This window comes from Rissa tridactyla, chromosome 18 (genome assembly GCF_028500815.1).
Source record: "Rissa tridactyla isolate bRisTri1 chromosome 18, bRisTri1.patW.cur.20221130, whole genome shotgun sequence".
NCBI classification, from domain to species: Eukaryota; Metazoa; Chordata; class Aves; order Charadriiformes; family Laridae; genus Rissa; species Rissa tridactyla.
This window is the reverse complement of record NC_071483.1, coordinates 2795178-2864015: the sequence shown is the minus strand read 5'-3', so window position 1 is coordinate 2864015 and position 68838 is coordinate 2795178. Positions and strand designations below refer to the sequence as shown.

The 68838-nt window shown below is 55.6% G+C and overlaps 1 protein-coding gene across 5 annotated transcripts; it reads left to right on the top strand.

The window, feature by feature from the left end:
- Positions 1-17377: 17377 nt before the first annotated feature.
- On the top strand, positions 17378-55774 carry EPHA10 (EPH receptor A10). 5 transcript variants are annotated; one of them, XM_054223608.1, is made up of 17 exons: positions 17378-17480; positions 18575-18639; positions 19935-20604; positions 36779-36934; positions 37734-38075; positions 44128-44252; positions 46057-46219; positions 47831-47939; positions 48186-48241; positions 49660-49785; positions 51317-51502; positions 52262-52323; positions 52427-52630; positions 54432-54581; positions 54765-54949; positions 55063-55218; positions 55660-55774. In XM_054223608.1, the coding sequence occupies exons 1-17, from the start codon at positions 17378-17380 to the stop codon at positions 55772-55774; spliced, it is 2973 nt and encodes a 990-aa protein (XP_054079583.1). The 5 variants fall into 5 exon arrangements, with proteins under 5 accessions (XP_054079583.1, XP_054079587.1, XP_054079588.1 ...); XM_054223612.1 differs by lacking the exons at positions 17378-17480; positions 18575-18639 and having other exon boundaries at positions 19986-20604; positions 46057-46225; positions 54765-54958; XM_054223613.1 differs by lacking the exons at positions 17378-17480; positions 18575-18639 and having other exon boundaries at positions 19986-20604; positions 46057-46225; positions 48186-48245; positions 49676-49785; positions 54765-54958.
- Positions 55775-68838: the final 13064 nt, after the last annotated feature.

Below are 68838 nucleotides of genomic sequence, written 5' to 3'. Positions count from 1 at the left end.
CCAAGTCTGGGATGAGGTGCTGGACCTGGGGCTGATGGCTCCACCTGAGCTCAGCGTGCTCGTAAATCAAAATCTTGATGTGAACTTTAGCAGCATCCATAAATTCTTCATTTATCATTATTAAAGATATGTCAACATTCGAAAACTGATTTATAGCTGGTAATTTAGATCATGGATTGTCTCCGATACAGTAAACTATTCCTACCCAAAGCCCATCATGCAGTTTTCTACTTATTAGGAATTAATGACTCCTGAAAGAGGGGCAGAACAGGCTGTTAGTGTGAATGAAGGGAAGGCTGTGGCTGTTGGGGCTTCCCTCCCGAGTTAAGTATGAAGGAACCCCCGACGAACAGCTAACTGGGTCCATACAGCCTTGTGAACATGCCCTGGGCTGGGTGTTGTGGTGGGTCCTGGTCCTGCTGGGGTCCGCCTGCGAGGCAGAGCCGTGCCAGCCACCATCCCGCCGCACCTCCAGGTGCTATCCTCTTAAATTTCACAATACACATGTTAAATCTCCAGTGCTCTGCACTGGCAAAGCTTTGAAGTCCTTTATCTCCAGGAAAGACCATCTGCTGCTTCAACACCATGGAAACAGCTTTCGGCAGATAAAAAACTTGAGTTTATCATTTTAATTCAGCACCAACTGCCATAAAGTCAATAACTTATCGTGCAGTTTACAAGGTATTTCTCTAAGTCTCTAGTAGGGCTGTTGTTTCTTTCTCGTGTTGTAGTGATTTTGCATTTGCGTGAGTGCCACAGAATTGACATTATACAGCGAGACAGATTGTCCTGTCTTGAACAGCATCTCATAGTAAACTAGCAACAGCTGCTAAATTGATATGCTGTGTTGACATACCTTCATAAATAACATATTAACTCCTAAAATAAAACTCTTCTAACATCTAAATTAAATGGAATCAAAGCTTAAATCGTCAGCTAAGTGCATTTGCAGATTCCGTGCTGGTGGTGGGGCTGGGCTCAGCCATAGGAGATGAACCAGGTTCCCTCTGCAGCCACCAAGTGAATATGGAGTTTCAGGTGAGGTTTGCTAACGAGGCTCGTTAGAGAAGAACATGGTTCCCTGCTAATTGGGTTCCTGGGATGCCAGGAGAGCTGGGAGGGGTGGCAGATCCCCAGACCCTGCCTGCCTCCCCCTGCTCCCCCTCCTCCCCCTCTCCCCCGGCTCCCTCGACGTGATGCTGCAAAACCTTCTCCTGTTCTGGGGGACCGTGTGTCGCCAGCCCTGCCTGCTTCTGGGAACACTGCCGGGTCAGTCTCTTGGCTGCCTGCAGGGCTGGTGCTCCTGTTTCCGCGTGCTCTGTGGTGGTGACGGAAGGTCTCGGCAGGAGCCACCCCATGGTGCCGGCACTCGGGGTGCTCGGGGCTGTGTCACACCTTGGTCCATTGGGGGCGAAGCCTCCCCCGGATGGTGGGGACACCGCTTTGTGGCTGTTGCTCCATTTTGTGGCAGGGAACAGCTCTGCGATGGCTTTGTACCGAGCCGCGTGCCAGCCTGTGGGTTCCTTTTGGTTTTGTAGAGGATGTTTCACGTCCCGGCGCGTGATTAGTAAAACCTCTGCTCACCCACGATGACAAAAACTGTTGTATTTTGGTTAAAATATTGCAGGGACATACTGGTGTGATAGAATATGCAGCATTGTCTCTAATAAGCAATTATATTTCATGATATGAATTAATTAAAATCTTACACTTAAACCAAGTAGCTAATTACAGACCTTTTAGCTTAATAAAGATAGAGTGTGGAAAGGGATAATATATACGGTAATTATTGAGTTAAGCAGAATGTAATGTGCATCCGGGGCTCGCTTAGGACGCTCTCAGTCAATACTTAATTACTTTACTGCTCTCTGAAGTCTACGTGGCATCTGGCTGCGCTGCTCGTGCTCCCCTTCCCGAGGCAGCGTTGCCGCTGTCGTCTACCTGCGGCTGCCCTTCGGCAGCGGCCAGTGGGCGAGGGGGACGCCAGGGCAGGGGACGTGTCTCGGTGGGCGAGGGGGACGCCAGGGCAGGGGACGTGTCTCGTGGGGCTGTGCATGGTCACAGCCAGCTCTCGGTGTGACCGACCACTGTCGGTGCCGCGTCGGTGGCCCAGCTCTGCCTGTCGCCATCCCGCGGGGTCTCTGCCACGGACCCCACTCGGTGCCTGCGTCACTGTGGCCCCACATCCTGTGACAAAATGGGCTGGGAACTGCTCTGCACCCGCCAAAACTCCTCGGGGTTTCTGGTGTTACTCTGTGCCGCGGGGAGGCAAAGGAGGGCTGGTCCGGGCGTTACGAGGCGCGGGTCTGTGCTGGCAGAGCTCCCCGGGCCCGTGCGTGCCCCGCGGAGACCCTTGGCTTCTCCGGCTCGCCTTGATTGAGCGTCGTTCCCGGCATCGCACAGCTCTTACGGTAACACAGGGGAAAAATTTATTTAGCGAGGCTTAAGGTCAGATTTTGAGAGTTAACAGTTACAAGGTCGGGAACAGAGTTAAAAGAAAAAACCAAACGTAAACCGCATCCTACGCCGAGGGTCAGGCTGCTCCCTCTTCCCGATGCCGGTGCTGTGGGGCATGAGGATGCGCAGAGCCCTGCTCCCTGCCCCAGGCTGTCTGCGGACACCTATTAATTACGCTCGCTGACGATGGAAACGAAGGTGATGCTCCTGGTGCCTCCTGCAGGGCAGGGACGGATGGGAGGGCGTCTCAGACCCAACTGCCACAGTCCCTTACGGGGACGTTTGGTGCGGCTAAACCTCGTGTCAACAACCCCAGAGAGCTGTCACTGACCGCGGCCACCCTGGCTGCGGAACGAGGGGCCGACAGCTGATGTGAGCTTAATGACTGGACGTGAACTTAATGACTGGCAGGCCGTGGGACTCGCTGGCTGGGGAAACTGGAACTTGACTCAAAGCCAGAGGCGTCTGGCCGGAAAAATTCTGGCTTGTTTGGGGAAGGCCACTGGGATGCTGCAACACTTGAGCTCCAAAAGAAACCAGCAGGACATGGAAAAGCGGGATAAGATCCGGGAAGGGATCTGGGGAGGCCGTCCTGTGTGCTGGACGGGGGGAGAGCTGAACCGCACACACTGTGGTCAAGTGCGAGACAAACTGGGCTGAACCGCAGCAAACTGAGGTCAGAGCAAGACTGGCGAGGTGAGTAAGGACCGGTAAAGATGGCAGGTGTGGGGCAGCGGTGTGGGGCGGCGGGGATCGGGTTGGGGGACCCCTTGGGGCTGGGAAATGCAGAGAGGTCTGGGATATTTCAGAGAAAACTGCAGGAGTAAGGTATCTGGGGTGAAATTTGTTATTACAAAGTGCAATGCTGGTAACGCGTTCTGCTGTAAGAGGAGTTCGGCAGCTGCAAACAGCTGCGCTGGGGAAGGGTCTGAGTTTATCAGTGCGTCATGAGATGGTTCCCTCTGGCCTTCAACACCACCCTCCTCTGCCCTGCGGAGAGTGGCCCGAGCTGCTTCGCCAGGAGGGTCTTCCAGCAGACGCCCGGTGCTCTCGTAGGGCTCGAGCATCGCGCTTTGGGTCGCGGGTGCCCGTTCCCCCTCTGCCGCCTTCAGGCTCGGTGCAGGCGGGGGGCTCGGTCCCGTCCCACCGTGGGCACAGCCGCTGCCAGGAGAGCGGGGATGGGGACGGTCCCATGGGCGTCTGCCGCACCTCCGCAGCAGGAGGCGGCACGGCCTCCACCCCTTCAAAGGCCACATGCTAATTTCCGTCTGAGCAAGAAGAGCCACTAATTGTGTGTAAGCCCCTTCCGCGATGTTTGATTCGTGCTTCACGCAGCAACCCTGCAAAGGGCTTGGAGAAGGATGAAAGGCCCCTTTTAGGAAGAGAGGCAGTAGGATTAAGCAGCTCTCTCCGCTCAAGTACTGTGCTGGTTGGCAGCTGCTCTGCGCCTGCGATAATTATGTCAAAGCCTGGGGTGCCATCAAGGGTCTCCGACCATCTGCAAGTGAAGAGCTGTTTTCCAATTACTAGCACTGGCATCTCATGTCCTCTTTGGTCCGAGCTGGTGTTTGCTGAAGGATATTGGAGGAATTAGTAGATATATTTCTCTCTAATCCTGTCCCAGGCGACGGCAAGATCAAACTAAAAAGCAGCCGACGGTGTGCTGTTGTTTTAGGCAATAACCCAGTGGTATTAATGAAGGTTTTTATCATTCTGGGGGCTCCATTGATTAAGACAACGAAATATCCAAGGTAACAAAGCTGGATGAATTAAAAGCTTAACAGCATGAAGAGGTATTACAGCACCACGAATTCTTCGGGAACTTGTCTGGGCTATCCCACTCCTTCTCGAGACCGATGTCCCTGCCGGGCAGAGCGCTATCCTGCCTTCGGCAGTTGTCCACGTGCCTTTGGCAGTTGTCCACACACGCGATCGCTGGGTTTCCTCTCTCTAGGAGGGGGTCGTTAGGGGAAGGCAGACCAGGGGGTGCCGCTGCCTGCCCCTTCCCCTGGCCGGAGAGTGGGTGCCTGGCTCACGGACACACTGCAGCCGGCGAACGGGCAGAACGGCCGAGGGGCTGCACTTCGCATGGGGTGTATTTGGCAGGGATGGATGCGGGGGGGGGAGCACTCAAAAAGCCAGGAGACCATTTGTCACCGTCTGTGTTTTGGCTTATATTTGATGAGCCAAATAATATAAATAAATGGGCTGTATTTGCAAAGGTGACGCTTCTGCGTTTCCAACCGGCATGAACAAGCAGCTTTGGGGAAGAATATCAGGGCGTGGATGTTTCTGAGAATCTTCTTCAGTCGTTGCTCCTCTTTCCTGGCAGGATCCGCAAGCTCTCAAGCACCTCTGCTCTCTAATCTAATCAGTTCTGGGGAAACAGGGTTTGACGCAGTGTCTGACCACTCACGTACCCACCAGCAGAGTAAATACCAGATATATTTTGTGAGAACGGCATTGGAGGCGGGGGTGAGCCCGGCGGGTGCGCTGGGCAGGGGGGCGGCTGTGCCGAGGGATGGGGACGGGAGGCAGAGGCTGCTCAGCGAGGACTCCCTAGTCCAGCTCTGGCTTCCAGGTGGCAGGAAGAGCCCTAAATTACTTCTAAATTACCACTCAATTTCTTATGGACCTGGTCCAAATGCCACTTTCCTGACTTAACATCACACGTGTTTTCCAAGCAGCCACCAGGCTGGGTGGTAAGGCAGGGGAGATTTGATTAGTCCTGTGAATGCTCTGTTATTAAAGCTCCAGCGATGGGAGGTAATGGTCCCTGGGGGTCCACCCGTCTGGGGAGCGTGAACCTGGCAACGCTCTGGCTCTGGGTCCAGCCCCTCATCCCCCAGGCAGGAGAGGAGCTTCTGCCGGACGCTCGGCTCTGCCGGGCTGCTCCAGGCAGGGTGACGCCATGGGGACGCGCAGCCAGCATCCCTCCTGGCCCTGGCGCAGCCCGGGAGCCCTGCTCTCCAGCCAGGGACCGCTTGGCAGCGACAGGCCACCCTTAGGGATGGCTCGGACCCCTGGTGCGACGCTGCCGCCTCCAACACGGGTGGGTGGATGGCTGCGGGTCTGTCACGTCCGATTGTCCGGCAGATGCCTCGGCCTCACAGACGGTCGGTGGCGTCGGCGCGGGAGCTGCTGTGCCAGAACTGCCGCTGCCGCGCTGAGCTGCAGGCTGCAGGGCTGGGGCTTCCCTGGGGACGCGTTAGGGGATTTATGGGTGTCTTCCAAGGTTTTCTCCTTTATGATTCTTGATGAGTAGATAAAAGGCCCATTTCTTCTTTTAATGGAGTCTCTGATGTTAATGGCCTCCCTCCAGTCAGATTAAGGTGCTTTGGCCTGTTTTACTCTAATAGCGGATGATTGAGAAGCGTCTGGCTGTTTCACAGTTGGCTTCCTCACACTCGTGCTGTGCCGCGCCACCGCCACCCCTGCCGTGAGAAGCTTCCTGGAAATTAAAAAAAAAAAGAAGGCTGGAGGAGCCCATCCCTCCCCTCACAGGGGCTCCATCGCTCCCTCCTCCTGGCCTCCCTTGCTGCCGCCACGTCTTGGGACCACCCCAAGGAGCATGTGGCCATGGTGGGACCCTGCTGAGCTCCTCGGGCAGCTGGTGGGGCAGCGATTGCGGTGCCCAGGGGGCTGCGGCACGGGGCTGCCCGCCCTGGTGGCCCCAGCCACCTCCCACCGGCCAAGGGCGAAGCGAAGCGCCGGAGTCTGCAGGATAATCAGAGCTATTAGAGGCACTCGTGTGTGCGAGAGGGTGTGAAATGCGGATGGATGGAGGACCCTGGGGAGCGGGAGAGAATGAGTGGGGACGTGCCTGTGTCCCTGGGAGCGCAGGCTGCGGGAGCCAGCATGGGGGACCCCGGTGTCCCTGTGTCCTGGCGTCCCTGTCCCCTGCTCAGCCGTGGGCATCTCTGAATCGTCACAGAGCAAGTCCCCAGGCTGCAGTCTCGTTGCATTAACAAGGCACCATTTCTGCATTTTAAGTGCGTGCTCCTTGATGTTGTCCTGCCTCTAAATGATCCTGGAAATGTATCATCTACTTAACTACCTTTTAATTAAAAGTCAGGGATATTAGAAAAGAGAAATCAATTCCTGTCACAATTAAGACTTGGTTTGAACAATTGCAGCGTGTTTCAGCAAAGGATCCTCTCTGGACTTATTGATCTGTATTGTCATAATGTCTGCTTTATTACTATGGCTCAGACGCTCTTAAATGAATATTTCGCCTGAATAATGCGTGTCATCTGGCAGGCAGAGCGGGCTGCCTGCTGCCAGTCACAGTCTGCAGGGCTTCCATGCCCCCGCGCCTGCCGGCCAGGGCTGAGACCAGGGCGAGCAGCCTTGTCCCCCCGCGGCGTCGGGCTCGTCTGCGAGCACCACGCTTGCACCACGGGCCGGCGCCTGCTGGAGCGAGCTGGGGAGTCTCGGGGTTTGCAGCCCCAGAGCCGTCTCAAAGCCTGGAGGAGGCCATGGCGAGCGGCGCCAGGGGAGCAGAAACCAGCCGCCGGCAGCGCCCACCCGAGCATCCCGCACCCAGCACGGTGCCACGTCTCCCTGCTGGCAGGAGCGGGAGCGGGACCAGGAGGGACGGCTGGTGCCAAGGCTGGAGCCTGCCCTGCACGTGGCCGTGTCTCCACCAGCAGCTGAAGCCTCCCGCTCCCGCGGGGAGGACCCTGATGCTCTCCCCCGTGGAAGTGACAGTAGTAGGAGGCTGATTAATCAAAATCTAACATGATGAAGGACCTTTTTAAAGGTAGAAGACATCCCGGTTATGTTTTTTTCTGCCCTTTAAAAGTTCTTTAAAACTAGGGGGTCTTGGAGGAAAGAAAATTGATTTCTCATGGTTTCTTTTGTACCTCGGGGCAGAAAGTAAATTCAAAGGGGCCCTGACATGAAGTGTCAGAGTCTCCGCTGCTGCGGCTGATAATGAGATCTCTCACAGACAAATCAAAACACCTGGATTTCACCACAGAGGAGCTACTGGTTTGACCCAAGATGTTGGGATTAGGAAGAAGAGAGGGCATGTGCTGAAATCCTGTCTGCCGTGGAAGCAGACTTGGCACCGGGAACGCTGCAGCCGCAGTTATCCGGGGGTGGGGGCCGCGTCCTGCTGCCCCGTGGTGCCTCCGCCACGGTGCCCCCCGTGCCGTCACCGCTCCCCCTCTCGCTTTGGGCACTGGCAGCTGCTCCTGTCGCTGCTTTCTCTGCCTCTCCCCCCGTCCTGCAGGCTCCCCGCTCGCCCGCAGCCCTGGTGCCCAGGCAGGGGGGGCCGGGGAAGGAGGAACCCCACCGCCTCGACGGTGCTTCTTGTAAGCCAATGGCCATGGCTCCCGAGGCTGCAGCCTGCTCGATACCGTTCGCTTTGTGATAAATAGGATTCCCATAATAATTTCTGGCTCTTATTAATGCTTTTAATCTACAGACCTCAGGAGCTCTCAGGCAGGGAGAGGTGAGCCAGAGGAAACCAGGAGAGAGAGATGCTCAGAAAAAGAGGGAAGAAGCAGAGGAAAGTGAGCAGGATGAACTCTTTACCTCTCTATCCCATTAGCGCTTTCTCTGCAGATTAAAAACCCTGTCGGGAGCAGCAGCCGGCGGAGCTGGATGGTAGTGCAGGGCCGCGGTGCCGGCAGTGGCTCTGGCTCAGCTGCGGGGCTCAGACAAGCCGGTGTTGGGGACGGCTCCAGCCCTGATGGCCCCTGATGCCTCCCCCTGGCCAGGACGGCCTCCGGCTCTGGGCTTTGCTCCTCTCGGTTGTGGGCTTAAGTGACTCTCAGGCTCCGTGATCATGCCTTTGGTGTATGACTAATTGGAGAAGCGTCTAATCGTGTCCTCCACCGATGTCACCGTTATGCAGCCTGTGATTAAACATGCTGTCAGCCGCTGCTGTTTACAGATAATAATGCTGCTTTCTCTCCATTCCTACACTATCAGCCTCATTAGGAAGGTTTATGGATAAATTAGTCACTCTGGGATTGAATAATGTCTCAAACACATCCACTGACTCCGCACCCTCTGACTCCGGCTGGCCGGGGGGGAGACTGGTGACCCCCAACTATGTTTGGGGCAGAGCCCTGGCTGCACACCAGGGTGACCCCCAGCCCCGGAGCCTACCTGCTGTGCTCATGGTGGCTCCTCCTCGTGGAGACTGTTTCGGGGGTGCAGGCCCCACTCTTGCCACCAGGCTGGAGGCAGCAGTAAGTGTCTTGTGTTGATAAAATTCTCTCTGATGCTTCATTACAGCAGAATCTGCAATACATGCAAAAAGATGCTCTTTTTCCACTCTTGCTGAATGAAACATTCATACATTTCCAGAGAAAGCTCCTGGCACGGGTGGAGCGTGGCCTTTCAGCTACAGTGGGAACAAACTGCAGCTGCAGATGGGAACAGGTTGTTTCTGCCATTTTTCATTCTTTCCCCTAATTATAATGCAGATTGGACACTCTCTCCAGCATTTCCTCCCTTTCTGTTTGCTTAAGCAGTATTTTTGCGAACCTACGTGGCAGTCTCGCCCTGGGACACGACTGCGCCGTTAGAATAAAACCGAATTTATTGCTTCCCTGGGCTGCGGGTCTTTTCCCCCAGTGCCCCTTCCGTCGGCCACCAGCGCCGAGCCAGCGGCTGGGAGCGGGGATGGGACACGCCGTTGGGGACGGTCCCTCTCTGCATGGTGGGGACGGAGCTGGCAGGACCCCCATGGCCGGCGTCCCGGGGATGGCGTGTCTGGCGGTCCCTCCGCAGGGGCTGCACCCAGCCGGCACGGCGGCAGGCGGAGCGGAGGCGCGGGAAGCCATCCAGCTCTCCGCCGCACACCAAGCACTGTAATTACCGGGGAGCTTTAATGGAGCTGGACACACCGTGCTGGTGCCTTTATTTAGAGTCCGCCCAAGCGCCGAGTCCTGGAGTGCAAAATGCATCTAGGAATTAGCCCCAGCTGGAGTAAATTGCTAATTATCATTTGCAAAGTACATTATCCTCTCTTCTCATGGACAAATGGAAAAGACTCGTGCTGCATGACCTGCCTGTCTCTCTCACCCCGTGACTAAGGGATAATTGGCGAATGCCTTGTGGTGATTGAGTTACAGAGCAAGTCCCGAAGTGTCTGTCTTCATCAGTGTGTCATGCAACTTGCGTCCCTGATTGCCGGATGAATAGGAGCCGGAGCCACGCTCACCCCGAGGAAACCCGCTGCAGCTCAGCGCCGTAACGCCAGCGCCCTTGCTGTTAAGGGACATTTGCTGACGCTTTATTGAGGGGCCAATGAAGTTAGAAATCTTGGTAATTGATTTTAAATGGTAATCAGCACAAAGGCTTAAATGTAAAAAAGACTCTTAACAAATAAGGGAAGCACTGTGAAACAGGGAGATCCACACCTGAGACGTGCTGGCGCTTTGGGGTCCCCCTTGGGGGTGCCCTTGGGAGCGGCGCCAACCAGCCTGGCACTTACGTGGTCTTCAGCTTTACAGAGGTTTGGGCTGCAAATTCCGCACAGCGCTGCTGGGAACAGGTGAGGGAGGTCTGGGAAGAGCCTGGACTGCGGTGAGAGCTCGGCACCGCGGCAGGGGCCAGTCTCTGCCACCGCCACCCCGGAGCACCCTGCCCCAGCTCGCCAGGGCGAGCGACCAGCGGGACCTGTCCATCTGAAACGCATCTGACCGCAAGTGGCAGCCACATGCTGCAGATCCCTTTGTAAAAAATAAACAGCCTGCTGTGAAATTATTTCCGACGTCACCGAAAATGAAACTCCTAATGACAGCACTTCAAACAGAACTGCTGCAAATCTCTGTAAGTGATTTTAATGAAACCAGCCAGGAATACAAGGAGAGCAAATCAAAGCTAGGACAACTCCTTTGTTCAAATTACACATAATTGGTATCAAAATTATGATAATGGTTGTTTGCACCATTATACTTGAGGTATATCATCATTTCTATCACAGGCCTCGGCTCTCAGAGGTTCAGACACCTGAGCTCTCAGGCTGCAATTCCAGATTTCAACCAGAGCAAGGGGAGCAGCAGACAAGGGGCTGCCCGAGCGTGAAGCTGTCCGTCTGTGCGAAGCCCGGAGTGCCGGCATCCTGCCCTGTGCTCGGCACCACCGGCAGAGCCTCTCCGCTGGGCAGGACCTGCCTCCCTGGGGAGCAGGGGCATCTCTCCGCTTGGGACCCCCCAGCTCGGCTGTGACTGCACGAGGGTCGGCTGGGAAGGGGCTCCGGCTGGGGATGGCATCAGCCCCAGCGCCTGTGCGCATCGGCTGTGGGAGCAGGTTGGGATTCCTGATCCTGCTGCTCAGAAGGGACTGAATGGGTGTGGCAGGACACAGTCCCAAATTCAGGATGTTTACTTTAAGTAACCGGATGTTAATTAGCACTAAGTTACAGCTGGTTTCCTCTGAAGCTCTAAATTACTTCCTATTGGCACCAAGTGGTTTCCTCTTGGTCGGTGCTGCCCAGGTGAGTGCTGGAGCCATGGTCAGTGGCCGGTCGGTGGTGACTGCCGGGACGCTCGGGGGACGTGCCGGTCCCCTGGGTGCCGCTGTACAGGGCATGCGGGGAGGAGCAGAGCTGTGGCTCCTCTCTGCATTCCAGCCCCGTGTCTGCCCTGCGCAAGGCTCTGGGAGCCGCTGCGGGCTGGGATGGGATTTGCCTGGCTTTGTCGTGGCTTGGGCTCCCTCAGCTCTCCGGCCTCAGTAATTTATATGCCATTGTGTGACTGATGAAAACCTGCTATCAGATAATTGATTCCCTTTGGTCTTTTTTTTTGGTAATCCTTCAAAGTCTCTTTGCTGATACGAATCACCTGTCTGGGGCCCTTGCCCGGCCGGCCCCTCGTGCTGAGCCCGCTTACGGCTGAAGGAGTGCCCGAGGATGCTGGGCTCGCCTTCGCCAGGCACCTGGCGGCTTTGCTGCCCTCGTGCTCTTGGCACCAGCTCCAGCTCTGCCCCGCATCCCTATTCCCACATGTCACCGACACGGAGCTGCGCGGCTGTGGGTCTGAGTCCCCTGGGAACAGCACAGGGAGCCTAATTAATGCATGTAATAAATCTGCAGAATTAGGTGGCCTGTCTGCTCTTGTGCATCCGTTGCTTCCTCCTCCACAGAGATAATTACATCAGACAGCTCTTAAAATAGGTGCTTTTTTCCCTCGCAGGGTTTTTGTGCGTGGAGCTGAAGGCAGCACGGGGACTCGCCTGGGCTGGGCACCCGGGACGGCCGGGTGCTGGGAGCGATGCTGAGCCCCGACCCCTCTGCAGCGGGAGAGGTGAGGTGGACTGTGAGAACGCCCCTCGCTCCGTGTCCCTGCCACGTCTGTCCCTGCCCTGCGGGTTACATGAGCCGAGGCCCGGCTTCTGCTTGTTCTCAGCAGGGCCGGGAGAGCGGGAGGCTTTCAGCTGGTCACAAGGAATGAGAGGATGAAGTCCAGAGGCACGGCTGTGCTGCACGGCGTTCCCGGTGCCTGCTCCTGCGTGGCTGCTGTGGCTCTCACCCCCCTGCCAAAGCCACCAGCGCGAGCGGGGGTGGAGACAGCGGAAGGCTGCTGCGCAGGGCGAGGGCAGAGCCACCTGCGGGCACTCCGTGCTGCGGGGCAGGGCATGGAGCAGGACAAGGAGAGCCATCGCACGCAGGTGTGACGTGACAGCGAGATAAAGCATGAGAGTTTTGCCCAGGGACCGTTGTTCACTTGCTGGCGTTGGGTCCCGTGGGGTTTTGGTGGCAGGCGATGCGCCGAGAGCCCTGGAGCCCGAAGGGAAGGAGGGGACGGGGCTGCAGCGCTCCGAGGGGAGCAGGCAGAGGGGCAGCGGGGGTGTGGGGCTCTAGGGGAGACCTGCTTTGCAAAGGGGTTTGCACTCACCTCTGGCCTCCGCCTTGGCAGGGCACGGCATCGCCCCCCGCATGCCCTCCTGCTGCTCCCCGCGCCGGTCGGGATGCCAGAGGGAACATTCTCCACGCACGAGTCCGCAGCTCAGTCAGTGCCTTGACTTGCCCTTCAGAGCCTGTCACCAGATTGCGGCGCCTGGATCCCTCCTGTCTGGCTCTAATTAATAGCGTGTGATAATTTGTCTCCAGTTGAGTTGGAATTTAACACTGAACGGATCCTTGCCCCCAGTGAAAGGCTGGGTTTCGCACTGATGATGACAGAACGGAGTATTTCCTATATAAGCATAATGATCTTACGCTGCCTGGAGCTCTGGATTTTCTCAGTATATGACGAATGTGAAGCGTTTAAAAATATTAGACACTCTTTTTTACATTATTTTCTAGAATACGGATCTCTCTGGGTTGCCTAGAAATCCATTAACACGAAATGTAAAGATGCTTAAAGGCATTTACCCAGATTAGCTGCCTTTATGTAGTCAAGGATCTTTTATGTGATTACCTTAAAAGCTAAAGAGCTGCTGCAAAATATTTATAGTACAGACATCCTGAGGCAAAAAGTACACATCTGACAGAAAAATTAAGCCGTTAAAAAGAAATGCATAGCTCTGGTTGCTTGTATTTTCAGACAAACAACACAGAAGGTAAAAGGAGTTAATACACAGAGTGTTTTCCTTTTGCAGCCCAGGATTTCAGGGCTGTGTGGCTTTGATCGTGGGATTTATGGGGAAGCTTTACATTAACTTTTATTTTGTCTGTGATTTCTACAGTTAGTAGCGAGTGAGATGGTGCGGGGACGAGACGGCGCTGTCAGCAGCGGGCTGTGAAGGCACCGGCTGCGACGGAGCGTGATCCCCCCGGGAAGTGGTGTCTGAGCCCCGGGATCAGCCAGGGGCAGCGGGTTGGCGAGATGCCAACGGTACAGGGTGCGGATGGTCTGAGCCGCAGGAGCTCCGCCGCTTTCCTGCGGGAGATATCTACTGAATACATGGGTGCTGCGCTGCTGCTGCCTGCGCTCAGCCCAGCCTCCTCGCAGCACGAGCAGCAAAGCTCAGCCTGGAGCATATTTTTGTGACATGCCCAAAACAGCACGAAATTGCACAAATCCCTGGTTTTCCATTGTAAGAAAACCCTTTCAAGTGTGGAAGAGGAGGGAGAGGTGCGAAAGCTGCCGTGAGGTTTCCGCCTGCTCCTGCTTTCTCCAAGGGCATCTCTTACAGCCACGTACCGCGGCCTCCTGGCTCCTTTGCCCTTTAGCACGAGAAGTCATTTGTCAGCAAAAGAAAAAAAGTTCTGTTTTTCGGTCCAGCTCTGGCTGTCCTCCCACTGAGACTTTCAACTCTCTGTCTCAGGAATTGATGGTCTTGGATTATGATCCTCTTTCCTTGGTGTTTGTATTGATTTTTTTTTTTTTTTTTTTTTTTCCTTCCAGGAGGGTTATTTTCACCATGGTTTCAAAACTATCTTTCCGTCTCCACTTACAGCAGGTAATAGCTCAGCTCGGCGGATGACACCGTGCTGGCCCCGGCGCGGCCTGGAGCCTGGATAACTGGCCGTCTTTGCTTTCCCACTCGTCTCTCGGGCTCATCCCGTGGGGAGTGGGGTACGGGGAGCTGCCCGTGGGCTGGGTGGGAGTGACAGAGGTGACCAGACAAGGTGTATGCCTCTTCCTTTGCTTGCAGGAACTGGCCCCTCGTCACGCTGCGGGTGCTGGAGCAGGCAGCCGGTGTGCCGTGACGTGCCGTCCCGGGAACAGCATCCCTCTGTCCCGCTTGCTCCCTGGTGGGGCCGAGTCCTCGGCGCTGGCTGGGCTCTGCCGCGGCCCCCTTTGCCCGCCCCTGGTTCATCATCTGCGCCTGATAATGAATAAATCCAATAGTCTCCATTTAAAAGTCTGCTCTGTTTCCTTCACCCCCAGCAATGGCTTTTAGTCATCCGGTCTTGCCAAAGAAAAATTCATGAGATCATTTCCCCAAAACAACGTGATACTTCAAAATCGTAATTAAAATACCTCTGGCTGTTCTAATATTAAGCTTTTATAAGTGCTTGGAATAATATCTCAGATAAATGGAAAAGGTTTATACTCTATTAGCATGACATACCCTTCTCCTAATGAAACATATCTCTAACATCAAATCCTTCGTGTACATTGAAAACACTCTTCCCTGTTTGGTTCTTCAGCGACACGAACGCCTTCACCTCCCGTGGGGCTCGGTGGTGAATGGAGCCGTCCCAGGGGGCCGTATCGATTTGCTTCATGACATTAATACCTTCCAACGTACCAGCGGCAAGATCCTGCGCGTGAATACTAAATGGGAGGATGTTGTGCCCCAGAGGCTGGTAAGCGAGATCCCATATATTACACCATGTGAGTCGTGTGTCATATTAGAGCAATCTCGTTTTAAAGGGCATCTTTCAAGCACAAACTAGCTTTTTCCCACACTTGACTGATCACACAAATAACTGTGATTAAAGGTCAAGTGCCTGGGTTTTTCTGTTTTACTCCTTAAAAATTTATATGCGAAAGAAAACCTAGAAGTTAACATAGCATGAAATTGTTATGCAGTTATGAGCCTTTAACGACAACTAAATGTCGCTTTTCTTCCTGGGTGGCTTGAAAAATCTCCAGTAATAATGGGTCACTTCTTCTGGTTTCCACTCGAGGAAGATTATAAATAAACCCTGTCTTTTGCTTCCCTGCCCTGTGAAGTGGTGGAGGAAGAGTTTTAATCATATGAACTCGTGGCCCCCGTCACCAGGGCTGTACTCTGGGCTTGCTGGGGGCTCCCGGGCTGCAGGCGCGCGGTGGCAGCGTCAGTGGCTGGAAGCTCTGACGTGGTGCGGCCGCGCTGGCCCGTGCCAAGCTCTCCCGGATGGAAACAGCATCGATAAATGGATGGGAATTTTCTTGCGGGTCCAGTTAACCCAGAGAAAAGGTAGTGGCCGTATTTTCAGAGGGGATGAGAAACAGAGGGTGAGCTGGAAACCCCCCCCTGGCTTCAGGCGCCCAGCTGGGCTGTCTGCACCCCGTTACCGTCCCTGCCTGGATCTGCCCTGGTGGCTGGATGGCAGCTGTCGGAGCTGGAACACGGGAGGTGGGTGCTTTGGGGTGTGAAGGGAGTGCTGGAAGACATGGAGGGCAAGTAGAAACATTAGAGGTATAGATTGTCAAACCCAATCGTGAATCTTCAGCGCGCTTGAAAAATCTTTCCTCCGTTTCTGCAGAATGGCCACAGCGGCAGCAGCATCTTCTTCTTAACTGGCCAAGAGCCCCAGATTTCCAAGAGGTTTATACTCAGATGCAATGCCTCCCAAACCTCTCGAAAGCAAATATGCCTTAGGTGGTAAAAAAATGCTTGCAAAGGCAAGATTCCTGTGGAACAGGTTAAAGAAACGTTGCACGGGGGTTTTGAGCTGGTACCTGGGCTGCTCAGGATTCCTGATCCTGCAGGGACTTTCGCATACGGTTCAATGCGTTCACGTGGGCTGTCTTACTGACTCCGGGAAGAGAGTACTTAGAAACTGGAGCATGAGGCAAACGAACCGCAATCACCATATCTAATTAATCTTATTATGCAATGTGCAAATTGGAGTCTGACTGGCAGCAGGCTTCAATGGGATACCTGCCGCAGGAAACTTTCTGCAGAACTCAGGCTTTGGTGCCTTAACGCTTCAAGGTGTTTCGGTGCAGTGCCTTTACGCAGACACACCGCACCCCTCTTTCCCTGCAGCGCCGTGCCCCCCGCCGGTTTTCCTGCGGGCATATTCCCTGGCTGCTGCCCCCCAGCAGCCCTCGCCGCACCCCTCATCTCGTGCGTGGGTTTTGGTTTCGCTGGTAAGTCCCGTTGCCGGCATGACCCAGCACTCAGCTCTCTGGGTCCGGACACAGCCCCGTGCTCTGGGCGCTCCCCCTCCCTGGGCACCCACCACCCTGAGCAGGGGCTGTGCCATAGCCCAGCCAGCATGTGTTAGATGGAGACTCAATATTTTTATTCCAGGCTCACAGTGTTTTACGTTTGACAGCACATAAGCACAGGGAAGGGAACATCCCCCAGGAAGAAGTGTTGCTACATAAGCAAGCTTTGGCGTCACGGCTTCAGCCATCAGGTGGGAAACTGTCGGGCGTTCAGCCTGACTCAATTTTGCAGGGACCTGTAACACCTACAATTAGTGACAATCAAACCTTGACGAGTTCCTCCCCCGGTGCTGGCGGCTGTGGGCCTGGAGACACACACCTCGCCTGCTGCAAGCTGGGAATCGCCTCCCCCAGCCCAGCCGAGCTCCCTGCACTGCGCTCACCGCCGCCACTCTGCCCGTCACGCAGGGCTGGCAGGGAGCGCCCTGCCTGGGGCTGCCTTTTCCTGGGGTTTCTTTCTGGCCACTCGGACTTTTATGGCAGCCACTGGGCGTAATGGACCTTGAGACAAAGCTGGGAATCAAATTCCAGCCCGGAAAGGCAGAACAGAGGGCTTGACGTAAACCTGGCGTTCCTGGGCAAGGGCAGAAAAGAGACCTGCCCCACTGCTCTCCTGGGCCCTGCGGTGCAGCAATAAGGCTCTGACTCGCCACTGCCTGGTAACGGCAGCAGGGAGCAAAGGTCGGCCAGTGGGGCAGCCCCACAACACTGTTAATTAGGGCTGTGACCACAAGGCTGCGGTGTCTCAGCACCAGCAAGGGCTGTCCATGCCACAGCAGTCCTTTGGCTTGCATGGGGGGGGCAGCCCTTGCCCTTGGCAGCCCAAAGCTCAGCCCCGCTGTGCTCAGTCTGTTCCAGCCCGAGCCTGCCCCGCCGATCGTGCAACGAGACTCAGCTGGTGGCAGACGAACTGCCGCTGCCATCCTTAGGCTTCAGAGTGAACGGCGCCCCCGCGCCCGCCCCTGGCCCCGCCCCTTCTCGCCGCGCGCCCCGGCGGCCCCCGCGGATTGGCCGAGCGGCCCCGCGGCCCCGCCCCGGCGGCGGCGGTTGGCGGCGCGGGGCTGGGGCGGGGCCCGGCGGCCGGCGCGCGGCGGCGGCGCGGGGCGCGCGGAGTCGGCGGCGCCATGGCGACGGCGCGCGGCGGCGGCGGCTTCCCCCGAGCGCTGCCGCTGCTGTTGCTGCCGCCGCTGCTGCTGCTGCTCCTGCCCCGCGCCGCCGCCGAGCAGGGTGAGACGGGGCGGGACGGGCCGCGCCGCGTCCCCGCCGCGGTGGCTCCGGCGGCGGTCGCCCGCGGCGGGTCGGGCTGCGCGTCGCGGTGCCGGGAGAGACCGGCGCGGCTCGGCGGGTCCGGGTGCGCGTCCCTTTCCTCCCGCCGGTGTCGCCGCCAGCCCCCGCGGGGTGGCTGTGCCGCGGCTCTCCGGGGCGCGGGGACCCGCTGAGGAGCGGGACGGAGCGAGCGGGTCAGCCCGGGGGGTCCCGGTCCCCGCCATCGCCAGTGGCGTCGGGAGGAACGAGCCGCTGCGGCGCCCGCTGCCCGCGCAGCGCTGCCGGTACCGGGAGCGGAGCGGCGGGAGCCCGGCCCGGCTGCGGCGGCTCTGGGGGCAGCCGCGGCGGGTGTCTGTGTGCGCCGGGGCTGCGCTGCCGGGAGGGGTGACCCCCCCCCCGGGGTTGTCCCCCAGCTCGCTTGCGAAGGGAGCGGCCGGGGATGCGCCTCCGCCGGCGGTACCTGGTGCGGGGAACGCGAGAGGAGGCACCGCCTGCCCGTCGGGGATGGCCCCCGTTCGCTGGCTGTGGGAGGATCGTGAAACTGTGAATTTGGGGGAAATGCCTCTTCCTGTCGCGCAGAGAATTGGCTGGTTTGTGGAAAAAGGATGTGGGCTTTCAAGGAAATTCTTGTTTCAAAGCAGCCGCTGGTACCTCTCAGTTCCAGGCGACGCACGGGCTCCGGGTATGGTACAGCTGCAGCGTTGGCTGGTGATGTCAGGCGGATTGTCCTGCAGGATCCCTTGGGAAGGGCTGCGGCCTTCCCTGGGACCTCACCCTCGTTGGGTCAGGGTGCTAATCGCCTAACTGCGAGGCCAGCTCTGGGTGCGCAGCCTCCAGCCCTGCAGCGTTGAGTCCTGCTGGGTGCTCGGGCGATGGCTGGTGTCGCTGGGGTGGGAGCTGCCCCCCGCGCTCTGGGACCTGACCCACTGCTGGGGCTGGTGGGTGTCTGGGAAGGGCGCATGGCACTGAGCTTCCCAGCGGAGTGGCCGGGGGGATGTTTACCGGCATCGCCTGTGTCAGTGAGTTCGCTTTCTAACGTGTTGTCTTCCCTGCAGTTGTCCTGCTGGACTCGAAGGAATCGCAAGCGGAGCTGGGCTGGACCTCGCACCCGTCAAACGGGGTGAGTGTGGCGGTGAGACTGTCCCTGTGCGCTGCCCTTTGGCGCTCAGCAGCATTTAAAGTCCCCACATGGAGCTGGCGGAGGGGGCCGGCAGCCTGGGGGTCTCCCCGAGACGGGGGTGGGCAACTTGGTGCGAGCTGTGGTGTTGATCAGCACCGGGGAGCAGGGCGAGAAGTGAAGTATCGGTTACGTGAGCGGTACAACCGCTGGGGAACCGCTCCTCCAAACGAATTCTACACTCCTGCAATGAGCAAATGAACACCAGCCAGTGAAGCCTGTGTATTGTAGTGTGCACGCCAGCGCGAGCTCCTGGGGGTCAGCTCAGCTCTTGGAAGAGGCTGCGGCTGGCGTGGGATTGTAGGGAGCTCCGCATCGTGCAGGGTTTGTCTGATCAGGTCCTTGCTTTGCTGCCGGGATCACTCCATAGCCGTCTTCAGGAGAGTGTGCTGGGAAACTCAAGAGTTGTGTTCCTTGCTGCTTTGCGTTCGTTTTCCAGGATGGAAACAAACCATCCAGAGGGGACAGCGATAGCTCCTGGAATCATCTGTGTTGCCCAGCTGTTAGTCTGCAGAAGAAACTCTGTTTTGGGTACATTTGGCAGTCTTGCGTGCATTTCCCCCCAGAAAGAATTGCTTCGGGAAGTTGCCAGGTCATCCTTAAGGCTGTGAGGGTTGAATCATCGTTTCACTAATCAGAATCTCTGCTGGTAACTTTGGGGAAATACCGTTTCACTTGCAGTCAGAGGATTTGTCCTGTTCTAGCTGAAACTTCTCCTGACAGAGAAGCTGCTGCTGTTGTTCACAAAGATACTCGTCCTTGTGTGATGGTGTGACTGGCATCACATCTCCTTGGCCATCTTTCACTTCTCTGGGTAGCCCGGCCCTGTCTGGCATTACGCTGGGTGGTAATGCTGAGCAGACGCACCTTCCCAGGGACAGAAAGTCCGCGGCATATGTGGGAGATAAAGGCTCTGGCCTCTCGACAGATGCTGTGTCCAGTTTCCTATTCGACTTCGGTTTAGAAGGTCTGATGCCGGTGCCCTCTCTCTGGTTGCGTCTCCCTGTTCGCGCCTCTGCAGAGAGCTCAGGTGTGAGGTGGTGCAGCAGCACCGCTGTGTTCCTACAGCTGGTGGTTTTGGTGGGCTGAGGACTTCTAGTGCCTATAATATAATGGCCTGTAGGTGGGGAGGCTTGTGGTGGTGATATTTATACCGGGCGGTGTGTTTCTGCTGGGGTGGCTGGTTCTTGCTCACGGCAGCTCTGGAGCCGTAACAGCCCTTTGTGTTCTTTCCCCAGTGGGAAGAAATCAGTGGGGTGGATGAGAACTACAAGCCGATACGCACGTACCAGGTCTGCAACGTCATGGAGCCAAACCAGAACAACTGGCTGCAGACGGGCTGGATTGCCAGGCGCGATGGCCAGAGGATCTTCATCGAGCTGAAGTTCACCCTGCGGGACTGCAACAGCATCCCCGGCGTGATGGGCACCTGCAAGGAGACTTTCAACCTGTACTACGTCGAGTCTGACTCCGACCTGGGCCGCAGCGTTCATGAGAGCAAGCACACCAAGATCGACACCATTGCTGCGGATGAGAGCTTCACGCAGGGGGACCTGGGTGAGCGTAAGATGAAGCTGAACACGGAGCTGAGGGAGATTGGGCACCTGAGCAAGAGAGGCTTCCACCTGGGCTTCCAGGACGTGGGCGCCTGCGTGGCGCTGGTCTCTGTGCGGGTCTATTACAAGAAGTGCCTGGCCACCGTGCAGAACCTGGCCGTGTTTCCCGACACGGTGGCGGAGACAGCCTTCGCGACTTTGGTGGAAGTTAAGGGCACTTGCGTGGCTCATGCCGAAGTGGATGTGGATAACCCCCCCCGGATGCACTGCAGCGCGGAGGGCGAGTGGCTGGTCCCCATAGGGAAGTGCGCGTGTGGTCCCGGCTTCGAGGAGAAGGACGGGGGATGCAGAGGTAACGGTGGCCGTCGGTGTCCTCTGGCAGCTTTTGTCTGTGTCAGTCCGCGTTGCTGCCAGACTGCTCCAGCCTGCCTGGTGCCTGGGCACAGCTCAGACGAGTGGAATTTTCTTTTGTCAGCAACATTATTTTTCAGTTGATTGCAGCTCCCCAGCTACAGCCTTATTTTGAAGGGTGGCAATTGGGAAAATGGGGCGCGTTGCTGGTAGCCGCTCTGCAGCATGGTCTTGGCTGGGTGGAAGTGCCAAAGCTCTGAATACCGTCAGGCATTTCCTACGGCTTTATCTGTAACTATAAAATTACTCTAGAACATTAATATCCCCATTGTCGTGCTTCAGACACAACTTAATAATTCGGTGACTTTACGGCTCACAAGGTTACGTTTAATGATAGCTGTAAAAATGGATATAACCTCTACCTTAGCAGGTGTCCCTCTGATGAACCTGGCGCTGTGACCACTCCGATCTCACTTTCAAAGGCAGGCGAGGGCCAGGCATGGGATCAGCCCTGAGAGTGCGGGATACGGGATGCCGCGCTCCTCCTCGCGGAGTGCGTGAGTCTTTTCAGATTTCGGTTGTGCCCACTGTGCCGCCTTCCTCCGACATGTGGGAAGCCTTTCCCGGCGCTCCGGGTAGTGCCTATTCACTTGGTGCCCTCCTTAGGAAGGCCTTATTAAAACTATCGGATTGAAATCTCAGTGCTGTTCACTGCTTCAGTGGCTGCGTGGCAGCTCGCCATGCTTTCCCCATCTGTTTGGAGCGGGAATTTACATAGCGAGTCCCAGAAGGCTTTTGCTAATGTTTCAGGTTTCTCTGTGTTGAGTTTAAATAATTCATATTCTCGGAGGAAAAATATTTGAAGTAATTTAATGGACATAATTAAGTTTTTCCCCCCTCTCACAGAAAGCAGGTCATTAGTCACTCTCTGTGGAGCAGCGTCTGATGTCTGGTCAAATATCAGAAAATAGTTTTTAAGGGTTGAAAGTTTTTGGGTTTTTTCTTTTTAGAGCCCTGCATTAGCATAGCACTAAGTGAATAACTTTAAAAGATTTCTGATGAAAGCATCCAGGGCTGCAGAAATTCTTCAACAAGGACAAAAGCCCTTGGGCTGGAGGCAGGTAAATACGGTGGGAGTTTGGAGATGTTGAAATGGGCAGGTGATGGCGCAGCGAACCTGGCTCCGCCGCGGTGGCTTTGGAGGGCTCAGCGGGTGCGAGTCCGCTGGGTCCTCCTTGGCCGTGAAACTCCTTGGCCGCGGTCGCTGTTGAAGCTCTCGAGGTCGTGGGAGGCTGGACCCTGCGTTGGTTGAAGGAGCTTTGGGGAGCAGGGACGGCCCAGGGGCCGACCCCCCGTCCTGTGCCGGGCTGGCCAGCAGCTTTCCAGGCTGTCCCGGGTGCTGCTGCCCAGCTCCTGCTCCTCTCCCTTATCCTTCCATCTTTTCTGAGGACTTGCTGGCACATGGCCGGGAGATGTGGGTCTTCTCTGCAGGAAGGACGAGCTTTATTTCCCGCTGAACTGATGAAGCTGTTGGAACTCCATCACAAAGCTAGCATCCCCGTAACCGCGATTTAAGTGCTGAAATCATCCTGGCCGCTGAGAGAATGTTTGTATCCTCACACTGAAATTAGGAGAGACGAAAAAAAGACTAATAGGATTTACGGCACCGCTAATTACCGCTGCGAGAAAGCCTGAGCCTTTTCCCTGTCCGTCCCTCTCCATCGCACCGCTTCTCCGAAGGAGCCCAGCGCGGCTGACGGCTTCCAGGGGCTTGTACGTTTCTGATGAATCATTTCAGTGGTCGTTGAGACGCAGCCATCTCTAAGGGCGGAACCGGCAGCTCTAGCAATCTGTTTAACATCTACTCTCAAATAAGAGGAGAGGTTCTGTCACTGTAAATACATTTAGGCTGTGTTTCTTGTGTCGTATATATCTATAGCCAGATGCTGGTCTGCGCTTACTCTGATCTTAAAACCCATTTCCAGCAGATGCACAGCAGGCGAGTGAGAAGTCCCGTTGCCCTGTGGATGATCACCTGTCCATCCCTATTTTGTTTTCTCAGCACTGGTGTCTTCTTACCCGTTAATTTTACCAGGCGTGAGCTGTGTCCCCTTCATGCCGCTTACTATTTATTTGGGGCGTTGCAATGGCTTTTTGTGCGAATGAATCCGTGATGCAGGGGATCTGCCTGACATTTGCTGTAAAGTTGTCTCTTTCTGCTTCGTCTTTTCCATTCAATCCCTTGTAATATCTGCAAGGAGAATTTCAACAAAGCCCAAGGTTAATATTTACCAGCCAGATTTGCTGCAAATGAGACAACTTCAACCAGACGTTGAATTAATATGATGGAGACCAGCTTCCAAAAATAGCTGTCAGCCACTCTTCTTTGACAGAAACGTAAATTTGTGCTGTAGTGAAGTTTCCTTCTCAATTTATTTCCCTCCCGAGCGTCGGGAGCCGGCTCTGGGTGGCCGTTGTGTGGGGAGATGCCCCATGCCCGGCTCCCACACCATGTGCCTCCGGTGGGTGATGCTCTAATTAGCAGAATGGAGCCCTTGTCTGCGCAGGGTGATGCTGCCGGAGCCAGGTTTAGGAAGGAAATCGTTTCTAGTGCTCTGCCAGGATTTTTAAATGATGTTTGAATTGGATGCGGCCAGGATGGGTTTGATGCCTCCAGGCTGTGGGGCCCAGCCTGGCGCGGGTGCTGAGGCCGGTCCCAGCCCAGCGCTGCTGTTTGATGGCCCAGAGCACGTACGTGTATTTCTCTTCCAAGCAGCCAGCACTGCCGCTTGTCAGGGAAGGAAAACCTCTCCTGAGAAGCTGCATTGGTGAGTGGCTGTTTGTGGCAGCCCGTGGGCATGAGGAGCAGCCGCTGATCACAGAATGATGGAATCACAGAATGGCCGGGGTTGGAAGGGACCTCTGGAGATCATCTGTCCCACCCCCTGCCAGAGCAGGGTCACCCAGAGCAGGTGGCACAGGAACGCCTCCAGGCGGGGTTGGGATGTCTCCAGAGATGGAGACTCCCCCACCTCTCTGGGCAGCCTGTGCCAGGGCTCTGCCACCCTCACAGCAAAGAAGTTCCTCCTCGTGTTGAGGTGGAACTTCCCATGGTCAAGTTTGTGCCCGTTACCCCTTGTCCTGTCCCCGGGCACCGCTGAGAAGAGCCTGGCCCCATCCTCCTGACACCCCCCCTTTCAGTATTTGGCAGCATTGATGAGATCCCCCCTCAGTCGTCTTTTTTCCAGCCTGAAAAGAGCCAGATCCCTCAGCCTTTCTTCATCAGAGAGGTGTTCCAGTCCCCTCAGCATCTTGGCAGCCCTTTGCTGTCCCCTCTCCAGCAGTTCCCTGTCCTTCTTGACCCGGGGAGCCCAGAACTGGACCCAGCACTCCAGATGTGGCCTCCCCAGGGCAGAGCAGAGGGGGAGGGTGACCTCCCTCCACCTGCTGGCCACACTCCTCGTGATGCCCCCCAGGAAGCCATTGGCCTTCTTGGCCACAAGGGCCCATCGCTGGCTCATGGTCATCCCGTTGTCCCCCAGGACTCCCAGGTCTCTTTCCACAGCGCTGCTCTCCAGCAGGTCAGCCCCAACCTGTCCTGGTGTGGGGGGTTATTCCCCCCCAGGTGCACTGATGTCCACAGTGATGTTTGAAAAGGGGATTCAAAGTAGTTCCCCCTTTTCTGCATTACTGAACGGATTTTTGAGCAGCGTGTGGGATTCAACATGCCATGGACGGGGCACAGGAAGGTTTACCATGTCTCACTTAGGGAGAAAGTAACTCATTCTTTTGTACCTTTGCCTCTAAAGCGTGTTGGTCTTCTGGGCTCTCATGAAAGAAAACTTCAAGGCTAGAGAGGGGAAAGGTGCTGCTGTTGTGGGATTTTCCCTTTTCCCAACCCCTTCCTATACATTTGTGCTAAATCAGTGCGAGCTGCGAGGCTCGGCTGGGCGGATTTGTGCCCTGGGTCGGATATTCCTGTACGTTTTTCTTGCACAGAACCTCTCCGCCGCTCTGCTTGTTTGCTGAGGTGGAAACGGGGCTTTACGAGGGCTGGAGGTGACTTTCCCCACAGAGCCTTTCCCGGGAGCCTGTGCCTCTGTCACCGGGGTTCTCCTCCGGCCGAGGGGGACCGTCTTCATCTGTGGTGGCTTCATCCCTGGCGGTGTCTGCGTGGAGGACTTCAGGGGCTCCGTGAGGCGAGCTGGCACGGCTGCTGTTCTCGAAACGTGGGGATAAGATGAAAGGCACAAGTCAGCGCTAATTAGAAGAAAGCAGCCTTTGCTAATGGTAACTGCTAGCGATACGCGACGTAACGCATGCTTGACACTCTGCAGGAGGCAAGAAATGGCTTCTCTGATCTGCTGTGGGGTTTGCCAGCGGCCTGCTGAAAAAAGAAGGGCACCAGACTGCAAGTCCGCTCTGCTCGTCAGGCTGGGGTGTGTTATTAATGGCTGTAATTGCCCGATGAATCTAACGCCGTGTGTAGTATAATTACACTTTATGGCAGCTTATAATTGTTGCTGTTAATGAGGAGACAGGATTTGTGACAGCACAGCTTTGATTCTGTTGTGGCCCTTCGTTGTTGCTGTTTTCCTGACCCGTTTGCAGCCTCACCCCCCCTGTAATTCCGTTCGGAGCTGTGCCCGTGCCCAGGCAGCGGCCGGGCTGCTCCTTCTCTTCTGCCGGCCGTGGCTGGGGCTCCAGGGGGCTGCAGGTCTCCCTGGACCGGCTCTGGGATGGTTATGCCACCCTCAAATCCCTCCAGCGGCGCCTCTGCCACCTGCCCGGGCAGGCTGCACTAGCGCCTTGCTCTCCTCGTGTCTAACACGAATCGCCTTTGCAGTTGCTTAAGCTTATAACTTCTTGTCCTCGCGCCAGCGAGCGGCGAGAACGCTCCTCACGCGGCGGATTGTGCCGTGCTACAGATAGCTCAGGAAAGTCAATACTATCTTTCCTGCGCTTGGCTTCTTGAGTAGTAGGGGAGCAAACAGATAAGCAAAGCCTTTGGGAAGATCATCCTGCCTGTTGTGGGTGGTAGGTTTGCGGACGAAACAGCAGCTGTAAATACTATGAAAGAGAGTGGTTTCTTCATTGCCACCAGCCAGTACTTGGACATAAACTTGGTCAATGTTTTGAGCAAATGTAAAAGGAAGTTTTTCTGGGAAGAAAAGAGGTTTTGGATTAAGTCCTCGATTTTTATTTTTCCAAAGGGAAGTGCTACAACAGAGAAAGTGCTTGCTTTTTCAAAAACCAGTCTTTCCATTTGTCTCCTGTTGTACCTCCCCTTTTAGTGCTTGCCTTTTTGCTGCTGAGCATCCCAAGCTGAGTGCAGGGAGAGGGAGCGCTCTGGTCTTGAACCTCTTTTACGCTCGTCCGTTGAGACTGCCATGATGAGCGCCTTTGGCTACTGGTACTTGTCTCTCCCCTTCCTTGGGAGGGGGAAACGCAACCGTTCGGTCCCTGTGTCGTCCATGGGGAGGCAAGCAGCGTTCCCGCATCCCCGAGGCTGAGGCTCGGCTCCGGGCGCTGGCAGCTCCTGCCTGGGCTGTGCCTGGAGCATCCTCCTGCCCGCACCGTGCTGCCAGACGGGGCTGGTCCCTCCTTCCCTGACGGTGCCTTTCCTTCTGCCAGTCAATTGCAGACTTTGACTTTACAAGAAGAAAAAAAAAGTCCCAGAGCAGTGGCCTGGCCCTGAGAGCTCCTGCCACCATCTTTCTCTTAATGACAGCAAGCTGTGAGCGAGGCGTGTGTCCTTGTAAGTCTCAAGGGCTGTCGGAGCCTGGCGCGTCAGCCGCTCTGCTGCGGCTCGGCAGGACAGGGAAGAGCGAGGCCTTACCCAGCCCGAGTGCCTCCTGTTCTTCTGGGAACCGGCCGCTTCGTTTGCTTGGTGGCAGAGGAGGAGGAATCGAAGCATCTGGAGACCATATAGGCTGGAGACTTCCCGAGCAGGCTGTCTCCTTCGGGAAGATGTTTTTGGAGAGCGAGTGCCCGTGTGCTCTGCATGGCCAGGGCTTGCTCTTGCTGAGCAAACGTTTGGGGCAGGAGTGGGCGGTGGCGTTGGTAAGATGCTTCCCCGTGCATTGCATGTGTCCCATCAAGGCATCATGTCACTACAGTGCCCTTAGATGGGAAATAAATAGTTCAACTGAAAGTTAGAGAAATTTAGAGTAATAAATTACACTATTTTGTAATTTAGCACAAAGATACTTCCTGAAGCCTAAGGTCTGCTTTTCCATTTAAATACAGATAAGATGGATCCAAATGTACAGTGCTTGGGGCTTTTGATTTGTTTCATCTTTTATACATTAGCTTACAAACCTGTATGTGCTTCTGGAGTTTATTTTATCTTCTGACTGATGCTTGAGTATTATGCAGAATAAGTTTATTTTTTTCTCCTGGGATTCGGTAAGTTGCACGAAGCGCCAGGTTTTACTTTCATCACCGACGGAGCCATCGGCATCCCGCAGACAGACGCTGCGCTCGGGGGCCGGTGCTGACCGCGGGTTTTAGCAGCACTTGTCAGGGCAGGAGCCAGGCACAGCGTGGCTGCGCTGGGTGGCACTGGGGTGGGAAAGGGGGCTGGGGGGGTAAATCTGTGCCTGTCACTGAAGGAATAAGCACTGAGGAAATGTCTGCTTAGAATCATAGACTGTGTTGGGTTGGAAGGGCCCTCTAAAGGCCATCTCGTCCAACCCCCTGCAGTCAGCAGGGACATCTGTAACTAGATCAGGTTGCTCAGAGCCTCATCCAGCCTGGCCTTGAATGTCTCCAGGGATGGGGCCTCCACCCCCTCTCTGGGCAACCTGGGCCAGTGTCTCACCATCCTCAGTGTACAGAACTTTGTCCTGCTTCAGTTCCCTTTCTGAATTATGGTTTAGCTTTCTCCTCCTGGGTCTTGTGTTCTAGCAGAACGTGGCTGGAGCGCCTTTGTGACCTGGGCAAAGTGACAGTTTGAGGACGTGGAGAGCTTTGTCCTGAATGAACTTGGAGTATGTGCATCCGTCAGCCCATTAGCAGCCTCCTTGGTAGCCGTAATGCCGTATGGAGGATGCTGCTTTCCATCAGTCACGCTTATGAAACACCCATGTAAAATATGCTTTCTCTTCAGTCTCTTTTTGGAGTAATGATCAAGCTTGGAGATATTTATTATTCGGGATTGCATATTATATTGCTGTTTTACAGTGTGTCTGAAATAATTATGGCTATGGAAATTGTGGCAGAGCCAGACACAAATTACTCTCTGACACTTAATTTTAGAGGAAACTACTCAGAAAATTACAAGCATCACCATTCGTTTGCAGAATTCTTGTCAGGCTTAAGGGTATAGATACCTGGCTGCTAGATGGACGTGCTGGTTATTCTGCTGAAACACAGGGGGAAATGCGTCTCGCCCACGGCTAAGGGAGTCTGTGCACTAGAAAGCCCTTGGCAGGAGCAGGGTGCGTGTGGGATGCAGGTCACTCAGTCCTTCGCGGGGGATCGTTTGGTAGATGCATCAGGGAACTGGAAGAGACACCAGTAAATTGCCGTTGGCTCAGGGGATGTGCCTACGTTAGTGTGTCCTTGAGGAACATGCCCGCATAAATAGCGATGAGGTTCCGTTCAGTACTGCCGTAGCGCTGAATTCAAGCAAATGCATTCTTTTAGATATCTCAAGACTGTCTTACGAAATATCCTTGGGTGTTTAATTCTCTTCTGGACTAAATCACTGAATTTAATTTCAGCTATTAAGAGCTCATTGTTGGCGATGCACAAAGATCTAGCCTCTGGACATAGGTTTTCATTTCAGCGCTCTTCAAATTATTTAACAAGGGCAGAAATTACAGAGTAGCATTGTCCTAAAGGTTTCAGAGAGGCCGGGAACGTGTTGGACTGTAGGCTGCCGAAAAGTATTATTGAAAACCACTTATTAAAAAAAAAAAAACCAAAAAAAAAAAAACTTTGTGGAAGACAAGCTGCCTTTGAATTCTCTTGAGTGGCGCAGCCTGAAATACCCGTGCTGGCAGGCCGGGTACCGAGGTAAGAGGAGCTGGAGACCCGATCCCGTGCCAGTATTGATCGCTCCCTCGCGCTGACGCTGTCCCTCTTGCACAGGCATGGAGATTGGACACGATTTCTTTCCCTTCCTCACAGTGGGGCTCTGTAGCGTCATCGCTCTCCGCCTGCAAGGTATTGATTACAGTTTTTGCAATAAGACAAGGCAAGATTGCAAACCCAGCATGTAAGGGGAGGACAGGAGCCTCTCTATTTCCCGAGGACATTTGTTGACAAGGCTCTTTCACCGGCTCAATACGCCCCTGAAACCGTATTCTGTCGGTGTGTTTTGCAGAAGGTGCCCTGTCTGGATTTGGGCAACTTGTCCTTGTCTGCGGGCGCTCGCTGACAGCCGTCCTTCTGGGGTACCCGCTCCCCCGATCCTTCCTTTCCCCTGGGGGCCGGCTGCCCTCTCCCTCCTGCCGAGCACCTCTCCTCTTAAGCGTTGGTGAAGAGTTTGGAATGCAATAACCGGTGACTTGGTAATGGAATTAAGTTGGATGGAGGCTGGATGTGCCAGCCTGGTCCGGGGAGGGGGCAGCGGTAGCAATAGCTCCTGCAAGAGATGCGTTGAGAACCACTGCGTATTTTATACGACCGATGGTAACGGCGAGTTTGCGGAGACAGGAGAAATGGCGTGTGCCGTTGCCTGGCGGGCTGTGTCGTGGGGTGCTGGCGGCGTGTTTCCCCTAGCTGCTGCCTTTCCTCAATAGCGTTTTTATGAATGCCTGCTTCAGCAGAGAAAATTAACACAAGTTAAAAGAAGATGAACTTTGTCAAATGCAATTTCATGAAAAAAAATGGAAAGGAATTGATTTTGGAAGACGACCGAGTTGTAGTGTTAATTATAAATGACTGTATAGGCGTTTTGAGTGAAACTGCAGGCGTTATTGATTCATGCAGGCATGCGCGTGGCTCTTCTGCTGTCTGCAGGAGTTCAGCAACACGAAGAAGTTCAATAGTGCTAACGCAGGCAGTGTCCTTCGTGGTTTTTTTTTTTCTTTCTTCGAAGATATCTGCAAGGTTTGTGGGTCAACAAGCTTACCTGAGACAGTTTGGTAAGGGGGGGTGGGAGAAAAAGGCAGAACCCATCCAAAGCATTAGGACTAAATGCTGAGGAGGGTGTAAACAAACCAACAAACTCCAATATGATGAAAATGACACCAGACAGCAAGGAGGGGTAAGCGTGGAGCTCGCCGCTGAGACAGCGAACGCCCTCCACAGCCAGTGAGGGGTTTATCCCGCTCGCGTGTGGAGGAGCCGACCCACGGCCGTGGTCTTTGCCAGGCACTGGTATGGGCACGCTAGCACAGAGCTCCCTTCCCTTTCCCCTTCCCTTTCCCCTTCCCTTTCCCCTTCCCTTTCCCCTTCCCTTTCCCCTTCCCTTTCCCCTTCCCTTTCCCCTTCCCTTTCCCCTTCCCTTTCCCCTTCCCTTTCCCCAACATCCGCATTAGGAAGTGGTATCTCTCGTGCATGGTGTGGGTCGGGGGCCCAGGTGCAAGAGTTGCGTTGGTCCATATCCACATCCAGGTCCAGGAGGGGAAGGGGGGCCGTGACTGAAGGTGAGAGGAGGCTGTGCCGGGGTCTGTCACTGCTTTTGTGTGGGTGGGCTGAGAAGCGCAGACCCGGAGCAGCATCTTAAAATGGTCCTTAAAACGGTCCTTAAAATGGTCCTCCTGAACCGCACCCTGGGGGGGATCCTCAGGCCAGTCCTTCCCTGTCCGCGGCGCAGCGTGACTGGGCAGGGGGGGACGGGAACACGTGCAAACACTCATGTTTTTTCCAGCTGTGGAGATGTGCAGAAAGTATGTTTGATGGGGTTTGCCTGATTTTTGTGTTAACATTAACGTGAAGTTGTCTGGGTTAAGTAGCTTTATTCCTAAATCCATGTTATGAAGCCATTTCAGCCTGGTATTTAATCTTCCATCTGTGCTTCTTCTCGTAATATTTTATGCTAAGCTTCAGTATTTACTTAGGTCTCGGCCCCTCCCTCTCTGTGAAATGATGAACACTTTTTAATTAGCAGAGACACGTTAAGCTGCAGGAAATGGATTTTTGGTTTTACTGGACCCTGCGATGTGTCTGGGTTGGTGTTGGTGAATGCTTCTATACTGATGCTCGCATTTGTCTGCTGGAACCCGGGGCATAACTTACAAAAGGTTCTGCAGCTGATGCACCTAGGTTGTGCGCAGCCGCCGGACGCTCGCACAGCCACAGCGACACGGCCCCAGGCGCGCAGTCCCCGCCACGGGTGCCAGAGGGAGGGGGAAATTTCCTTTAAACTTGCCAAGTTACAGCATTGCACCTTCGCGGGCTCCCCCGGGCTGTCTGCTCTTCTAAAGATGACCGTCTTTACCCTGGGAGGCGAGTTGCTGCCGCCGCGGTTCCAGCAGCGCGGTGCCGCTGGGCTCTGCTCTCAGGGTTGCGTGTGAAGCTGCGGGGAGGGGATGCGCTATGGACAGATGCTTTGCGTTGAGCTTAACAAGGGAGAACTCTAGCAAGAGCTGCGCCTCTCCAAGAGGTGGCTGGAGTAGGTCTCAATCATAGAATCATAGACTGTGTTGGGTTGGAAGGGCCCTCTAAAGGCCATCTCGTCCAACCCCCTGCAGTCAGCAGGGACATCTGTAACTAGATCAGGTTGCTCAGAGCCTCATCCAGCCTGGCCTTGAATGTCTCCAGGGATGGGGCCTCCACCCCCTCCCTGGGCAACCTGGGCCAGTGTCTCACCACCCTCAGTGTACAGAACTTCTTCCTCATGTCTGATCTGAACCTGCCCTGCTCTAGATTAAACCATTGCCCCTCGTCCTGTCGCTGCGTGCCCTTGCAAACAGCCCCTCCCCAGCTTTCCTGGAGCCCCTCTAGGGACTGGAAGGGGCTGGAAGGTCTCCCTGGAGCCTTCTCTTCTCCAGGCTGAACCCCCCCAGCTCTCTCAGCCTGTCCCCACAGCAGAGGGGCTCCAGCCCTTTGAACATCTTTGTGGCCCTCCTTGTGGGCCATGTCCTTCTTGCGCTGCGGGCGCCAGAGCTGGACACGGTATTCCAGGTGGGGTCTCAGGAGAGCAGAGTAGAAGGGGATCTCTCTTTGGTCTTATTTGGTTCTCTTATTATCTCAGTCTTTGGTCTTATTTGGTTAAAAGCCCATTTCTTTCTCGGTGTGTGTGTGCAAGCCAACATGCAGAGCCTTTGCAGAGGAAAGCTGGGAGTCCCTAAGGGTCAGCTTCTGCCTTTGGTTGTGCAGTCCTTGCGCTGGGTGGACCTCCAGAGACCCGAGCCCTCTTCGTGGTCCTGCTTGTCTTGTGTGACTTTGTGCAAATCACACGCTGGCTCTGTCCCAGTTTCCTGCTTGTCAGTGTGGTTAACGTTTCCATACGTCAAAAAGAAAACAAAGGTTAACTTAATTGTTCGAGATACCCATCACTGCGACAGTTGACGTAAAAGGCTGGTGACCAGCTGGTAAATGCTGCCGGGTGATTAATAACTTCATTTTACTGCTGCATGCAAAATCTTGGCCGTGCTTCACTTGAACTGCAACTCTCAACCCTGGAGCTTGCGCAGCCCGTGTCCCGCAGTCAGGTTGTCCTGCTTGATGCACGCAGCGAGTCACTTCTAATCACTGTTCATCGATTAACAAGATAAAGCTGCTCAAACTCCGATGCCCTTTTGCCGATTGATCAGGATCTCTTCTGCCATTTTTCAAGCCCAAACTTGGACGTGCAGCTGACAGTGGCTTGGCGGATGTTGAGACCCTTGCTGGCGGAGGAGAAGCTTCAGCATCCTTGGAGCTGTGGCTGGCTGGAGAGGGAGGTTACGCCTACGAGCCCCTGGTGGGAAAATCTAGTTGGTAGGCTTCGTGATGCTGGGAGATGGAGATGTCTGAACTGCTGCGGAGGGAAAATGAAAGGTGTCCCGTGCCATCTGAGTAGGAAACCATGTATTTTTCAACTCTGCATCCTCAATTGCTCCCGCTCTCCCTGTGGCACAGACTGGGCGTGAGAGAGGACGCTGCCCTCTGCTCTCGGGAGAGCCATCCGCTCTTGTCCGAGGAGCTGCGGCAGATGGGTCGGTAAGAGAAACCCTTCCCGTGGGTGCCTCGTGCCGGGTAATCTGCCAAGCTGCGGCACAAATCAATGTTGCTTGTTCTGCTACTAGTTTGGTGGTGTGTGCATACAGTGTTATATCAAGGAGGGAACATGTGCTCTCTCTGTCAGAGGAATGACTACGGCACGCCTGGTGAGCAGGGAGTAGCTTGTGTGGGCAGCGATGATGGAGCTGGAGAGAGGCAATTAATCTGTCTGACCCATCCGGCTGCTTCTCTTTTGCTCTAGGAGAATGCATTATTGAATTTTATTATTTAATAATTAAGTTGCGGTAGTACCAGAGGACAAGGAATAGGATAGAAGACAGCGTACAAAAAAGAGAATTTCATTCTATAAATTGATGGCCTGATCTCTTGAGAGCTGTCACATACCCGCTGCAAAAATGAGCACTGCGAAATAACAGGGACACCTAAACCAGCTGGGGACCAAGAAAAACACTTGTAGGATGAGGTGGGAGAGGGTGGGAGTTTATCCGAGAAAAGAAACGGAGGTGCACACATGATGCATCACATGTGCTGGGGCGCTTTTGTTCTCAAGTGTAAGATTCAGACACCCAAGGAACAAGATGAACGAGTAACCCCCAGGCTGAGCTGCGCCCGGGGGACGCGGGGGACGGGCTCACGCGGGGTCCTGGTACCAGTGTTTCTGGGAAATGCAAATTGCGGCACTTTGTACTGTCACTAACTGCCATACCTTCTGACAGACACCTGTGTAAACTTGCTTCTAGCTATTAGAAAACAGGGAGGAACAGCCTGAAAGATGCTGCTAATTGAAAATGTTCAATTTCCTACGATGAGATGTCAAATTCCTGTGACCGTCAGGCTCGCTTTCACATCTGAGGAATGGCGGCAGAATGCTCTGGGTTTGGTGCTCAGGTCCCATCAAGTTTGTAAACAAGATTGATTTTTCCGTTCTGCCTGACAGAGGGTGCGAGCAGGAATTTCGCGCCAGCGTTCGGGCTTTGATGCCGTAACGAGATGGGCTTCTCCCCGCAGGGAGGAATGAGCTGGACCTGCCGCGGACAGAGGCGGCAGTCGATGTGCGGCACCGAAGCCCCCGAGCCCCCGTCCCAGCTCCGCTCTCGGGGTGCAGGTGTCCCCGTGTCCTCCAGCTGCTGGGAGAAGGGCCAGTTCAGTGGTGGCACCAGCCCCGGCTCTGGGCGTGCGCTCGGGTCACCGCTCTGCAGGGCCGGGAGGGAGCGCTTGAGCGTTTGGGGGAGTTCAAACCTTGTCCCCAGCCCGTGCTCTCTGCCTCTTGGGGCTGGGCGCAGCACGTGTTCCGCTCGCTGTCGGTGGCTCTTTCAGCAGAGACCTCCCAGCGCTCAATGCCGGTGCTGGGTTTCGTGGTTGAAACCTGGCCGCCGCCTCCGGTGCGGTAGGATGGGCTCAAAGGCTTCTGCTGTGCCCCATGCCTGCGGGGCGTTGGGACCTTCAGCGACCTGCTGGTGATGTTTCTGCCCTGTGTCGTGGCCAGTGCTGCCTACCTAAAGGAAAAAGCAAGCCACGTCTCCATTATATGAAGGTCACATTAGTTTTGGTTTGATTTCTCAAATATAAAGAGGAAGCTGGAAGTTTTGGCAGTAATTTAAACACGTGCTAGTTTTTCCTGTTTTATCTAGCACCCTAGGTAGGGAAAGACATTTATTATGCATTGTGGCTCTCCGTCTTAATCTTACTTCTCTGTTGTGTTTGTCAAGTCCACGCTTTTAAAGGTTAGCTTTATCTGGTACGGGAGGCGTGCAGGCTGTGAGGCAGGAGCGGTGAATACAGGACCGCAGGCTCTCTGGTCCCATACTGGCAGCAGCTGTTGCAAGATCAAGGAGCAAACATCAATAATTCTTCCTAGAAACACGTAGTTTCCTAGAAATCCCTCCTGCAGCACCTCTCAGGAGAGGATGCTCCAGCTGCCCGGCAGACCTTGACCTGTTGGCGGTGCCTGGGCTCCCCTTGCAGCCAGCGAGAGCGACGGGGACGTTGGGACGTGGATGGTCTCGCCCAGTGCCAGCATGGCGGGCAGGTTGGGCAGACAAACACCCCTGCCTCTCTGGTGACCACTGCGGGGTCCCCATGTCCAGCTCGGTCACCGGTGATGAGGCTGCCCTTTGTGTCTGGCCGACTGCAGCACGCGCGGAGATGCTTTATCTTGTCCAGGTCAGGTAGGAACCACAACCAAGAGGGGCCCAGGAATAGTCTGCTAATTTTGGTTCCCTCATTTTGAAAAGGTATGGACTTTTTAATTCTCCATTTTAACAATTTAACTCTTCAGTTTTTCTATAGAAATGTAATGTTTGAAAGTTGCAATTTCCATTCCAGTTAGAAGGAAGTCTCTCCCCATTACTTCGGCATGACTGAAATGGGCTTGAGGGGGCCCAATCTGCTGCTTTCTGCAGGCTTTGCTTGCGCTGGGTGACACGACAGAACAAGATCTTGTCTGGCAAGGAGGCAAGGCTTTTAGGCAGCTCTTGAAAGGTTTTATGTATAATGTAAGAAAAGCAAAAATATCTGCTGTGTGTTGCTGCTCCCAGCTCTGCCGGGCTGCTGTGTGTCGTGTGCCAGCGGCCGGAGCGGGCAGGGACCGCTGGGAGCACAAACCTCAGCCACGGTGCTGCCGCTCCCTCCCCACCAGTGACCGCAGGGCGCTCAATTTCTAAAGACTTTGCGGTAAATTAAATAATCTCCCCTTAAACAGTTCACCCATTTTCAGCATCCCAGGGAAGAGTCCTTTCCAGCCTGTGCTGCGTCTAGCGCTTTGTCCTCAGATCACAGCCGTAGCTGCCAGTTTTATATCACGCTAAAAATTAATGAACCGGAGTGCACTGGAATAATCTGCTTTAAAAGGAACAGTCTCAGCAGCCAACTCCTTAAAAATGATAAGAGAGGGGACTGCGTTAGTGGAGCTGTTCATCTAGGAACTTTACGAGTGGTTAAGTTTAAATATTCAGGGACCTGATGAAGGGACAGCAGACAGCAGCACCACGCCGAGAAGATGAAGAAGCCAAGGAAAACACGAGTGGTTCTGTTGGGGTCGAAAAACCAGCTGAGACAAACTCTGTCCCTGGGGCTGGCCCTGGGGGGGTCCCGGCTCTGCGCGGGGGGGCTGCCAGCCCAGGGGAGCACTGCGCAGGCAGGAGGGGTGCACAGCAATGACGGACGCACGTTTCTTTGCTGGCTGCTTCCTTTTCAGACGTTTTAGGGTCAAACGGAAGCTGTTGCAAGCAGCTCTGTGGAGTTTTGCAGCCTCTTTTTTGTTGCTTTTGTAAAGTGGTAAGTCTTTTGTACAGAACCAGCCTCTGGGTGTCCTGCTAGGGGTGCTGCCTGTGGGCTGCCTGCTGCTTGTAGTAAAGATCAATCAAATCCTTGAGCGACATGTGAATTACTTGTTTGTGTATCAAGGGTTCTTTTCAAAGGATAAGGGAGGCCTGTATGCGGCCTGTAAAAGCAAGTTTATACTACTGTTGTTTAACTTCACTGTGACTTCTGTATAATCCGCGGTGATAAAGCTGTGGCTGGCAGTGACGTGGCCGTGTGGCTCTTGCGTCTGTATGTGAACCTCTGGTGACTGATGAGGTCTACAGCTTCTCTGTTTTCAATATTCCTCCCCTCTGGGGGCTGTTGCTGACTCTTGCTGTGGCTCCCACATCATTTCTGCTCTGCTCACCTGACTCTAAACCCTAAGCCACGTGTTTTCCGTATCCTGCATCTTTCTGCAGCCACCTGGTCCCCCGTGTCCCTCCAGACCCTGCAGCTCCCTTCACACGTTGCTCCAGCTGATGTCTGACTGTTCCTCCAGCCCCTTGAGAGAGTCAGTGCAGAGCTACAGCACCCGAATGTCCATGCCGGGTCAAACCAAAGACACGTCTCTCTTGGTGCCAGGATCACACCGGTGCTCGGGGAAGGTAGCTTGGAGGGTGGTATCTACTGGGCAGTGGCAGGCAAAGGATGTCCCGGGAAAGAGGAAAACACAGTCAGTCATCAGTCATCAGACGTGTCCCCCATTCACCTTGTGGCGTTATTCCCATAACTCCCTCTCTCTGTCTTTTCAGCTTGTCTTCCTGGATTTTACAAGCTTTCCCTGCGTCTCCCTCTCTGCTCTCCTTGCCCTGAGCACAGCTTCACGCATGAGGAAGCCTCCACGTTCTGTTCGTGCCAGAAGAACTACTCCAGGTCCCCATCAGACCCGCCATCTGCCTCCTGCACACGTATGTCTCGCCGAAATGCCGTCTCTTTGTCAAGCGAGGAAACACGGGTCCGGATGCTGTGTCTGTCCCTCAGCGCAGCGCCTGCGGGTGCCCAGGAGGCTGTCCGGGGCTGTCACCTGCAGCACAGTGCCCAAGCCCACGGAGCTGCGCCTGGGGGGGGTGTGTCCAGGTCCCTGGGGGTCCCAGTCTGCGCTAGGGTGCTGCCGTGGTGGGGAGGGATGAGGGGCTGTCCCTACGCCACGGAGCTCGCGGGCCGAGGCTGCTGTCTGATGAGACAGACGGTAAAACTCCCTGGTAAAACTAGGGCACAATCATTTAGTCAATATAGTTCACAGATTTTAATTAAATGGCCTCTAGTTAATTGGATTGGACCCCGGCTACTCCAGTGATGGATGCTGTAGAGCTGCCTGCACAGTGATGAGGAACCTTCCGCTTTGCCCGAGAGCGAGCGTGGCTGGGCAGTGTCTGACCGGCAGCGGGGCTCCCGGCTGCTTGGCCAGCGAGCCCTGGGGTGGTGTCAGGTCCGACTGGCTACTTCTCACGCTCTGTGTGAGCCCTGGCTTGCTGTGTATAATGTGTCCCTCCGGCGGGATCCTCTGTCCGGTGTCCCCGCTGTGCCACACGCATCAGTGTGTCCATGTCCCCCTGTGCTGCCACGAGCTGTGGCTGCCCGGGATTGTGCTCTCTTGCTCGGCCACTAGTGCCTGTGCTGCTGCTCCCGGGGGACCCGTAGGTTTGCCCTCGTCCCCAGGCAGTGCCCAGCTGTCCCGCGCCTGTGCAGACACTCCTCTGCTTCCAGGTCCACCCTCTGCCCCGAGGAACCTGGTCTACAGCCTGCGGCAGTCCTCGCTGGTCCTGGAGTGGAGTGCCCCCGCCGACGCGGGCGGCCGCAGCGACCTGACCTACAGCCTGTGGTGCGGCCGGTGCCCGCCGGCTCTGCGGGGCCGCTGCGAGCAGTGTGGCAGCGGGGTGGGCTTCCTGCCGCAGCAGACGGGGCTCGTGGACCGGACCGTCACCCTGGTGAACCTGCTGCCTCACGTCAACTACACCATCCGCGTGGTGGCTGTCAACGGCGTCTCGGGCGTCAGCCCGCTCTTGGGGCAGCAGTACGCCGAGGTCAACGTCTCCACCGGCCTTGCAGGTATGGCTGCCGTGTAGCACGTGCGACTGATTAGAATCATAGAATCATAGAATCTTCATGGTTGGAAAGGACCTTTGAGGTCATCGAGTCCAACCATGCACACACACACACACAAAACCCCAAAAAACCGCCAACCCCATAAACAAACAAAAAAAATCCCAACAGCCTATGATCTCTGCCCTTCAGAGCATGCCCTGAAGTGCCAAATCTAGACGTTTCTTAAATACCTCTAGGGATGGTGACTCAACCCCCTCCCTGGGCAGGCTGTTCCAGTGCCTGACTGCTCTTTCAGTAAAGTAATTCTTCCTAATATCTAACCTAAACCTCCCTTGGAGTCCCCATCGCACCAAGAAGTCGGTTGCCTGCGCTGTCCTATGCTCCTGTGTCATCTCTGGGGTGTGTGGGTCTGCTCGGCGGCTGGTTCCGTGGCTTTGTCACCGGGAGGATGCGGGGTCTGGAGGTGGCGTGGGCACCGTCCTCGGGCTTTGCCTGCCCGACGCCCCGACGGCGGTGCCCTGACTCCTCTCAGTTTGCCGTGGTGGCACAGACGTGGTGCTCAGGGGTGGTGGGTGGCACGGGCGGGAGGGGGAGATGGAGACCGCCCTGCAGCGCTCTCGGGGGGGTTTGGTTGGTGCCGTGGGGAGGCAGGGAGCTGGCTGTGCCCAACAGCCCGTGGCCTGTTGTCTGCCACAGCGCCGGGCTGGCTCGCAGCCGGGTGGCAGCGAGCGTGGTGACAGCCTGGGCTCTGCTTTGTGATCCGGCTGCGGTTTGAATTTACAAATCACAAAAAAGAAGCAACATTTTCAGCCCGTCGCAAAAACCCCTCTTTAAAATAGAGAATTCAAATATTGGCTATCCTTTGGGAACAAAAAAAATATTGATTTCATCTCTCTCTTCTGTGCCGGTCCGTGGCACAGTTTCTCGCTGGACGTGTCCCCTTCCACTTTGTTTCACGTTTCTCTTTAGCGAGGGGAAGCGAGCACCCAGCCTGCCGGTGGGGATGGGGCCCCTGGCCGGCCGGAGGGGTTTGGTCCCTCCTCAGTTGTTAGCTGTGCCTAGGGAAAATCAGCTCTGGCTTGTTGTGTCCTTGTCTCTTCCTCCGTGGTTACGTTATTAATTTGCATGAAATCCCTTTGCCAAGCCACAGTTAATGGAGACAGATGATCCTCACATACCTCGTGGCAGGAATTGGCCAACAATTTCATCTGAAGAGATTAAACTTTGATCTTGTTATAAATAATTTTCCCACCGTTTGATCAAATGGTTTTGTGCGCGTTGTTGCTTTCTCTTCCCTCGTGTAATAATTTCTGTGGATCCGTTTGGTGGATGCTGTGCCGCAGACTGCTCTTCGGTGGAGGTGTCATTCCTCATTAGGATCTTTGCTGTTCAAGGATGGATTTAGCTCTGGGAAGATCTTCTGTCTCCTGAGCTCAGGCTATTCCTGAGCCAGCATACGAGCTAGGGAGGGGTGAGCTTAACGAGGTCTAATAACGAGCTGTTCCTCCAGAGGCTCGTGTCAGGCGGGGGGACCAGAGCTCGGGAGCTGCCTCCTCGCCTGGAGCTTCAGGTCTGAGCTGGGGACAGGAGGCTGGGGAAGGGCAGCAAGCGCCCCGTTCTCTCTAGGGAGGGAAGCAACAAGTCCATGGTACCAACCCGTGCCTCAGCCGTTTGTCCGTTTAATGCAGCTTTTCTCCTGGGTAAGTGGGAATCTCAACACTGCGTACTCCTGAAGGAACTGAAATACGCATGAAGAATATGGCATAATTAATCTCGTAATCTGTTCAAAATCAATGTCTCTTGTCGAGCTGTCAAGTCTCCGGATGCAGATGGTAGCTCAGATTTAGCCAAACAGCTGAGGCTCGGGAAGTTTCATGAAACACTTGAGTTTTTTGCTGGTGAAGGTGTCCCCTCCCGGGGGCAGCGCCAGGCGGGGGCTGCTCCTTCCCCAGGTGGCTTGTGGAGCCGCTCTGCGGAGCCTGCCATCTCCAGTGAGTCCTGGAGTCCCCCAGCATGGAACCCATCACAGAAGTGCCAGATGGGACCGGGGATCGGGAGAAAGGGAGATTTCAGGGATTCCCGAAGCAGCAGTGACTTCCTCGGTGGCTGCGATGCGATGGTCTCGGAGGTCGTCTGCAGCCCCAGGGAAGCTCTGGCTGCAGGTATGCAGATTCAGAGGAAAAATTAAATGAAGAAACGAGACCCTATTTAGCTGTCGGATCCCTGCTCCTCTAAATATAGCTCTGAGCACAGCCCTGGCGCTGCCCTTCCCCTTCAGCAGTCACAAGAGGGAATTAGCAGTTGTTCATTGTATTTGCAGGGGAAAAGGAAAGATGCTATTTAGTCCGCGGGACGCAAAATTAATACTGTGTTTTTTCTAATCTGGCCCCAGCGTGGGACTAAATAAAAATGTTTGAGGAGAGAACAGAGCTGTTTACCTGCAGGAGTAGGACTGCGTTAGCTATGTAAATGTACACTCTAGGACAATGTCATTTATATTCCCGGCAGGGATCGACTCCTGTCTTAAAGGGCTTTTAAATCTGTTGCAGATTAATAATGCAGCCAGTGCCGAAATGCATTCTCCTTTCTGAGGCTGTGGAGAAGGGGTTTGTGCTGAGTGAGGTCCTCGGAAGCAGACTGCGCTGCCCAGGCTTGCTGCTGGCGCGGCGACGCCAGCACGGGGGCGGGGGGGGCACAGGACGAGGCGATGCGGGGGCGAGGGTCTGCGCTGCTGGGGTCCGTGTCCTCCAGGCAGCGAGAAGCGAGCCTGGAAGAGCTGCAGGGTAACCGGTGAGGCCGCTTCGCTGGTTTGGAAAGAAGGACCCTGGGGCAGGAGTTGCCTGGGACGGTGCCCAGTGCGTTTTCTGTGTTGGGGCGTTAATAACTGGTGGCGGAGGGGAGAGGCTGGCTGTCCCTGCCGCGAGCGGTGCGTGGTGCAGGGTGGCAGAGGTGCTTGGGGACGATGGCAAGCTCTGTCCATCCGATGGCCTCTCGCCCCGTGCAGGGAGCAGTGGACAGCACGGCGACGGGTTGTGGTCTGCTCTTGTTTGCTGCCCCAGCTCTGAAAATGTGCGGGGAGAGCGTTCCCCCAGGCGGCCGGGCACCAAAGGGGGCTGCGGGCTCCCTCGGTCCAGCTCCAGCTTTAGGTGTGCGCTCTTGTCCCTCCCTACGGGCCCCCGTCGGGTTTTGGGTCATTCAGCAGGGGTACACGGTGCCCACCTCTAGTTTTATGCCTCTTCTGCTTGTACACTGGTTAAAACCCACATACAACGGCCTGGAGTTTGTAAAATCAGGCAGAGTGGTGAATAATTTAATGTTTGCTTTTTCGGAAGAGAGGCAATGTTAGGGGAGCTTAAAATATTGATAGGAAACACATTTTTTTCACAGTGTGAAATGCTTTATAGCCTGTGTGATTTTCTTTAATCCCTTTTAAACGTGTTTGAGGCTGGCGCCTGCCTGCTTTTCTGGCACGTGCCGTGGGCTCTGCTCTACAGCCCAGCACTGAGCGTGATTTTTCCTGGTGGCTTTGTTAACAGCCAGGATGACTTGTGCGGGTTTCTTCAGTCCATTTGCTAGATGCAGAGATACAGGAGGGCACCTGTGTGATGTTTTATTGATGGGAATCGCATAAAACAGCAAGGAGCACTTAACTTAGTTTACGGGAGCGAAACCCAAGTTAAGCGCCAGGCTGGCCTCAGCCGCCCGCGTCACTTGCCGTGGCGTTGGACGCGGGGTGATGTGCACCCTGCGGAGGCCACGGGCTCGTGGTGGGGATTATGCCGCTCCCCCAGCGGCGAGAGCTGCCAGCCCGCCCCGTGCGTTCCCGTAGGAGGGGTTCGCCCCGCGGGCACCCCTGCGGATCTCTGTAGTCCTGTCTTTTACCCTGCGAAGGAGGCAGACCTCAGCATGCGTTTGTGCCGCAGGTTCGTGGTGCAGCCGCCCGGGGGGTCGCAGCCTGCTTGTCCTGGTGGGAGCGTTAATAACCTTTCTGCCGCGCTTCGTGAGCTGTCTCCCCCTTCTTTACATGTGGGCAATTCAATATCCCCTTAAAGGTCAGCTCTGGGGCCAGTGTATTTACTCTGAGAATGATTTTTGCAAATGTCAGATGACACGCAGCCAGACTGCAGCAGGGGAGCGGAGCGCGGGGGCTCCCGGCTGCCCTTCGGGTCCTCTGGCTCCTTTGGCAGAAGCCGAAGGGACTTGGAATCAAGGAGCAAATCATCACGAATAAAACATCAGGAGGACTTTTTTTCATCAGGAGGGATTAATGAGCTAAGTAATAAATACAAAATTTCACAGATACTTAAGTTTGCTTTCCAGGGACGTGTTCCTCTCCGCAGGAGTCTCGGTGGGATAGTCAGGGTCCAGCAAACGCCTTGATGTGGTGGAGCAGCGGGACAAGCTGGAAACCACTGAGTTCCCCGCGCAGCTTTCCCTGTGCCTGCCGTGGGGCCGCTGGTGTAAACGGGTGACTCGGTCGCTGCAGCCCCTTCACCCTGGTGTGTTCTGGCCCCTGGTGCCTACCAGGGTGACCTGGGACCACCCTTCCGTGAATCAATCCTAATTTTCTCTCTAATCAACCCAAAGCAGACCCAAGAGGGTCTAACAGAAGCTTTTATCAAGGTACCAGGTATGAAGTTTATTTTCCCTACTAAAAAATACTTAGTGTCTGTCTTGAACGGCATCCTCTGCAGCAAAGACACCGCTGTCTTAGCGTGTCCCCAGCAGCCACTGCTGCCTTGCTCCGGGCAGTCGGGGGATGCTGTGTCCTTGGCTGGCTCCCGAGATGCTGCAGACAGTCTGGCAGGTCCAGCTGGCTTTCTGCTGGTGCTTTTGGAGGAGCTGCTGGGGTGCTGCCTGCAGGTGGGGAGCCCGGCGCGGGCAGTGCCGCTGCCTGTGCCAGCTGCAGGAGCTGTACGGGCGCTGCGCGCTGCTCAGCGGCTTGAAGGCAGGAGAAGGCGGTCGGAGGAGGAGAGGACGCGGAGGAGGCTCTGGGAAGGCAGAGATGAGCGCAGCAGGGTAAGGCGGGCAGGACCGTCTCCGCTGCCGCAGACAGGAGAGGCGTCAGCGTCAGGCGCAGAGCCTGTGGATGGCTGGGGACAGCGAGCCGCCCGCGCCGTGCTGCAGAAGTCCGCTCGCAGGGAGCCAAACCTGGTTAAAATGGGAATAGTTGGCAAGTGCGTCTTGCATGGCGAGATGAACTAAACGGGAGCACACGTGCCAGGGAGGAAGACTGAGCGTGGAGCATGTGCTAACTACAAATCAGCAGCCAGCTCCTGGGGCAGAGCCGGCGTGTTTGGCAGCGGGCAGGGCAGGCAGCGCGCTCTGGGTGCCGGCTCACTGGGCTGGCGTGGGGCAGAGCCTGTGCCAGGGCGGCTGGAGAAGCCTTGGGATGTCCTACAAGCCCTGCTGCTCAAAAAGTGTATTTTGCATCGCCCAGAAATCCTTAGCAGCAGGTTCGGAGCACTGGACGTTAGCCAATGCTCAGACCCCTCCACGGCACTGTGGGTGGAGGGTGCAATTAGGGTGTTTTTTCTTGTTTTTGGGCAGAGCATTACTAGCTGCCCACAGATTACAAAGCTGTTGTATTTCTACAACCGTTTTCTCCTGTTGGATGATCACCAGCTCAGAGTTTGCCTTGTTTCAGTCCTGATTCAGAGAGGGGGAGCTGGTATCTGCAGAAGCAGCGTTCTCTTCAGCTGTTTAAATTGTTCAAGTTTTTACTGTGCCGTCCCAGGGCAGAAGCAGAAACGGAGTAACCACTGAACGCATTCGTGCTGACGTGGGACTCGCAGCCAAGATGAATGTGAGGACGGAGATAAAATGCCGTGTAATGTGTGATCTCCCGGTTGCATTCACTTGGCTGTTCAGAACCAGAGCAACCGAAGCGTGGTGGCACGCGGTGTCACTGCGCGTGTTGCCGGGGCTCTGCCCCAGGCCTGGGATGGGCTGGCGGGGGGCGGGTTTGGGTGCCACTGGCCATAGGGAGGGCGCAGGGACGCTCTGCCCCCAGCAGCGCCGCAGTCACCTGCTGTTTTCCTCTCCGCTTTTTCAGCGCCGACTCCTGTCACCGACATCCGCACGGATAAAGTTGAGCAGAAGAGCGTCTCCTTGTCGTGGCAGGAGCCGGGCTTCCCGACCCCCAACGGCACAGAGTACGAGGTCAAGTACTACGAGAAGGTAAGCTCCGGGGGCTGGCGCAGCTCCCGGGTGCTCCCTTTGCCAGCCGGGTCTGTCCCTGGGCAGCCACGGTCACGGTTGCGCTCAGCCACCGCCACGGGAAGGCTGTACGGGGCTGCTGTGGAGATTTTACTGGCAGCTGACAGCAAGAGGAGCGCTTCAAATGGGGGCCAGCAAGGGCTTTTCTCCTCTGACAGTGTTACACAATCTGCTTATGCAAGTTATAGGAAATTTGGATTATTTGTAGAGTTCTTGTTAATTAGTGGTTTGTTTTTTTTTTTTTTCCCCCCCATCTGTGCAGCAAGATTTCATCCACTCCTAATGTTGACATCTCCCTGGGAGAAAGAGTAAAGCTAATAATTTTCATTCATTCATTCTTTTTTTTTTTTTTTTTTTTCTTTTAATACATTGCATGGCTTGTTTCAAGGACATCAGAAATCTGAGGTTTGGGTGCTTGCCATTAGCCAGCCAGCCAGGGACTGCTAAAGCCCATGGGGCTTTCTAAATCTCTGACGAGATGACACCTGGATTCATAGTCTGCGTTCTGGGAAAGCGTTGGACCTTCTGGTCTTCACTGGTTTAGGACTGAGGGCCACCAGACCCGTGACTTTGGTGGGCTGTTGAGTGGTCTTCCACACGGGAGGGGACACCAGCAAATGTTTTTATGACAGTCTCCTAATTTTAAAAAATAGCTGCTATTTGATGAGTGCGGTGAGTTGAGAATTTTAGAAGAAATACCGCTGGGCAAAGAACGGGGACAATGCTCTAAATCAAAATAAATGCAGTTTATGACACAGTTCTGCAAATTACCTTATCTGCGTGTGCTCAGGCTCGTTATGAAACTGATTACATGTCAGGCAAACTGTGCAGGTGACATGTTGGTGTTCTGTATTTAGAAACAAGCTACCTTGAAGCTGATTCATATTAATGTGATTTTTAGCATCTGATAGATTTGAAAGGAGGAATCTGTGGGTGAGGGCGAATGCTGAAGCCTGGAACAGTAATTCCTGTGCAAATGGGCTGCAGCAACGAGGTACTCGGGGTATGTGAAACGAGGGAACGTCCTGCTTGAGTAGGGAATTCTGACTGTAGTTTGGCAATTATTCACTGAAATGAGACTCTTGGTGCTGATGTGAAAATCAGCCTAGTTCCTAATCTTTGCTTTTAAAGATGTACTTTAACTGTGGAGATTCAAGGGGAAAAGCGTATCAAATGGAAAATACATTTCCCAGCGACGTCCCTGGCCCTGGGAGTGGCGTGATGGCCAGGAGCCTTCACCGGCTGCAGGAGGGGGGCTGCCTGTTGTCCTCTCCCGTAGCCGAAGCAGAGGGATCTGTAGGTCGCTGGGCAAGTGAATAAAATCCCAGGGAAAGGGACTCTTGGCAAACCCGCCTGCCAGCTTTGGTTACTCGGCATGTGCGAATACCCGCGTGTTTATGCCAGGGCTGGAGCGGCTGGAGCAGGGAGTGGGAAGGGGCCGGACGGTGGCAGCAGCCGAGCCCCAGCGCGGGGGCAGGCGGGAGGAGAGGAGCCGTGCGGGACGGCACAGCTGCTCCCCACCACCTCGTCCTCCGCCTGTCTTCATAGCGCATCATCGGGCTCCATCTGCCATTTCGCGTGACCTTTCCGTGTAATTTCTGTTAATGAGACATCTAGTAAGTGTATTCTTTCAGTTGAAGGTTTTATGTTTATATAGACTGGCCTGACGGGACGCAGAGGCGAGGCGAAGATACAGCTGTGCTCTGCCCGCTCCGCAGCGCAGCTGTCAGCCCGGCTAGATCTCGGGTATCTCATTATTTCACAGGATCAGAGAGATCAAAGTTACTCAACTGTGAAAACCACATCAACAGCCGTGACGGTCAATAACCTGAAGCCTGGCACCCTCTATATTTTCCAAATCCGAACATCCTCCTCGCCGGACTACGGGAACTACAGCCCGAGCATTGAAGTGGAGACGCTGGCAGAGCGTAAGTGTCGGCAGGGCTCGTCGTCTCTCACACAGGCACCTGCAGGTGTGAAGCTCTGAGACGAGTCCTGGGGACGCTGCTGCTCCTGCCCCAGATGCTCTTGGTTTTGTGGAGCAGCATCTGTTCCTCTGGTTCTGCTGCTCCGGGTTTAAGAGCAGGTGCTTCCCAGGATTTGCTTTTACAGAATCACAGAATGGTTCGGGTTGGAAGGGACCTTAAAGCCCACCCAGTGCCACCCCCTGCCCTGGGCAGGGACACCTCCCACCAGCCCAGGTTGCTCCAAGCCCCGTCCAACCTGGCCTTGAACCCCTCCAGGGATGGGGCAGCCACAGCTTCTCTGGGCAACGTGTTCCTGTGCCTCACCACCCTCACAGGAAAGAATTTCTTCCGGAGATCCAATCTGAATCTACCCGCCTTCAGTTTGAAGCTGTTACCCCGTGTCCTATCATTTTCATATTTGATTTTAACAAGGTTGCTACTGCTGGCCTTGGAGGTGCCTGTGCTCGCTCCTCTCAGCGCGGCGTCGGTGAGGGCAGCCGGTGTCTGGCTGCTCTGTCGCGTAGAGGCTGGGGACAGAGTCTCTGCTCTTTGACTTGGGTTGCCCTAGAACTTGCTGAGCAGAGCCGGAGTGACCAGGGGGTGGCTCTGCCTTGGCGCGGTGTTGGTGCTGGAACAGATCTGAGCGGGTCCCTTTCGTGGGGCCACCGAGCAGGTGCTGGAAGGGAGCGAGTGTCGGTCACTGCCAGTGTAATTGCTCAGGGACATGATCCAGCCCGGGTCTGCGAAGCTGTGCAGCCCGGAGTGGGCGCTGCAGAGCCCGGGTGGCCGGTCACCCAGGCTGCGGCAGAGGAGGCAGGGCCAGCATGGAGCTCCGGCTGGCCTGGGATGCGTGCCCCAGGTAGGAGACGGCTGCTTACCCGCGCTGCTCCCCTGGCTCGTGAGGCGCTTGGCTTGTTAGCCACTTGGCTGAGTAAGGTCAGTCAGTGTTATCTGCTGGGGCTTTCCCTTTTCATGGTTTCCATTCATAACATTCAGAAGCATCTTATTTTACTGAAGAGAGCTTGGGGAGATGGTTGGGCTTCAGCTTAATAACCCGCCCTGGCTAGGAATGAAAGCCCCGAGATGGCTGGCTCTGTACGACTCTCACAGATTGTGTTTAACAGGGCTTTAAATTGCATCCGTTTGCCACACAGAAGACGTTTTCAGAATGAATTGAAGCCAATAAAAATTTTATATAGAATGTAGCTTTCTAATACCCCTGTTTGCAAAAGCAGGAAGGGAAGAGATTAATGCGATGTAGGAAAACTATTTGTAAGCCATGAATTTTAATGTGTCCCTCCGATAAACGGGAACCTTTCCTCAGCGCTAACAAAACCGGGCTGCTGGTGTGGCGGCACCGGGGGTGCTCCATCCGTGCCCACAGCTCTGGTCTTGGTCTGATTGCACCAGCTCCAGCTCTTAAAACGGAACCAGAATGTGAATTGTTGCGTAGCCTGTCCCACAGCCTTGCTGGGGGACGCAGGCTGGCACTGGGAGGACTGGCGGGGGCTGCCCCATGCCTTGGTCTTGCCCTAGGGCGCGTTGCTGACCCGCTCTGTGTCCCTCCCGCAGTGACAGTGGCCTCCAGCGAGCAGAACCCCATCCTCATCATCGCGGTGGTGGCCATCGCGGGGCTGACGGTGCTGGTGTCCATGGTGATCGGCGTGATGGTCTGGAGGAGGTGAGCGGAGCCGCGGCCGAGCTGGGGCGCGCACCCAGGCTGGGCAGGGCAGGGGGACCGAGGTGCAGCCCCCGCAGCAGGGGGTCTCGGGAGCGTGGGGCAGCGCTGGCTCTAAGAATGGGAGGGGGCTGAGCCTCCTCATGCCGTGGGCCTGGACTCTGCTCCTCGGCGCTGCCGCTTGAGGCTTTGACGGCCAGCGAGGGGCTGCTGCCCAGGTAACGGTGTGTGTCTTCATTCTCGTTGCAGACAGTGTGGGTACAGCAAAGCCAGCCAGGATGGGGACGAGGAGCTGTACTTCCATTGTAAGTGAAGCCTGGCTGCTGCGGCCAGTGTGACTGTGTTTGGGGATCCCTGTGCTTGTTGCTATTAATAACACAGCTTCCCATAAAGCAGCCCTGAATCCTTGCTTTTTGAAGTGTTGTCACCCCGCGTTATCCCAGAGCGGGGGCTCGGCACGGCGAGGCTCTCTGGGGACAGCGGGCTCGACAGCTTCATAAGCCAGTGTCCGTCCTGGACACGGGTCACCGCCGTGCTGAAGGAAAGGAGGATGCTTTCAGCTTTCCACGGGGCATATGAATTATTCCATCAGCTTTACACAAACGGCTACGTGAGAATACAGCTTTGTTTTCTGGGGCTACTCTTGATTAGTGAGCAGCAATAATTTTACAGACAGCAGTTGTCAAAGGAAATTCGGATGTCAGGATTGATGAGTTTATTTGATTCCTGGCATATGCCCGTGCAGCGCACACATGCTCTGTTCCTCCCTGAAGCATTTCATGAGCAGCAGAGCCCACGTGCTGCTTCTCAGATGCAGCTTGGCCGTTTCACCTGGCTCCGAAGGGCCTCGCGCTGCTGAGCTGCCCGTGGGAGTTTGCCGAAGGTTTTCCGTGCAGGGCGAGGGGAGCACGGCAGCCGCACGCTCTGGGCAAGGCGGATGGAGCCGGGGTGCAAGGGAAGCTGTGCGTGGTGTGACCCCTTCCCGGGGCGCTCTGGCTCTGCCCTTTGCCCGTGTGCAGGTTCTGGATGGGCCGAGCGGCTCGTGCAAAACATCTGTCGTCCTCCCACCGTTGCCCGGGGCGAGGAGGAGACGCGGCAGCGCCCTGCAGGGGCCCAGCGAGCGGCAGAGCTCGTGTGCTTACGCCCTTGTTTTGGCAGTTTGTTTTCAAGAGATGAGAATTAGGGTTTTGAGGAAGCTCCAGCAAGCGGGCGGCTGTTTGCAGGGGCTGCTGTAAGCGGGTCGGCCGCGTCCCGCGCGGTTCTCCTGGATGTGCTCGGCGTGCAGCAGATGGTGGCCGCCTGTGGGAAGTATTTTGCTGCCCATGCTGCTAATCGAGGGGACCTGGAACATGGCTGTTGTTCATGATTATAATTATCTCTCCTAGAGATCTTGGGAGCGGAGGTGATTTGGATACTCAGGATTAGCGCGGGAGGCAGATAGGCTCAGTCCTGGAGGGAGCTGCGCTAGAGTGAAGGAGCTGCTGTCCTTTAACCTGGAGGTTGTGGCAGCGGAGCGGAGCGATTGGGTTCATTTTATCCCACAAGGAATTTCCTAGCAACCTTAAAGCTGAGTCTTCTGCTTTGCTTATAAAAAGGTGGCAAGTTAGTCCTGCCATCAGACCTGAAGATGGACAACCTGCAAGAGCGTTTCCTGGGATGGGCGGGCGGGAGCTCCGCTGAGCCTTTCTCACACGCTCTTTGTGCCTTCCCTCCTTCCCTGCAGTTAAAATCCCAACCAGGAGGACGTACATCGACCCGGACACTTGTGAAGACCCCATGCAGGCCGTGCACCTCTTTGCCAAAGAGCTGGATAACGCTAGTATTAAAATCGAGAGGATCATCGGGACAGGCAAGTTGCTCTTCGGCAGGCACCGGGGCGGTGGCCGTGCCGTGGGGCGGTGGCCGTGCCGCGGGCTGTGCGTGTGCCTGGCCAGCTCGGTCCCCTCTCACCCCGGCACGCAGGGACGCGGCGGTGCCCTGAGGTTGCTGCTGGGGTCCTGCCCACGCCGCAGTGCCGCGGGTGCGCGCCGGCCCTCCCACCGCTGCCGTGGGCTCTGCCCGCCTCGCCGGCAGCTCCTCGGCCTCCCGCGCCGTCAGTGCCACGGACCTTTGCTGCTGCTCTCGTCTCGGGGGGGGCACACGCTTGCAGCAGGGAGGCGGGAGCTTGGCTGGTGCGTATTTTGTTTGGGAGCCTGATTTTTTTGCATTCCCGTTTGTTTTTCTGAGGCACTAAGTACAGCCAACCGAAGGAGGCAGAAAGCATCAGCAATTATCTGCATCTGGGCAGTTTGACAGCAGCATGAAAACTATTTATAAATATGTGAACTTAATGATTTATTGATTTTCATCAACTTCACTGCCTAAAACTTAAAAGCAAATTAAAATCCCCTCACTGGGCCCTAGAGCCTTAATTGCTAATGTGTGCCAGAACATGGGAAACATGATTTTTCTTTGTCGTTTCTTTTCCTAAAGATAAATTCAGCTGCAGAAAAACAGGTGGAGGAAGGGAAGAGGGAAGGGCTTGTGCACCAGCTTAAAGGACAGTGTTGAAGGGAAGAGGACACTGAAGAGGAGAGGGGGTTATCTTTGTAGCTGCTGAGCGGAGCAGCTGAGATGCTTTTCAGAAGCAAATTGGTGTTCGAAAAATCAAGAAAAATTAGTCAGGAATACATTTAAATGTAAGGAATTTGGGAGTGCATTTGTCTTACTGCTGACCTAACGAGTACCTGGCTTTCAAATCGTTAAAGCTTTTAATAGCTACACATTTTTTTTTTTGCTGTAAAGCCAACAATTTTATGTTATGAATTGGGTAGCTGCTGTTGCCAGGCGCGTGGCTGTGCAGAGCGGGATGCTCTGTCTCACGGACTGCTCTCTCCCGGGAGAAGCAGACCCTGCCTGTGGCGAGCTGGGAAGCAGGACGGGCCAGGCCTGGCAAGCATGAACTCGGTGGCTGGGGGTTAATCTCCTTTTCGTGAGAAAAAGCGCAATACGCACTTGAGCAGAGTGTGGAGAGAATGGCTTAGAGGTGTAGGAAGAGGAAGGAGAAATTCTGTTGCGTTGTCACACGGTTTTAGTATCACACGCTGACGCCAAACTTGTGCGAAGGGCGGTGGGTTCAGCAAAGGCGGGGGAAGATGGTAAAACAGACTCTGCAGGGGAAACTTGCAGCCACGCAGGGCTCTGTGCGTCTCTGAATTCATGGATTGGCAAATCTTCTGATTAACGGTGGGAAAATCTTGCTTGTCTACACAGCGAGACACATCGCTCCGCAGGAACGCGCTCTGTGGTCCCGAAGCAATGAAAATATCCCTAGAGGGGAGCTGCGAGGGACGTCCCGCCCTCGCTGCGGGCGCTGTTTAACTCCTCTCTCTGCCACGCAGGGGAGTTTGGAGAAATCTGCCGGGGGTGCCTGAAGCTGCCCAGCAAGCGGGAGCTGCCGGTGGCCATCCAGACGCTGCGGGCAGGGTGCTCGGAGAAGCAGCAGCGCTCCTTCCTGGCAGAGGCGTGCACCATGGGCCAGTTCGATCACTCCAACGTCATCCGCCTGGAGGGGGTCGTCACCAGAGGTAGGGGGTCCCGGACACGGGGCGGCCCGAGCCCCGCGCAGGGGAGGAAGGCTCCTGCGCAGGCAGCGTGCTTCGGCTGTTGCTTTGGAGCCATGGCCTGGTGCTGGAGGTGCAATGCTGTTGCTCTCTGGAAATCAGGTGTTTCCTCCTGCATTAGCTATTTTAGTGTTCCGATGATGAATAAAATGCTTACAGCTAGACTAATGAATCCAGGTAGTAGGACTGGCTTAGCAGCAAAACTGCGCGCTCTTAATAATAGCAAATTGAAGCGAGGTTCTGTCAGTAAAACAGATGACTCTGACTGCTCCCGGCTCTCGTGGGAGCGTGTGCGCCGAACTAGTCTGCGGATGCTGTAGTTAAATGGATATTCGTGTAAATCCAAAGAAACGTGAGCGCGTGTGCTGATTTTAACTAGCTTTTTTATTAGGTGAGGAAGTATTTCTGTCCCGAGTCTTGGGCTGAGCTGTTGCTTTTGTTTTCACTGGGTAGTGCTGTGCTCCTTTGTGATGTGGTGCAGTGTCCTGATAAAAGGAGCACCTGATATTGGGGTCCAGTGGGTTCCCAGCTGGAACGACAGGAAAGCCTCGGACCCACCGCTCATGACAAACTGTCTGAGATAAAGTCCTTGTCTCCCTTAATGGCCGGGCAGCGCAGGTTGACCTCGCGGGAGGCCAGCACCCGGATTTCTCAGCCCAGCAGCGTTAGAACTGCCTGAGCAATGGGCAGGGCTCACGCAGTGCTCCTTCTCTGTCCGCGCAGGGAGCACCATGATGATAGTGACGGAGTACATGGGGAATGGCGTGCTGGACTCTTTTCTCCGGGTGAGTGCTGTGGGAGCCGCTGGTAACTGCTGGGATCTGCTGGCGGTGCCCCCTTGGACCGGGCTTTACTCACCCTTTGGCTTTTCCTCCTCTTTTTCTACAGAAACATGAGGGACAGTTGACGGCCGCCCAGCTCGTTTGCATGTTGCAGGGGATTGCCTCTGGCATGAAGTACCTGGCAGAGATGGGTTACGTACATAAAAGCCTTGCCGCCCACAAAGTCCTGGTGAACAGCAGCCTGGCTTGCAAAATAACTGGTTTCAGACGGCCACAAGAAGATAAGATGGAGACCATCTTCTCCACCATGGTAAGCTGCGTTTCCAAATTCTGTTGTCACCGTTCCCCGAAAGCAAAATGCTGACGCAACGGCTACAAAACCTCCGCGGAGGTGGATGTCCCTGGCTGCAATGCACGGCCATGGCCGAGAGCGCTTGGACCGGGGCCTGGCATCACTGGAGAGGCTTGCAGCCTGCTCTGAATGCTGAATAAGGATGAAATCCAAAGCCAGCCGGCTTCCCCAGGTGGAGTTAATATGACATATAGCAATTCTACTCCCGAACCAGTATTTTTCCTAGGCTCCCATTTCCTTCCTCATGTATAAATGTGGGCTCTTCATCTTAACAGCTTCTTTCTCAGCTGGAAATCGAATGCTTTTAGCCAGGGACCCGCACAGCAGCCGCCCGGCACCGCTCTTCCTCTGGCCGCAGCGCTGCCACGTGTCTGCGCAGGCTGGCGGAGAGGCGGCTGGAGGCAGCTCTGGCAGCCTCAGGGCTCCTTGTGTCTGTTTTGTCACTTGTAATGGAATTCATGGGTTTCAATTAAGAATTTAAGTCCTGCTTGATTCACGCTCCTGCCTTGTCAGCTCTGCTAGCTAGCGCGTCTCCCGAGTGCCTGCACGTGTGCGGAGAAGCTGCCCGGCAGCCCCTGGGTGCGGAGCCGGGGGCTGCCCCTGCACCCCGTGGGCCCCCGAGGTGCCACAGCCCCTCACTCTCCCTCCCCGCTTCCTTCAGGCACCGCTTCGGCGCCTTTCCGTCGGGGTGCATCCGTGCCTTTCTGACTGCAAGAGCGATAGGACGTATTTCGTTTGGTACGCGGCAGCCGCCCTGTGTCGGCTGGGGCTGTTAGCGCATCACATTAACCGGGTATTAATATTTTAAAGAGCATTGATTCTTCAATCAAGTGAGCCCGTGCCGTTTGCAGGGAGCGGTGGGCAGTGCCGCGGAGGCAGCAGCTGATGTGCGCTGCCTGCAGGGACCCGGTGCCCGTGTCCCGGTGCAGGGCACGGGCGTCCCAGGGGAAAAGCTTGTTTGCAGGATTTGGCCCAGGCTCTGCGGGAGCTGCAGTCCAGTGCCAAGCAGGCTGGAGGCAGGAAGAGTCTTGGAAAACTCTTCCAGCCGTTACCAGCTGTGGGGAGGCAGGCTCAGCGTGCTCCGCAGGGAGAGCGCCACCGTCCCGAAGAGCCCCTGGCAAAGCGTGACCCACCTCGCCCGCCGTGGCGAGCGTGTCCTGCGGGCATGTGGCTGTCGAGCCGCAAAGCTCCCGAGCAGAGCTGCTCCGGCGCTGGTGTGCTGCTGGGTGCGGAGCAGCCCGCTGAGCCGGGGGGATGGAGAGCACAGCAGGAGCCCTGGCTTCTGCCACCACGGTGCAGCGGGGCTGTGGCTTTGGGATCAAGGTCTCCCCACTGTTAATAGCAATTAGCTGCAGTGTCTGTCACCTGCTTCCCTAGTGCATCCAGAGGGCTCTGCAGATGCCGAGACGGGGATTGCTCACTGCAGGAGAGCAAGCCAGGGTGGAGGCACTCTGTGTTTGCACAGCTCTGAAACGGCTTTCGTTAAATATTAATGTATAAAATGCCATCAGCTCTTCCCAGAGACATTATCTTCTCCCGTTAATATTTCAGGACTCGCGCTTCCATGTCGCATACAGTTGCGTGGCCATTTTGAAACAAATTGAGGCGAAAGTTTTCTGTTAGTACGAAACCTGCACGTGGCATGGGGGCTTGCTCAGTGTCTGCCCTGCGATGCCAGGCAGGGCAGGACGAATGGCCACCCGGGAGCTGCGTCCAGCGGCTGTGCGACCACATCTTTCCTCCCTTTCTGCCCATCCAGCATGGGAAGAGCCTGGTGCTGTGGTCAGCCCCCGAAGCCATCCAGTATCACCACTTCAGTCCGGCCAGTGACGTGTGGAGCTTCGGCATCGTCATGTGGGAAGTCATGTCCTACGGCGAGAGACCCTACTGGGACATGTCCAACCAGGATGTGAGTCACCGGCAGCCGCGCGGTAGATGACGATGCTGCCATTGCTAATGGTGTGCAGGTGGCTCCGTGGTGCATGAAGGAGCTGCTGCTGCTCCCCCGGCAGGGCCTGAGGAGGGGGGCTTCCCTCGGGGGCTGCCTGCGATCGCAGCGCCTGACCCTGTCCCCTCACCTCCTCTGCTGCAGGTGATGAAGGCCGTGGAGGACGGGTTCCGCCTGCCCGCCCCCGTGAACTGCCAGCCGCCCCTCCACCAGCTCATGCTCGACTGCTGGCAGAAGGACCGCAGCCAGAGACCCAAGTTCTCGCACATCCACAACATCCTGAGCAAGATGGTGCAGAGCCTGGAGCCCCCGCAGTGTCCCAGCTCCACGTGCAGCAGGTGACCGCTCTTGCTGTGCTGCCTGTTGTTCTGCCGGTTCCCAGCTCAGCCGTGCCGGGCTCTGCTCCCTCCTCACCGCCCCGTTTCGTTGGCAGGTCCCACAGCACGTCCATCCCCCTCACCGAGCGTACCTTCTCGGCCTTCCCCTCTTTCAGCTCCGTAGGCGAGTGGCTGGAAGCGATAGAAATGGGCAGGTACAAAGACAACTTCACCGCTGCGGGCTACTGCTACCTGGAATCGGTGGCCAGGATGACAGCCCAGTAAGTGAACTTGTCTTCCTGGCTGTAACCTCGTGTCGCTGGGTGCAGTGTGAGTGAGCTCTGCTCTGTAGTTACGGTCAGGCGTCGCTAAACAGGAGGACAGACCCTCCAAAACATGTCTGGAAGTGGGTTGGGCTGGCGTGGGTTGGGCTGCGTGTGTTGCGCATCTCAGTTGTTGATTTTTAAAGCTGGAGTTTGTGACTTTAACCTCTTGTTTGTGACCAAGCGTAGTGTTGCCTGTCCCTTCCAGAAAGCAGAGTCAAATCTAATGCAATTTGCTGGTAACCTGTCACACAGACATACTGAGGGTTCTTACTCTGGCAGGTCTGCGGTGGGCTAATAGTCCGAAACCTGCGTTGCCCTTGCCTGGGAGCGGTTGGCGTCGGGGCACTTTCCATGTTGGGTTGGTTTTTCCTGCCTGACACGGGGCTTGTTTTGCAGAGATGTCCTCAGCCTGGGGATCACGCTGGCGGAACACCAGAAGACCATCCTGAGCGGGATCCAGACTCTCCGGGCCCAGGTGATCCAAATGCATGGCCGAGGCGTGCAGGTGTGAAGCAGCCCCCGTGGAGGTGCAGAGCACGGAGCCGGCGCTCCCGGGGAGGAGGCAGCCAGCCGGCCCCAAACCCCGCACCCAATCTCGGAAACTTCACAGTTTCAGGTGGGATGTAGAAATCGCCGGGCTGATGCCAAACAAGTCATTCCACGTGGCAAGAGAAGCAGGGCTTCCCGTCCCCTGTGCCAGGGAAGCCGAGGATTCCTGGGATGTGTGCGGTGGGCCTAAGTGGATGTGGCTCTCCCTGGCACTGTTTTGTAAGACGAGTCAAACTGTAATGATGCCATTTCGTATGGTAATTAGGTTAACAGGGTGGATGGACATTTGTGCACTGTCTTAATCCAGAGCTGACAGCATTTTCGTATCTAGCATCCTACTGGTGAAATCCATGGGTATTTTTATACAAGGTGACACGTTCTAGCAACCCCACAAGGAGCTTTTATTGCTTTTATTTTTAGAGACCAGAGCACAGCTCACACCCAGCGCCCAACTTCTGGAAGGTGACTTTCCCCATCTGCTTTGCTGAAAGGAAACTCTTTCCCAGCCGGGTCCCTTCCGCTCCAAGAGTTGCTTCACTGAGTCTTGACACCACAGTTGGTGAATGAAAAACAAATACTCTCCACTAAATCGCAGAGCAAACGGTGCTGAATGTTTCTAAGGTTCTCTTGACGAGACAATTGCAGAGGAAGAAATGAAAAGCTTGGATGAAGAGACCCCTAGCCAAGAGAGGGCAAGCAGTGGAGCCCTTGGGCTGCCCTGCCGGTGCTTTCAGCCTTTGCTGCTTTTTGTGCATGTCCCGGTCCCTCATTTTACTGCTGGAGCCCCGACGTGGGGTGGGAACTCGTGGACCAGCGCGACAGCAGGCAGCACTCTGCTGCCCTCGCGCACGCTGAGCCCACGGGCAGAGACCTGCCACCCATGCAGGACCGATGCTAAAGCATCTGTTGCTATTTTTGCCTCTCTTCCTGCCTCCTGCCTTGCAGTTTTGCAGGCAGAGTGTCCCGCATCTTGCCTTCGCTGGCTCCCTGGGCAGCTGTGGTGGGCTCTGACCACTGTCCTTAGGCTGCGGAGCGAAGCAGGCAGAGCTGTGGGTGACGCCAGAGCCCGGGGACTCCCTGCTGTCAGCTGAGCTGGAGCATCCGCGCTGCCTCGGAGCAGTAGATGGACGAGTGCTCTTCCCTCTCTGGCTCTGGGAGCTTTTGCAGAGGAAAAGGTTTTTTTGAACAGAACTTACTCAACCCGCAGCGGTGGAAGGGAACCTCCCAATTCAGCCAGAAATGTGAGGAAAACCTGGGAACTGGTTTGGAGTCAGAGACGGCGGGCACGGCTGTGCTTTGGGTGGACACTTCCCGTGTCTGCTCTGGCACTGGAAGGGCCACCGCAGCTGCAGTGAGTGCGTCCCCTCCTCCTCCGGCTGCCCCGTGGGCGGCTGGGACCAGGGAAGGGAAAGGCAGCAGCCTGCCTGGAGCATCCCGCGGGACCGTGCCGGGGTGTCAGTTTTGCCCTGCGGGTGAGCGCTGGGCCAGAGGTCCGTGCCCGAGGGCTGCAGTGCCAGCGCACCCCGCAGCACCCGCAGCCTCTGCAGCGGGCGCACCCCGGGTCTGGGTGCGTGAGTTGCTGCAGGGCTGTCCCCAGGGTACCCCGCAGCCCAGCCCAGCGCCGGGGCATGGGCAGAGCTGGCCATCGCATCCATGGGATCCCTGAAATCCTGCCGTGCAATCCAGGGCACATCAGCACTTTATTCTGTTGCAGACGGTAGCACGGCACTGCCTGCCTCGCGCGCTGGCAGTTCCCACTGGCGCAGGCCTAATCCCTGACGGAAGACATAAATAGCATCTGCTTAATAATACAAGTTTCCTTGAAGTTAGTTAATTAAATGGGTCTTTGCAGCCTTGTACAGAGTTTTGTAGGCCTTTTGTTATCATCTGTAAGTATTGCAAGTGAATTATTGATGAAAGGCAAAGATTTACAAAGGGAATGAATGCTGCGGGAGGTGTTCACAGTGTGGCTGGAAAGCTGTTCAAATCAGATCCTCCTGTGAGCCTGCTCCCAGGGGCTGAGACTCTAAATGATGATGGTGATGGTGAGACACTGGCCCAGGTTGCCCAGAGAGGGGGTGGAGGCCCCATCCCTGGAGACATTCAAGGCCAGGCTGGATGAGGCTCTGAGCAACCTGATCTAGTTACAGATGTCCCTGCTGGCTGCAGGGGGTTGGACGAGATGGCCTTTAGAGGGCCCTTCCAACCCAACACGTGCCATGATTCTATGGAGCGAAGGGCCCAAAGGCAGCCTCTCAAAGGGCCAGGGCAGATGCCCGGGCATCTTCCTTCTGGTGGAGCAGAGCGGCACGACCATGGGCGCTGGTGGCTGTCCTGTGCCCGCTGGCCTTTGCAGAACACGTTACTGTAGGGATCCAGCTTCTGCTTAGTAAAGTCACAGAATCACAGAATGGCGGGGGCTGGAAGGGCCCTCTGGAGATCATCCCCTCCAACCCCCGGCCAGAGCAGGGTCACCCACAGCAGGTGGCACAGGAACGCCTCCAGGCGGGGTTGGGATGTCTCCAGAGACGGAGACTCCCCCACCTCTCTGGGCAGCCTGTGCCAGGGCTCTGCCACCCTCACAGCAAAGAAGTTCCTCCTCGTGTTGAGGTGGAACTTCCCATGTTCCAGTTTGTGCCCGTTACCCCTTGTCCTGTCCCCGGGCACCACTGTCATGATGGTTTCCTTTTCACCGGCCCTCAAGCTCTCCTGGCTCGGGCGCGTGGAGGGCAGAGGGCTGGTGGGATTGAGCCAGGCACCCCGGCACGCTGGGGCCGGGAGCTGCCCTCGCTCTGTGGGCACAGACGGAGCCGCCCTGGCATTGGGCGAGTGCTGGGCATCCTACGGGGAGTTTGCTGCTCTCCGGGGTAAACAAGGTCTCTCCTTCCTGCCACCTCCTGTGGTTTAAGCAACATTCCCCAATGTCACTTGGTTTCATTTTTTAATGGAAATAATTTGTCTTTAAGTTTGGCCCGTGTCCGGTCTGGTCGATCACGCGCCATCCTGCTCTTTCACACCCAGAAGAGTAATAATGGTGAACTGAGACCCTCACATGGTAGAAATGCCAGATCCCAAGGATCAAGTGCAATTTGTATGCTCTTTATGTTTACATTTTATCTAGAGAGAAAGTATATTATAGTTCTCCAGGCAGCGAGCTGAACCAACTTGATTCCGGATCCTCTCCCTGCTCTTGTCCTGTCTGCTGGGATTTCCAGCAGCCTCCTGCGTCGGGATGCCCGGAGCGGTGCCGGGATGTCACTCTTGGGGCTGGCTCCAGGTTGGTGCAGCCGCTTTCAAGGAGGTCTGGGGAAGCCCAGGGCTTGGTGACAAGGTGACAGAGTGCTTCCGGGTGTGGGAAACAGACCTGGCAGTGAGCAGGCGGCGACACGTTTCTCCCAAACCCCCCAGGACAGACCCTGTCTCCAAAGTTAGGGGTGTGAGGAGGGGCCGGCTCTGAGCTGCTGGGATCTACTCCTCGGTCCTTCCGACTGTTGCCAGGCTGGAGAAAGAGAGAGAGACCTCGGCACAGCTTGTCTGCTGTGGTGGCAGCTCTCCTGGGGCTGCAGTGCCCGGGGGCTGGTGGGAGCCGTGGGCCCCTGGGCGGCTGCCGTGGCCCCACGGGCAGTGTCCTGCCCCCCCCCGCAGCAGCCCGGGGCTAGCAGCCGCCTCTGCCACTTGCCTGTGTCATCCTACGACGCTCGCTCTGCGCTAGAGCACTCCCGGTAAAAATGACACCATCTTTCAATCGTCTCTTCAGCGTTTTCCCCCACCGAATCAGGCTCCCGTACTGCATCCTGTAGGACAATCAGAACTGAAGGCATAATTCCTTCGTTTGAGTCTCTCTAGCTGTTCCCAAAGGAGATTCGGTGTTTAATTACTTTTCTACTGACTCTGGTGAGGGATGCGCCGTGGTGTTTCAGTAAGCTGTTTCCTGGAGACAGTCTGGTTCTGGGGCTGAGCCCCTGCTCTAACTCAGCAGAACCAAGAGGCGTTCGCTTTTCTCGTCTCTCCTTCGAGAAAGAGAAGAAAAAGCACGTGATGGAAGTATGCTTCCTAGCGCTGCAACGAGAAACGCTTTTAACTGAGCGCCTCATCAACGCTGAAGGTAATAAAATGAGCAGATTAAGTCAGAGATTCGGGAAGCTCCGGCCGCAGCGCTGCTGGGAGCGGGCAGGACACGCGGCTCCACGGTCACCCCCCCCCCCCAGCCCCATGAAACCAAAATTGGAATCAAGTTGGTTCAAATCCAGATGCTTTTTGATATTCATTAACCACGTGTTATATACTGTAAATACTTACTTGAGAAGTCAATATATATTTTTATAAGCTTGAAAGAAATGTAATATAATATCGTAAGGGACACTGTGTGCATTTCATGTTTGAGCTATAGTCAGACATCTCCAGGGAATCACTGTTGGTTTGGAATAACTACTAATAGTAATAATAATAAAAAACGGTAATAAAGATCTATTGACATTTTTGTTAATTTTCTATTTATTGAACTATGTTTAAAGATCGCAATAATGAGATACCTAAGTAAAAACAACCACTAATTCAGCACTGGCTTGTCTCTGTGGGTCATTTCGGGTGTTCTGATGAGCGGCACCACTTCGGCGGGTGCCAGGGGAGGAGTTGGAGCAGCAGCGAGGTGTGAAACGAGGCGTTGTTTTGTGGAATAGCGTGTGCGCGTCTTCGCTCCTGCCGCAGCGGCCGTGGGACTCGGGATGGCGGTTTCTTGCTGTTGACGCTTTTTTAGGGGGAAAATCCCCATCGCTCGACTCGTGCTGGGGTGTGTCCTGCGGGCAGGAGGCTCCGCTGCTTGGCCTGGCGGGGCAGAGGCTGCTCGGGCAGGCAGGATCCTTCCCGGGGCCCGGATAACCTTGGAAGCGCTCGCAGCGTGCAGCTGTCAATACAAGCGCAATTGCCAGGCTCGTTCACGTGTTGCTGGGTGAGCGTGGAGATGCTGCTGAGCAGAGGGAAAACACTGCCGAGTTACTGTGCTCAAGGCATGTAATTAATTGCTTAATTGAGTAAATGAAAGCGGTGTATGGCCAGCATGTTAAATGCAAACACTGCGCGAACGATATTTAGAAATAATTCGCCGCGACTCTCTCACTCGTTCACGTTTCTTTGCTTTTTCTTAGGCTGCTTAATGCCGAAGTCCGCGCACAAAGGTCTCGTTTGGGTGTGCTGACAGCAGTGACAGCTGCGGGGAAAGAGGAACCGAATGGGTGCTTGAAACGGGTGAAGTCTATTTGCCTTCTGTCGATCAATTAATTCAGCCAGTCTTCACTCGGCGCCTGGCCAGGGCTATATTGGCACTATAAAGAAATAATTAGGGCTCTGAAGTGGGGTTATGAATAGCGCGTTGCAAGTCGCAGCCAAGCAGATATATTTTTCGCCTGGAGTTATCTGCGCTCGTGCCTCCTGTGGCCTGCGGTGATGGGTTTTACTCCTCGTCCGTGACCATCCTGGCACGGTCTTGGCCATGGGACACCTCGCCCCCGGCTGCCGGGGGGCTGGTTACCCCCAGCACAGACCCAGGGGGGTGCCATGGAGGACGTAGGTGATGCTGGGGGTGGTGGGGGTCTCCAGCTGCCCTCCCTCGGGGCCGGCGGGCGGGTGGGAGGACGGCGGAGGTACCGGGTGGCGCTGCCGTGGTGCGTGGGCAGCGCCAGCCCCCCCGGGGAAGGTGGCAGGCAGAGGCCGCGGCGTGCCGGGTAAATCCAGCCATTAATAATTGAGATCGTGTCACACGGAGACAAGTCTGCTGTAGGCTGCGTGCGGTGGCTTGCGGAGACAGCCCAGAAATCATTAGCAGCGCTGCGAAAGGCGGGTGTGAGAGGCAGCCTGGGGCGGGCACCGGCCGTGGCTCCGGGGCTCCGCGGCCGCCTGCGCGGCTCCCCCCGGCTCTGCGCCCACTGCCAGCTCTCAGCCCGGGCAGGTTTGAGCTCTGCTCTCCTCACGCCTTGTGTGAAAAGTAAAAATAAGGAAGGTAATTGCCCAGAAACGAGTTGTTGCACACCCGTATAATTTGCTGGCGTTAATTAATGGCACAAAAGGGGCTCCTTCCCCTCTGCCACCCAGGGAGCAGAGTTCCCCGGCTGTCTCACCGCAGGTCCGCACTCGAGCGCTTCACTGCGTTGCCTGCCATGGAGGCGGAATTTCCGTCTCACCGGGTCAGGCTGCTGTAGCGAGCGGTGCCGGTGTCTCCCTGGGCCCTGTCGGAGGTGGAAGCTTCATCCTTCTAACTTCGTGCTCGCGGTTTTACGACTGCCCTGTTGCGGTGATGGATGGCGCGGGCTGACGCTGAAGCTGCTGCTTCGTCCTTCCCCCACCCTCTGCTGATGGAGCTGCCCAGACTGCGAATGTTTTCTGCACAACAGACCAGCAAAAGCCTCTCTCCATCTAATTCTACTTCCCCGATCTGGAGGTTTGGGGAAAATTACAACCTGGTCTGCAACTGTGCATTTGTCTTGTGTATTCAGCAATGGACTCACCAGCTTCTGACACACGCGGTGTCTTTGAGGAAGAAAACGAGCTCTGGAAAATGTCTGGAAACATCACAGTAAACAACACAGCTGCCACACCGTGTGTGGCCGGCCCATGGCTGAGCGGTGCCGGCGTCAGCTCCTGCGCCCTGGAGAGCTTCCCACTGCTGGCCCCGCACCGCGTGTGCCCATCGCCCCTGCGGCCATGGGGACATTGCTCTCTGGTGACAAAGGGGGGATCAGTGAGCTGTTAAGGCCGAGACACAGTAAAATGCGAGATGCAGCAGCGATGGGTCGGGGAAGGGCTCAGCGCTTGGCAGGTGCTGCCTCATGTGGGGGCATTTTTTAAATCATTGATTGTGTGGTGCTGGCGAGAGCAGCTGGTCGCGGCGTCCGGCCAGCCCCGCACCGCAGGGACAGCAAAGGAGGAGCCGGGTCTCCTCCTCCTGCCCCTCGCTCACGCTTAGCGGCCCCAGGCATGAAATCCATTGCCTTCCCCGGCCGTTCCTGGGTTGGAGTTTACAGGGAAGGCTCCGTGGCCCCATCTCTGCGGCGATGGCTGACGGGGCTGGGATAAGCCACTGGTGCCGTGGGATCGAAGCAGCCCAGCCTTATGGCGCGTGTCCCTGTCCTGCCCACGCTGCCTCCGGGACGAGCACGGGGAGGGGATGGGCAGGGGCAGAGCGATGCCCAGGGAATGTTCCAAAGAGCCCGGCTCTGGAGGAAGAGCAATGTTTAAATATGAACGACTGCTAATTATCAGGAAGAGCCGGTGTCATCTATCATCCTAATCAGCGATCTGTCAGTTCAAGTGTCACTGAGACGGATGCACCTTTCCTCCTCCTATTAATCTCCCACCGTCCCGGTGCGGGAGCAGGGTACTGCAAGCGCTGGGGCACAGCCAGACCCCACCGTCTCCTCCTGCCCTCCCCCAGCTCTGGGACTTCGCCGGGTCCCCTCCCCTCCACGGTGCCACGCTGCTGGCACGGGCTGGTGGCCTTGGCAGGGGGCTGGGTGGCCACCAGCAGCACCCACCCGTGGGTCACCTCGGCTGCCGTTGTGCTTGCTGACAATAGAGCCATCTGCCCAGCAGTGAGAGATGCCTGGAAGGCACAGGAGCCGTTTAATTACACAATTATAAATGTCTTTGGCTGCCTTATCTCGCCGAGGCTGACAAGCACCTTCGGCGTCAGACAAAGAGCCGCGTTATCGCGGGCGCAGCAGCTGCATCCCTGGGCAGCCGCGGCCGAGGGGGCACAGACGGCAGCAGAGGAACGGCGCTGGGTCAGCGGGTCCGGATCGGTCCCAGGGCCACCGCCTCGGCACAGGCTCTGCCGCGCGGCCGCACCTTGGGGAGCTCGCGCTGGCCCTTCTGCCCCAATTTGTTGTATTCCAACAACCTGCCGCGTGCCCGGCCCCACCAGCCGCAGCCGGGGGCTGACAGGGGCCGTGCCCCCCAGCTAACGCTGCTTTAGCTTCATCTGCACCGTGTTTGGAAGCAAAACACGCCTGCGACGGGGATGTGCTGCCGGCTGGACCGTGTCCTTACCCAGCTGTTGCTGCAGGCTGGTGGCAGGTCTCTGGTGGCAAAGGGGGAAAGAAGAGGGACAGGACGTGGTTTAGAGGGTTTCTGTGACAACGAGGAGCCTTTATAAGGGCTTGTCACCAGGCACCTGCCCCCTTGCCCCTTTTTTTTTTTTTTTTTTTTTTAGGGTGGCATCTGACTTAAAGGATGTAAGTAATTAAAAGGCCGTTTTAATGAGTCCTGTTTGTTAGCAGAGCAGACTTTCAGGAATCAGCTGTGCCAGGAGGGGTCTGCACGGCTGCTCCCAGCACACGGGCGCTCTCGCAGCGAGCCCATGGGCTGCCGAGCGGGTGAGCGGCCTTGGCACGTCCCGGGGGAAGCAGATGTCCTCGGTGCTCGGCGCGACGGAGCAACCAGCGGCACCCTGAGACCACACCGGGCACCCCAACTGCTGCCAGTGCCGGCACCTCCTCTCCCGCCGCTGCTCCTGCGCCCAGCGGCCGCCCTGACCTGCGAACGCCAGCGGGGCTGATGGGAGCATGCACAGGTCTGTATCGCAGCTAATAAAACTCATTGGGTGAGAGAAACTCCATGAAGTGCCTGGGAATTGGCAGCGGCTGAGCAAACGCATGCCTTAGAGACGCAGCCGCATCAGGCGTGGGGGTGCCGCTGGATGTGGATGTTACAGAATCACAGAATGGCGGGGGCTGGAAGGGCCCTCTGGAGATCATCCCGTCCCACCCCCTGCCAGAGCAGGGTCACCCAGAGCAGGTGGCACAGGGACGCCTCCAGGCGGGGTTGGGATGTCTCCAGAGACGGAGACTCCCCCACCTCTCTGGGCAGCCTGTGCCAGGGCTCTGCCACCCTCACAGCAAAGAAGTTCCTCCTCGTGTTGAGGTGGAACTTCCCATGTTCCAGTTTGTGCCCGTTACCCCTGTCCTGTCCCCAGGCACCACTGAGAAGAGCCTGGCCCCATCCTCCTGACACCCCCCCTTTCAGTATTTAGAAGCGTTGATGAGATCCCCTCTCAGTCGTCTTTTTTCCGGACTGAAGAGACCCAAATCCCTCAGCCTTTCTTCCTAAGAATTTCTTCACGTTCTTTAAATCCCGCTTTACAAATGGGTGATGAAATACTTACCCACAAACATTTAGCACAGCTGAGCCGTGCGGCAGCAGCCGTGGGGTTGGGGATGTCCCCCGCTGTCCCTGCGGAGCCGCCGGCGGTGTGCGGAGGAGCAGGTGGTGGGGACACCCCCAGGCCCACGACGAACCCCCCCTCCCCGGGCACCGGCAGCCTGCACAGCGCCGGTCCTGCTCTCGGCACGGCGCGCTGGGAACACAGCTCGCTGCTTTATGGACAGCCATAAACATCTCCATTAACCTGCACAGTATTTAAATTCCATAATGGAGCTGAAATAAAGCAGCAGCATCTTATCCCCGCCGGAGCCCTAGATCATCTGTTACAAAGAGGCACTTTGGGGAAACCTTGCGCATTTTGTTTGAATAAGAGCTTAGAACTGGGCAAGTCAGGTTTTTCTTGCCAGTCCCTTCTCCTCAATGAAGGCTGCTCTCCCCGGTACGTTCCCAAGGGAATGCAGCGTCTCTGTTAGCTGGATGCTTAACTAGCGTGCTCAGGTGTGGTGGGACAGCGGTGGGGCAGCGGTGGGGCTTTTGCATTTGCTGACAAAAGAAGCGAAGGCCGGGATGGTCCCTCCAGGAAGGACATCACAAAAAAAAGCTGTGGGTCCGATCCTTGTGCCAGAGCCTCTCAGAGCCATGGCTGCGTCTGACGGACAGATGGACCCTTGTCCTGGGTTGAGCGACACAGGACTAATTTCTCTTCTAATGCTGGGGAAAACTCCACTTTTGGAAGACTCTAGTGTCTGAATTCATGAAAATATTTAGTTTATAGCCAGCTAGGCTATGGGGGATTCAAGGTCACAGTGGTTTCAAGCCTTGCCAGGTGCAGGGATGAGGAGGAGCGAGGCCTGGGCGTTTGACCCGGGCTGGCCAACAGGGTTATTTCATACCATGAACGTCACATTCGATATAAATTAGAAAGTTTGCTGTGTAGTTTCGCTCTCCCTTGATGGCGGCGGTCCAGAGAAACTCCTTGCCCCGGTGCGGGAGCCCTGAGCCCTTCCCTTCCTTCCGAAGCCGCAGCGCTGGCAGCGTCCCACATTTACTGTCCCTGCCGGGAGCGCACGGCTTCCTAGGATAGAATGGGCTGAGCACAATTCTTGTGTATCTTATATTAATATTGGGATTAATACTGGCTCTTTAGTATTATTGTTAATTATTTAGTCTTATCCTATTTATTTACATTTCAACCCTTGTGTTTCCTTGCTTTCCCCAATTCCCCTTTCCGGGTGAGGAGGGGTCATCGGGTGATGGAATAATTGTCTAAATGACAATAAACTGTTGTGGGTTTTCTCAAACCATAATAACCCTGTAGGGAGGCTGGTACCCGGCGCATCCCAGTGCTGCTGCTGCTGCCCGGCCACGGCTCCGGGGCTGGGGAGCGTGGGCAGCCCGCGCTCCCTCGCAGGGGGGTCGGAGCACAGCGGGGACGGTGCCCGCCGTGTCCCAGGCACGGAGACGGCCGGGAAATCTCACCAGGCAGCCACAGGGACGGCACCCAACCATGGCGAGGGGTTAGACGCTGTTAAATGTCTGGTGGGGGTTGGCCTCTTCTCCCAAGTGAATAACGACAGGACCAGAGGAAATGGTCTGAAGCCGCGGCAGGGGAGGTTTAGGTTAGATATCAGGAGGAATTACTTTACTGAAAGAGTGGTCAGGCACTGGAACAGCCTGCCCAGGGAGGGGGTTGAGTCACCATCCCTAGAGGTGTTTAAGAAACATCTAGATGTGGCACTTCAGGGCATGCTCTAGTGGCAGAGATTATAAATTGTGTGTTTGTGGGGGGGGGTTTTGTGTGTTTTTTTGTTTGTTTGTTTGTTTTTTGGTGTGTGTATGGTTGGACTCGATGATCTCAAAGGTCCCTTCTAACCATGAAGATTCTATGATTCTATGATTCTAAATATTTTTAAGTGCATTCTACTAAACGCCAGGAGACCAAGAGATTAATAGGGCAATGAAAATGCTTTTTTTTTTTTTGGTGAGATTTAGGGTGCTCTGGGGTGATGGAAAGTGGTGTGCTGGATAAATAGTGGTTTGTGACTGTAAATGCTAGCTCCCGGGGTAGGCGCTGTGTAAATTGGCAATGCTGAACGCCTCGGGGGGGGAGAACTGACCCAGGCTGCCTTCACTGGGGCTGTTTCTGGGCAAAGTCAAATGAAGTGCAGCTACAATGCGGCCTGGCAGGAGAAGCAGAATTCATTGCAGAGGTTCACGTGAGGACCAGCAAGAGAGTCATTCCCTCTCCACCGTTTGGTCACCAGGAATCCTGGAGACGCTGGTTTATCCTCCTGCTGCCTGTACACGTGTGTGTAACCCAGGGGGCTTTGCCGTGGCGGTACCCACTGTCATCCTCCCGCTGCCAGGCGGATGCTCCTGCCCAGCCACCCCCAGCCCAGGCTGCGGCGGCACCTCGGGATCATGCATTGCCTTCTGAGGCTCTTCCCTGCGCGTTTCCCCCTTCCTGACAAAAAACAAAAAACCAAAACAAAACAAAAAAATTCTCTTGCGGTTGTAAAGATGCTGACAAATTCTTGCTGGCTGAAGATGAAAACCATCACATTAAATCCCAGTTAATTAGACCCCTTCCCTGCCGACGCTGCCCAAACCTGTGGGGTGTGGAGCCCGGTGCTGGCCCCGAGGAGCCCCCACAGGCTGGGGCGGGGGGTGCCTGGGGGGGGCTGCACTGTCAGGAGGGGTGACAGGCCCGTCCTGGCCATCTCACAACGTGCCCGAGTCCTTGCCATCTGAAGTCCCGGCCAGCGAAGGGCCGATGCCAGTGGGGCTGGTTGTGCTGAGCCGGGCAGTTCGCAGTCAGCTCGGCAACAGCCTTGATTTCCTAATCATCGTTAAGTGCATAATGGGGTCTGCAGGGCCTGCAGCTGGGGCAGGTCCTGGTTTCCACTTAAATTATTTTATAGGGAAGCTCGATTATGGGTGTAACATTTGCCCAGGAAAGGATGAGAGTTTCCCTGAGTTTGTTAAAATTATCGTCACCGGAGTATTGTCCTGCCTGATAAGAGCAGGGCGGCTCTCGGCCCGGCGATGCATAAATCTCTGCTTTGACTTGCAGGGAGACGGGATGTGTCAGGTACCGCACCGCGCTGCCTCAAAAATGTGACGAGGCACAATGAATCAAACTTCCCAAAAATAAAACTTTCTTCTCAAAATAGACTTGTCGCTGTAAATTTAAACTCTTGCCAAAGAATCGTGATTTGATGCGAGTTACTTTTGCCAGTCGTTTACGAAAGTGGGTGGTTTTAATTACTATTTATACCATGTGTAAGAGTCTAAAAAGAGAGAGATGAAGGTGCCTTTATCCAAATATGTGTTAGCTGTACGACAGAAACCCCAGCGCCGTGATGTAGCCCCGATCTAGCAGCGACAGGAGAGGAAAGACGACAGCAAGATGTACGGGCTCAGAGCAAAATTTTGTCAGACGCCCCGTGTCAGCCAGGAGCTGGGAATAAAAGGAAAAAAAAAATCCATCAAAGAACCTAAAATAAAAGACACGGCGAGGAGCCGTGGTTATTGATGGTGAAATCCCTGAGATTCGGCTCCTGTGCATCAATGTCTAACTGCACGGAAAGATTCTGTGTGTTCCTCTGATTTAGTTTTTCAGGAAGACAAGAGCTGATTAAAATTCAGCAGCCTGAGGTACTTTAAGTGCTTATTTAGAGGCAAAAACTTACAAAATTCTGCAAGGACAGAAGGGATCCTGACTTGTCAACAGGCCTTGAGAAACATTTCAGTTTCCCAGCCTGGGGAAGGGCGTTTGTCTGGGAAGAGCCCGGATCTGTCGGTGATGCTGATCAGCAGTCACTAATCACAGCGGCTCCCTTGTTCACACACCTGCTCACCGGGGACCGAGGA

What these genes read in the sequence shown, in the direction of transcription:
- EPHA10 (XM_054223608.1), top strand. Translation starts at nt 17,378, where the DNA reads ATGGCGACGGCGCGCGGCGGCGGCGGCTTCCCCCGAGCGCTGCCGCTG. An exon ending in AGGTCAAGTACTACGAGAAG is followed by an intron (nt 44,253 to 46,056) that starts GTAAGCTCCGGG and finishes ATTATTTCACAG; the next exon opens with GATCAGAGAGATCAAAGTTA. An exon ending in GGGACATGTCCAACCAGGAT is followed by an intron (nt 54,582 to 54,764) that starts GTGAGTCACCGG and finishes CCTCTGCTGCAG; the next exon opens with GTGATGAAGGCCGTGGAGGA.